Source organism: Sturnira hondurensis, unplaced genomic scaffold (genome assembly GCF_014824575.4).
Source record: "Sturnira hondurensis isolate 20B ecotype Veracruz unplaced genomic scaffold, ASM1482457v3 Scaffold0000167, whole genome shotgun sequence".
In the NCBI taxonomy this organism is placed as follows: Eukaryota; Metazoa; Chordata; class Mammalia; order Chiroptera; family Phyllostomidae; genus Sturnira; species Sturnira hondurensis.
The window spans coordinates 6,281,177-6,351,875 of record NW_028072798.1 but is presented as its reverse complement, the minus strand read 5'-3'; the positions used below and the strand labels follow the sequence as shown (position 1 = coordinate 6,351,875).

Sequence of the window (70,699 nt, the reverse complement as noted above, 5' to 3'; positions counted from 1 at the left end):
CCGGCGGTGCAGGTCAGCGGTCGTCCCACGCACCCGGTGGGGCCTCCCTCGACTTGCACAAGAGCCATACAGCACTTAACTTGAGTCCCAGAGCAAGACACTGATACTGCAAATAAATAAATGAATCATTCACGTGGGTGGGCATGGAGGTGGCAGGGATGGCTTGAAGTGTTTTTTCATTTGCAGCAAGCTTTCATTGCACTTCCTTCTGCACCAGGCGCTCTGCTAGTCCTTGGCTGTGCACAGTCTGATTGGAGCAACGTGAGCCACCGCTGATTTATGTGCCTTCTCTGGAACAGCAGTTCCAGCCCAATAGATGCTTCAGCTAAGAGAGCGATGGGCGTTAAGCCTGGGAAAAGCAGGGTGCTCCTCCCCAGAGGGCCTGAGGAGTCTTGCAGTGAAGGTTTGTTTAACCTTCTGTATCAGTCAGACAGGCCAGCTTAGGCTGGGAGAAACGAGCAAGACCCAGAGTGAGGCGCACCCTGCAGAGGGAGGGCAGTGAGATGCCGCTCCAGCCCGGTGTGCCCCATCTCCTGTAGGGAGAAGCACCGCTCTTGTTTGGATCGCTGTCCCGTGGGGTCTCGGTTACTCCAAGTTTAAACAAGTCCTTCCTACCATGAGGAATACATTTTAGAGTATTTATTACTTATGTGCATTGTTTATCTTCAACAAAGGTCAGCAAGCTACAGCTTGGGGGCCGAGTCCCGTCAGCTGCCTATTTTTACCAGGAAAGTGTGGGTGAAGCACGGCCATGTGTATTTATTTTCACATCGTCTGCGGTGGTGTCGGACAGCTGAGCGAGGCCAGATGTCTTCAGTATCTGGCCCTTTACAGGGAAAAAAAGTTCTTTAAAAAAAAAAGAACTCCCGATCTAGCAAATTCTGAGAAGCAACTGAACAGAACCCTCTTTGCCCAAATAGAAATGACCCTCGTTCTCTTTGGGATGGGGCGGGGGAGGGTAAAATTGGGTGGTTATAGCTGCTATGCCCACGTCGTGCATAAGGGGAACTGATCGAATAAAGAATTCCAGTCTCAAAAGCCGACCGAGACTCCGAGACCCATCCAGCACAAGCTTCCCGTGGTCTTTGAAGCTGACTCTGCCAACTTTTTTTTGGTGGGCGGTGGTGTTACCTGCAGAAGAGACAAAGAAAAGACAAGGGATCTGGGGTTGAAGACCGGGCTTTCCACCTCAGCTCTGCTGTTTATTGGCTGTCAGAGTTTAGCAAAGGCCTTCCGGCCGCCTTGCTTCCTCGTGAGAACACCTCCCGGACCAGTCGGGATTGAGTAAAAGGCTATTTATAAAGCCGGCCCTGCCAACTCCAACATGACGAACACCCGCCGGTCCTTTCATAGGGTTTGTGTATGTTACGTTTACATCGTGGTATCTAAATGTGGGTTCACAGGAAAACCAACGAGAGTTCCAAGCATGGTCACAGACTCGATAGGTTTCCAGGTTTAAACAATGAGGTTATGGCCAGGAAACAACCAAATTCCAGCAGTCACAGAGTTCAAGGAGGAAAAGGTTAAGAAGATAGGAAAGATGAGGGGCAAGGGGTCACGAGAAAGGATGTGAGGGGAGAAGGTAATAAAGGGAGAGAGGGCACAAGCAAGAGAAAGGCCGGGAGGAAGGCAGCCTCCCCAGATGGAAGACCGGAGTGCTGAGGGGCAGCAGGGCTGGGACACCACATGGTCTTATACGAGAAGGGAATAAGCTCTTTCCCATCTCGGGTTCTTTGCATTTGCTGCTCCCTTTCTCTGGACCATTATTCCTGCCTCAGCCAACCCCACCAAAACCACCATTCTTTCACCAAGTCCTCAGGTGCAGGGTCTTCTCGGCCACCTTAGCTGATGGCACATGAATGAATGAGTGAGTGAGTGAGGCGTCATCGGCAGGAAGAAGATGCGCGAGCAAATGTGTAGGGTGTTGAGTTTCGGGTATTTTAGGGAACACTACTATGATCGTGTTTTTTTTTTTTACTTTTAAACAAAGTGACAAATATCTCCACAAATAATTAAAAATTCAAATACCCATAGATTTTTAAAATACAGGGTGGGGCAAAAGTGGGTTTACAGTTGTTCCTATGGAAAATAATATATTAATTAATAAACAAGAAGACAAGCATAACCTCTGCGTTCTGCATACTCACAGCTGTAAACCTATCCGGTATGTAGTAGAGTCTGATACGATGTTTTTCTCTCCAGGCAGCTCCAGTGGAAGTAGAGACTTTATTTATTCCCTGACACCCAGCACAGCTGCTGACACATAGTAGGCACTCACCCAGTACTGACAGAACAGAGAACAGTAACCAGTCTTAGCAAAGCTTCAGCGAGCGTTCGCCCCCAGCCAGCTGCGCCGCCCCTGCTGCCCTAGCTGTGCTCCAAAGCACCGAAGTGCAGGTGCCGAGGCTGGGAGGCGGGTGACCCTGTGAGAGCCGGCAGGCAGGCAGACACTGTGTTCCCGGTCATGTTACTGAGCTGCCCTGTGTGTGGCCAGGGTCAAAGCACAGCTCTGCGTCAACAGTGTGAACATCGCTTTCCTTTCTTCAAATACCCTTGAACCCTGTCAGGGATCACAGTGTACTCCCACCTTGATTCAAAGTATCAACACTAAAGTTCGCTTCGTCGGGTCTGGCATTCAGACACCACGGTGTACACATTTTCCCTATTGAATTGCTTTTATTCTTGGTTCATTCGTTTGTTTGTTTGTTTGTTTTGCTTGTAAACAGAAGGGAAAAGGACAGAAGAAAAGCACAGCGGCCTGTATGGAGTTACTCCGTAACCAGCAACAAAAACCCGAAGTTGCCTTGGGCAAAAATGTGAAGCGTTTCTGGAAAACACAGTCAGTGACACTCCACCAAAACCGGTCTCACCGAATTTCGTCCTTCCCATGTGTGTGTGTGTTTTTAATTATCCTTTCTCTTTCCCTTCCACAACCCGTGAAGAATTTCCCTACTGGGCTGTTAACTCCTAAGTGGTGCCTTACACGTTGGAAATCTCCGGGAGAGCTACAGTTCCGAGTGCGTGGCATCCAGTTCTTCGTTCCTAACAGAACCTTACTTTTGCTCGGGGACCCGCCCAAACTGCCCTTAGTCTGCCTAGGGTGGACGCGAAGGAGCCAAGGCCGGCCCCTTCTCCCTGCAGTTGACCGGCCTAGGAATACACGTGTGGCGGTCTGGTTCCATTCACGTTCATGAGATGCCAGATGAGGCGTCCGGTCAAAACGCCTCTACATGCTTTACTAGAAGCTTCTGGGAAGCACCAGACTGCTCCCTGGGAACATTCCCACACGCAATAACATCCCACAGAGAGCAGTTCTTCGTAAAAATCAGTTCAGAATCCAAATCACATTAAAACACCAAAGGGGCAGTTAGCAAACGTCAATGGGAAGAGGTGGAGACAATGAAACAATCTGAAGAGATTCTAAATGTGTTTACGCATGAGGAGAGGGCACAGGGCAGGGAGGGGAGGGGGTAAACCGACCTCCCCCAAGAACTCAAACGCAAGCTGTACAAATGAAAGAAAAAGCGTGGAAGTGAAGTCGCAGTAGGTGGGTTTAATAGAAAGTTACCTGCAGGTGACGAGAAGGTGAGTGGATTCAAATACAGAGCCAAGGAAAGCACCTAAAGCGTAGTTCGGAAAGATAAAGCGTGAGGAAGGCAGGATGCAAGAGCAGAAGGAGAAGGGCCAGCGTGTGTCTGAAAAGGGTTCTGAAACGAGACAAGAGAAAGATGAGGAGGCAGTATTCAAGAGACAATGTCTGAACTTCTTCCCAGAAGGGAGGAAAAACTGAGTCGTCCAACCGTGTAATTTGACTGAATCTAGGGCAGTATAGATTAAAGCACCAGGGCGCCGGGCAGTAAAGCCTCAGGATATCAAAGGTAAAAAACAAAAATCTGGGAGTTTTCTGATCTAAAAACAGACCAGCTACAAAGGAAAAATAATTAAACTGACAGTGGATTTCTAAGAAGCAATAACAGATGCCAGAGGCCGTGAGTAATACCTTTTCAACACCGGGGGAAATAGTTGTCATCCAGAAATCTAAAGTCTAGCAAATTCAACATTAAAAGTGAATTCGAAGTTAAAAGCTAAATAAAGACAAGTTCAGCCATACAGAGACTAAGAGAGTTGAGGGCCCACAGAGTCTCGCTGAAAAAATTTACTAAAAAGTGTACTTTCCTGAGAAAAAAACATACTGAATCCTAGAGGACTGATGGAGATTCATCCCTAAAAACAATGACGGCCAAAGAAACCAATTAAATTAGCTGCTGAATCTAGGTATTGATTGAGTATTGCTTCAATCAGGATGGAGCTGCTATAATAGGTAACAATATTACAAAAGATGAAAGAGTTCAGATAAGCTATTTTTGACGTGTTCAAGAAGCAAATAGAACTATAAATCACCTCTAGAAAAACAAAAGGTCAAATTAGTCATGTCAAAAATGAGTGGATGGCTTCTAAAATAACAAACATGGAACGCATGCTTTCCAAACAACGAGAGGGGAAAATAAGGAGGTAAAAGAAAATTTGATCAACTCCCCTGAGGCAGAAAGGGAGGGGGAAAAGAGAGCTAAAAAGAGGCAGTTTCTCAAATTCAGCCACAGTCCCAACCGAATATCGTGTTATCTAAAGACCAAATTGCAAGTTAATCTCCATCAATTCCCGTTCAAAGTCATAAAGAGGAGGAGGGGGGGGGAGGAAGATGCACATGTGAATGTGCACACGCGCGCACACGCAAAGAACATGTGAGGAGATGCGCCCTTCTCTCCGGGGGGTAAATAATGTACAACTTCCCTCCTCACTGCACACCCCTCCCCCCGTGCCTCCTTGGTCCTCGGCCTGGGCTCCCATTGTTGATGTTCTGGATCTGATGCACTGACTCAATCCTTTGTTCCAAAGGGGTCCGAGTCCTCAGTGGTCCTCCGTGTCTTTGGTTGCTACAGTTTTCAGTGGGCATGGAAGTACTATGGACAGCCCAGCAAACCCTCGGGGTTCCAGAAATAGTCCTCCCCACCCCAGCCCCCACCCTCCCGCCCAACAACCAAACAGCCTCTTGGGAATAGAATGCCCTATGCAACCTGTGGGGGCATGGCGGGGAAAACTGTTTCCCGTACTCTGGCCACGCACTGTGGCCACGCAAGACATCGGACATAAGACGTATGGATTTTTCCCACTAACCCAGCAATTTTTTTCCTAACCAGCCAGGTATCCTATAGCTCAATTCATCTGTGACACTCACCGGGATTAGTGCAGACCCCACAGGGAGGGTTCTGTCCCACAAGACTGCCCCCACTCAGGTGTCAATTGCAAGCCTCAGGTGGCCACCTACCTTGTACGTTGGGGTTCCAATGACCCCCTCCTCCGTTTTGATCATTTGCTCAAAGAGCTCACAGAACTTGGGGAAACACTGATGTACAATCACTGGTTGATTATGTAATGAAGGGCACAAGCGAAGATGTGCCTAGAACGAGACCCCAGGAGGGTCCCAGGCACAGGAGATTCTGTGCCTGGGGAGCTGGGGCTGGTCACCTACCTTCCTGGCACATGAATGTGTCCGCCCACCTGTGAACTCTCCAGACCCTGTGCCTTTGGGATTTTAATGTTGGCATCATCACTTAGACAGACTATCATTAATAACCTCCAGCCCCTCTCCCCTTCCCAGAGGGTCACAGGGGAGGGGGGAGGCTGAAAACACCATGTTCGAATCAAGGCTGGTCTTTTTGGTGGCCAGTCCCCATTCGGGAGCCCACAGAGAGTCTTCTCATTAGAACAAAAGACACCCCTATCACCCAAGAAGCCCCAAGGGGTTTAGGGTCTGTCTTGGAACCTGAGGTCAAAGACCAAATGTTAGAATAAAAGATGCTCCTGAGTGCTCTTAGCACTTAGCAGGTTACACGGATTTAGGGGCTCTGTGCCGGGAACTGGGGGCAGAGACCAAGATAGTACTTTCTGTGATCTCACAGGTATCCCCTGCTTCTCCTTTGGGTGCCAGGGTGCCAGGCGCCCCAGCTGGTCAATTGGCGGTCCCAGCTGCACTCCCAACAGTCAACTACCAGTTCCATGGAACCACTCGGGTCCCCGGGGAAGCATTCCTTCCTTGTAAACTGTAATCTCCTAGAAGAACTTCAGTTTGGGGCCACAAGAAGCAAAAATCCTAAAGTGTGCTATTAGGTATAGTTATGAAATTCCCAACCCATGAACACTGACTGGCTAAGGCCCAAACAGCCGTACTCGATGAAACCCCAGGAACCAGCCAGACCACATTTATTCAACTGGGGACAGTGAACCCCCTTTATTTTACCTATTTTCCCCCAGCTCCATAGAATTTGCCTGCTCCCTACCCCCATTGTTTAATCAGCCGCGCCTAAGGAAAACTTGCAAATAATCTACTCTTTCAAGGATGTCTCTCTAGCCCAGGGAAGGCCAGCCCTGGCCTGTCTGCATTTCTTAACCCCTTCCGAGGCGGCACAGCCATCCAGCTGCCGCCTTCTCCGTGGTGAAGGGAGGACACCCCGTTGCACAAGCCCCCATCCTGGGGGTGAGAAAAGTGTCTCCCAGAATAGCAATGCAGTGCTTTCCACAAGCACGTGAGAGGCCTTCCCGAGGCACTGAGCTGTCTTTCAGCTGAAGACACAACACAGACCGAGTCAACTCCACGTGGTTTCGTAACCCTCCTGGAGTGAGGCAAGACGGCAGGCGCTTCAGCAGGCATAGCATCACCAACCCCACCCAACATGGGACTGTCCCCCCCGGAAAGGCCCCATGCCGCACCTTCCCCTGACCCGGGCCTTCCAGGTCCCCCCGTTGGGCTGCACGATACAACAACTGCATAGGATGTGTAGCTTCAGAAGAGGGGGGCGGTTTTCTGTGTCACTTTGGCCCCCAGGTCACTGTTTTATAGGCATACTTCACGGCCTATGTTTTCATCTTCTGTCTTGGCAAAGATAGAAACTAAGCCAAAACCAGAAAAGGCCAAGAGCTGATTTGGGGGGGTCAGCACCCCATCGTATTCTCCCAGAAGAGAAAGCACTGACCACTTCTGGATCTTTTTTTTTTTTACCCGAACAAAAAGCATGGCATCTTGCTGTGTTGAAGTGTCTTTTGTCTTACTGTCAACTAAGTTTGAAGAAAAGGGAGAAATCCTGTGTTTGGCTTATAGTTTGCACAGCCACCCAGAGACAAACCAAAATAACACAAACAAATACAAAATAGCCCAAAGCAGCCGCTCCCTGGAGAAGATGGTTGGCAAAAGTCTATCCCGGAGACCATAAAATACAGCAGCTGGTGCGGGCAGGCATGGAGTGGGAGAGGAGAGAGCTACTACGAGTGTCCAGAACATTTCCTGTTAATCCTCACCCAAGGACATTATTCTTTTTTATTCCTTTTAGAGAGAGGGGAACGGGGAGGGAGGGAGAGAAACATCGATTGGTTGCCTCCCATATGCACCCTGACTGGGGATTGAACCCGAAACCTAGGTGCATGCCCTGATCTAGAGTCAAACCAGCAAAAGAGCATCTTTTGAAATTTATAAAACTGTAGAAGAATGGGGATGTCCGTGAAGTTTGACTTTTAAAACACCCAGCCTCTCTTATTGCCCCTGACAGGCCACAGACGGGGGAGGAATGTGTTACTTGCAAAGGGTGCCTGGGCGTCAACCCAGCTCTCTGGAGAACAGAAATGTGCTAGGAGCTGGGGGGGGTGGGGGCGGGGCGGGCAGGCCGCACTGAAGACCGTTGTTCTGGCCAAGTCTGGGCCCCAGAGCCCTACAGCTCCCACAATGGGAGGTTTAGAGGAAGACTCAGATGGCTGTATATTTCCAAAGAATAGTCCATGCTTGCTCAGAGCGGGTGACCTGCAGGAGCACAAATTTACGCAATGATGAGAAACGTAGAAAACTGCGTGGCCACTTCTTCCTCAATGCCTGAACTGGAGACACCACTGGCTGCTGGTCCTAAATCTCAGCAGTCTGAATGACTGAGGGGCCAAGGGAGCCATGCAAGAGAAAAACCAAATCCTACCAGAGTCCTTGTTTATTATCTTGAGCAAAAACTTGTGCTTGCCAACGTATATACTTCAAGACTGCCCTATAGAGAAACTGGACATTTTCCAGCTCAGTGGATTGAGCACAGGCTGTGAACCAAAGGGTCACCAGTTCGATTCCTAGTCAGGGCACATGCCTGGGTTGCAGGCCAGATCTCCAGTGGGGCGCATGTGAGAGGCAACCACATATTAATATTTCTCTCTCTTTCTCCTTCACTTTCTCTCTCTCTAAAAATAAATAAATAAACAATCTTTTTTTAAAAAAGAAAGAAACTGGACATTTTCCACATGGCTGGCAGAATCCCTTGTGTTAATCTTTGGAAAAACTGAGCGCATTGCTCTGGTGATCTGCCCGTATCTGCTCCCTCGCCCTCGACCACCTCTCCCTCCGTGCCCTCCGGGAGTCTTCCTGCCATCCTGGGGTCACCCAAATCTGCCGCTGTATGCCAGAGCCGCCGTGTGCCTCTGGGATGCTGGAGCAGTTTGGAAAATGTGCTGAGGCTGAGTGATATTTACGGGTCCCCTGTTGTGCACTCGTTGTTTGTCCCGTTTCCCTTCCTCGACTCGGATCTACCCGTCGGATGAAGCGGTTCTCTTCCTCGTCAGAGGACCCCGAGGGCCAACCGCATCCCCAGCCCCGAACGTTGCACCCCCTGCCCTGGTTGTTTGCCGCTCAATGAACCCAAGGAACCGAGAGTCCAGGAGTCAAGGGCTGTCTTGCTTCCCGGGTGCGTCTTTCCTGCACGGTCAGAGTTTGTTCTCCCTGCTTTGTGATCATCATCTTTTGGGACACAGTGGTGGCCACTAAGATTGAAAGGGGAACTTTCAAGTTCGTCCCTGTCAAAAAACAATGTTCCCACACTGGTGTGTACTCATCGGGTTTCTCTCTTTTTATAGACTGTATCAGGGTGGCTTCGGTTAATAAACCGCACGGGTTTCAAGTGTCCGGCTTTATAACACATCACCTGCACACCGCATCTCGCACTCACCCTCCAAAGGCAGGTCTGTTTCCACCGAGATCGCCCCCCCTTTGCCCTCTTCCCACCTACCCCACTTTCCCTCTGGCCACCACCGTACTCTTGTCTGTGCCCATGAGTTTATTTGGTTTGTTTAATCCCTTCACCTTTTCCCCTCAGCACCCCTCCCCTTACCTGTTGGTCTGCTCTCAGTGTCCATGAGTCTGTTTCTATTTTGTTTGTTAGTTTACTTTATTCATTAGACTCCACATGTAAGTGAAATTATATGGTATTTGTCTTCCTCTGACTGACTTATTTCACTTAGAGTAATGCTCTCCAGGTCCATCCGTGCTGTCGCAAAGGGCGCAGCCAAGTGGTGTTCCATTGTGTAAAGGTATCACAGTGTTTTTATCTGCTTACCTCCTGATGGTCACCAGGGCTGCTTCCAAATCCTGGCTACTGTCAATAACACTGCAATGAACATAGGGGTGCATGTGTTTTATCGATGAGTGTTTCGGTTTCTTCAGATATATTCCCAGAAGTGGAATTGCTGGGTTATGAGGCAGTTCCAGTTTTCATTTTTTGAGGAATTCACCATTCAGATTGCCTAATCCATTGTGATTCCTCCATAAGTCTTCCTTTTTATGAAGTGCCCCTCCCTGCCTGGCCTGGTGTTTTTCTTTTGATCTATTATATCATGCTTTTTCTTCATACCTACAATGAAGCTGGGAATCTCTTAGCCGTGAGGTAGGGGAGATGTTCTTTGACTGATTTTTGATGCTTTCAGAGAAAAGTAATGGCAAGGACAATCAGCCTCATCTATTATTGTTGCTTTTATTATTAAAACACTTGGCCACTGAGTAAGTCATCGCATAAGGCGGGGGCTGGGTAGGCACGGTCCATCCTCGGCTCTCTCTGGAAGCTGTGCCCCTGGTGCTATGTCAATCTCACACCCTGGGCCACTCTCCACATGGAACTTGGAACCTGGTAGAAATCTCAAGGCATCTGTGCCAGGGGGTGACGGCTTCTTTCTCACATGCACGCTTGCTGGTCCAGAAATGCTGGCTAGTGCTAGTCCTTTGCTTCTGGACAGGATGTAGATGCTGAATGAGAGCTCCTCTGAGAGCTCCTCGGAGGACAGCTGCGCACAGAAAAGTCGGCAGGACCACGCTTCTGCACCGCGGCTGCTCGGGGTCTCACGGGGTTGGGGTGGGGGGACTGGCTTCCCTTGGAGCGCTGCTGCTGTGCGTTGGAGTCGAAGAGAGCTGACGAGCCACATCCTCATTTGCTTTCACCCAGGGCTGGGCGCTCCAGGGGCCAACTGGAGCTGCCTCTCTGTGTCTAAGGGGCTGCCTCCCGTGACAAAGAAGAAGAGCAGGGCGAGGCTGAAGAGGGTGACCTCATTGTCCATCGAGGAAACGTTCCCTTCACCACGGCCTCTAGCCCGTGTGTCCCCGGGTTTCCATAAGTGCCTCCACGCTCAGTTGTGGGTTTGCGACACTACAATCCTGACCCTGTGTTAAGTCGTGACCGTCCTCTCGCAAGAAGCAGCACGTGAAGCCACCTTCTCCGGAATTGACAGGTAGGGTCTGTGTTACCATTAGCAGAGTGAAAAAGAGGGTTTTTCACTTTTTCCTGCATTTTATACCAATGAGTTACTTTTAAACAAATAAAAGAAGTAGCTTGGGAGCAAAGATAAGAAAGGAAAGGAAAGGATTGATTTTGGGTAATTCACTGCCAGGTCCAGGGCTCAGGCTATGAGTCTCATTTCCTTAGAAAGTGTTCATGACTTAAACACCAGCAGTTCCTCTCCTTAGAGCACGTCTGTGGGCCCATGACCCAGGGAGTGAGTCTGTCGCTCTGGATGGTCAGCCCAGGGACAAGACATGGCTTCCTTCTTTGCCATAGGAATGGTTGTCCATGTCAGCTGTGCCAAGGGGACAAAAACCCCAGACAGAACAGCACTTCAATGTAGGCAAGCAGGTGACGTCAATGTAGGTCCATTTGTCTCCATCATTCTCCGCCCAACTGCCCGGCATAGCCCCTCTGTATCCCCCACAAGACCATCCTGCTCCATCCCACCGTGTGCTGTTGGCCCAGCAGGCTGTCCCCCCTCGCCATGCAGACCCCGGTGCTCTCGGGCAGCTGGAGGGGCTGTCTGACCGAGCCACACAAGGTCAGGGCTCTCGTGGCACCTCCTGCATCAGGCACTTCCAGTCTGATGGTTACCCTCTGTAAACACACTTGAACTGCAAACAGACAGGACCCAGGGAATTCCAGCCCTGCTGGAGAAACCTTGCACAGTGGAACCTTGGTACTCGTCATTAATTCGTCCGGAACGCATGATGAGTGCCGAGACAAACAAGTACCGAGCAAGTGATGAGTGATGAAGCATTTTCTCTTGTTGGGCAGTGGCATGACTCACACAAGTTCTAGCAAGTGTTATGAGTCCCGAGGAAGCGCCGAGTGCCAAAACATTTTTTTTTCTCCTCAAAATGTGACAAGTACCCGGTTTGAAGATGTCAGAAGCCAATGGGTACCAAAGTATGACTGTCCTCGGGCACCTCTTCGTGAGTCTCATCATCCTTGTCCATCCTGTGTGGACAGCCGCCCTGTCAGGGTCTCCCAGGCTGGGTCTCCCTGGCTGAGACGTTCTGAGCGCGTTTGGAAATAGCCTGGAATCCAAAACCAGGAAGACCCCGGCCTTTCCTGCCGATTTTCCATGGGCAAATGGCTGCACGTTTCTGAGCCCAGCCTTCCCCCCCTGATACCTGATGCACAGAATTCTGGGGAGGAAGAGATGGGTTGTGGGCACATGGGATTTTGAGGAGCGAGGAGTGAGGCCACAGCAGTGAAATTCCAAGCGCTGAGCCAGTGCGTGATACAAATAGTGGCACATTGGGGTTTTTTTTGGAGGAGAAAACCCAGGTCATGGAAGGTGGGCTTCATGGCCAAGATGGTTTGACAAGGTTAGAATTGTCCCTCGAAGTTTCTGATTTCAGTCTCCAAGGGGGGGAGCCTTGAGAAACTTTTCAACAACCTCCCTACCTATTTCAAATTGTTCTGGAAAACCACCTCACGGCAACATGTGAATGACGATTTTGTGGAGTAAGCACATTCACACACCTGCAGAAATGGGCTGGGAAGAGGGTTCCCTCTGCAGCCGGAGGAGGCCCAATGGATGCCCTGGGGACTGGTACTCACTCTGAGAACCGCCCTGCGGGAACCAGGTCCTGCAAAGTCTACAGCCACAGACCCGGGTCTTGGGGGGAAGCGCTGGCACCGTGTCTCCCTCCTCTGCTTGCTGCGATATTCTTCAAGTGTGGTTTACACTTGACCCTCGCAGGAGATAACTGCACTCCGGCAAACTTTATGGGACCAGCTCCCACATGTGAGGTAGGAGCCAAAACTAGTGTTTGCAGTGCACCCCCCTGGTGGAGAAGTCTCGGGGTGATGTAATAATAGCAGCCCCCAGTTACACAGCGCTCAGTATGTGCCCGGGACTGTTCTGAGCACCTCACACACAAGCCATGCACTTCCCTTCTGACACAGACAGCCTGCTGTCCTGTGAGGTAAGAGCTTTTTGAACTGGGCGTCATAAACAGATTTTTCTTTTTCCAGAATGGCTTCTTCTAAATCACACACACACACACAAAAACCATTTCTCTTACTAATCTTGGAAGTCTACCCCATCCAATACCAGGTAACCAACGGATCCTGTGGTGTCCCACTGGGCCAGGGTAAGGTGCCGAGGAATGGCCATGACCCTTGACCAGTTCCTTCAGCATGGTCACTGGGATATCATGAAATCAGGTAAATGCTCTACTTAGTTAACCCAGATGATTTTTGTTTATAACATCAGTGTAAACTGCTGTATCAACTCCCAGAGCTGGAGCTTCTGGGAGAAGATGCCCGTGCCTGTGAGAAGTGAAACCCAGAGTCAGACGTGACAGGTCTCAAGGGGAAGCTGGGTGCAGGATAAGAGAGTCCAGAGAAAGGCAGGGGTGTAGACTGCTGAGGCTGCTGCGACAAATCACCACAAACCTGACGGCTTGAAACAACAGATGTGTGTTCTCCCCCTGTTCTGGAGGCCAGCATCCTGAAACCGGGGTGTCTGCAGGGCTGGCTCTGTCTGGAGGCTCCGAGGCAGAGTCCATGCCAGGCTGCATTCTCGCTGTCTCAGCATCAGTGATCCTTCCTGGTGCTCCTGGCTCGTTGGCACATCCATCCCGCCTCTGCTTCCATGATCACAGGGCTTCCCCTCGAGTCTCCGTGTGACCCTTGCCCTTATAAGGACACCCTAATTGGGCCCATCTCATCTCAAAGTTCTCAGCTTAATCACATGTGCAAAGACGATTTGCAAATGAGGTGCCTTTCACAGGTGATTAGAACTTAGACATATATTTTGGGGGGCCACAATTCAGGCCAGTACTGGCAGTCGACCTCAGGCTGGGAGGAGGAGGGGAGGACTGGAAGATGGGGGGTAGGGGGAATCTGCATGGGCCTTGCAGGGTGAGGCAGGATTGGACCTTTGGAAAGGAGTGGAAAGGGCACCATTCACACACAGAGGACCCCAACCAGGTTATCGGAGGGGGATGGGCTAGAGTTTGCCTCTGAGGGTCCCTTGCGTGCCCTTCCATAGTCACCCCCATACCGACTGCTCTCACTGCATGCCCCAAAACTGGGTTCAGCCGTGTGACAGAAATGTTGAGTGAGGAGCACCCCTGTCCCCCATTCCCAGCTCGGCCTCGCCCTGGGTGGCTCCGCGCCCTCCCTGACTTTGTCCTTGGTCAGAAATATCCCGGAATCCAGCACGAGCCAGGAACAAGCATTTGCCTGCGCCTCACTGGGTACTCTGGGAGTATAAGGTATTGTTTAGGTTAAGGGAATAGACCCTGCTGTCTTAAGGAAGAACCCACGACTGTTCCGTGGGAGTTAAAGGAGAAGGGAGTACTCATTCCCACCCCCCAGGTGTGTGGTAAGGAGCTTATTGGATAAAGTCTGTGACCTGCCAAATGGAGAGCTCAGCCTGTAGGAGGAACCACCCATGGAAGGAAGGCAAAGCCCAGAAGAGTTTGGTAGATTCTATCAGGTTCTCATGAGCGTTCGAGCCTCTTCACTAGAAAGGAGTGAGAACAGCGGACCGGGAGAAGGCCGAGGGGGTGCGAGGATGGAGAGGCACCCGTGCCCTCACCTGGACAGGGCTCACACATCAGCATGAGGGACTCCTCTGCTCGGTCCCAGGGCTAACAGGAAGCTGTGGGGAGGTCAAGGTTTTGTGCCCAGTTAAAGTAAAGCCAAGGATTGGCAACTCTCCGGCACCTTCCAGCAGGGTCAGTAGCTGACACACCCACAGCAGATGCATCCCACGGCCCGGCCTCTAGCCCTTCCAGAGCCATTCAGGACCCAATGGCACATAGTGCTTTCTGCGTGGAGACACTAGTTTTTGCCACCACAATGACAGTGGACTTAGAAAACTGTATTTGCAAGATGAACCCTCAGACCTTGCTGGCAAGACTATCCTTTTCAACCAGTCATTTGGCTGCTACTCGTTTTTGTCACCCACTTGTGCTCTTACTGTTAAAGGTTTGCTAGCTTCTTCTCTAGAGCCCGCGCTGAGTCAGACTGAGCTGACTCTGCCCTGGGCATTTCCATCGCTCACCCCGAGCTTCTCAGCAGCAGCCGGAGGTGGGGCTTTTCGGCAGAGGCTGTTTATCCATCTTTGAAATGAGACATTCACTGCAAGCAGATTGAAAAGGAAATTCCTGGAAAAGCAATTTTTTTTCAATGATAGGCTTTGCTTTGTTTTGTCACTTGCCTATAACTTTCTGGAAAATTCTACTTTGGGCCGAATTGTCTCATTTTTGTTTTCAGTATAAATTTGGTTTGTTTTTTTATTAATGGAAAGTTCAGGAGGGAAAAAAATCCCTTTGGTAGCATTTGAGTTATGAGAATATGAAAAAAATATACTTTCGAATTAAAAGAAATCTTTGGCCTGTTTTTTAAAAGAATCAAAACCTTTGCATGTGAGGGCTTGGGCAGACTTCATCTAAGCAGTGGTCCTCAATATTGTCTTCACGTTGGGACTCCTGAGGACTCCATAGGACACGGGTGCCTGGGTCCAAATATTCCAGAGAAACTGGCCCGGCCCTGCAGGGGACTTCCTGTGGTGGGCAGCAGTTGTCTCCTCGCTGTCACTCAGTGAGGAGTCCCCCTGCCCGGCTCAGACCAAGCATTTCTCTTCTTGCTCGCGGGTGTCAGGAAGCAAGAGAGAGGCCCTGGGAGCCCACAGGTTCCCGTGCTCCGGCCACCTCCTCCCTCTGCTCAGGACCCCCTCCTGGGCCCTTGCGAAAGTGTCCCGAACAGCTGCTCCAGTGGGGCGGCCAGGATGGACCTCTCCCCTCTGGTGGCACTGCTCGTGTGACTCCCGGGACAGAGCACAGAGAAGACCAGGTGTAGCGAACACCTTCTCCCTCCCATTCAGTCCCCCAAACCGGAGCATGACCAGCTCCCTCCTCCCTCCTCCCTCCTCCCTCCTGACTCCGACCCACTCAGGGGTGAGCCCAACCCCCGAATGTGCTGCCCTTGGACCACCTTCATTACCACAACCTGCAAAGTCATGGCTACATGCTTCACAGGTGCCGACGGCCCCTGTGGGGATTCGTTCCTTCTGCAGGAATAAGTGGACGCCCCTGCATGCCAGCCAACGTGGAGAGAATATCAATTCTGAGAAGACGCAGCCCCTGCCCTCACAGGGAGCCACCACCCCCGCATCCCCAGGGCCTTAGCACCAGCCTCATGTGAGCGTCGAGGCCCCTGAGAATCACAGGAAAGGGTTTGATCACCACGAAGTGTAAGGGTGTTGGTTGTAAGACGGCTGTGAATTTGCACGCCAGATCAAATAGCACCCCAGGGTAGATTCCACTGTAGACAAGTGTTGGCGGCCAATTGTCATAAATGGGGGGCTTACACAGCCAGTTTTCTCTCTCGTCTTCAGTGTGTGGATCAGGAAAAGACCTCCATTCCTGCATAAGAGGCCCACGAGGGACTGCAGGCAGGCTCCCTGGGAAGACGCTGGAGGGTCCTCTCTCTGCTCTGCACAGTCACACCTGTGCCACACAAGAGACTTGGGGACCCCGTGTGATGGTGCACCCCAGACGTGGCTTCTTTGGGGGGAGAGGAGTAGTTTCTCCATTGAGAAAAATCAGTACAGGAAATATTTACACCCTCTCCAATGAGCTCTGAGTAAAATGTGTACGTCTTTATGCCTAGGGTTCTTGGCTGAGATACTGGGCAAGCTCCCTGAGCCTTCCTTCTTTGATCTTTTTTCAACCCCACCACGAATAAAACCAACTAACAATCAAACACATGGAAAGTATGCAGGAAGGCAAACGAACTGCAAGGCTGAACCCCACAGGAAGAAACTGTCCCGTTTGGGGCTCTCTTGGGACATGGGCAGCCTTGGCCCCGTCTCCTTGCAGTGACTCCAGGTCTGCCGGACCTGACGTTTCCATCGGGCCACTCTTGTTGCACGACTGAGATGCAGCATCCTCCCGCCGTGCGCTCCTGGATAGGCTTCCACCCCTTCTCTCTTCCACGACCAGCAGGAGGGCGGCTTCTCCTGCACAGACGGCTCCAGCCCTGTCGGGGGAAGCTGCGGGGAGTCACTCCGGGCGGCCGTCCAGAAGGCTCCGCTGTGGAAGATGGGCAAACGTCTGCTGGACTCATTTAGGAAAAGGCTCCTCAGACACAAGCATGGAAGAGATTCTTCAACATAATCTGTTGTGTTTGTAAATTAATACATGTGGTTGGATTTGAGCAAACACTCTCAATCCTGCTCTCAGATTTCGTAGTTATCTGCAGAATTCCCCTTCCGTTAAGAAATGTTTTACATGTGTATCTGACCTCCTGGCTTTTTATCTGAAATGCCTCCATCTAGAGAAAATGGGAACTAAGTGGCTTCTGTTTGAGGAAGCTCCATCTGCCTCTCACACTAAGGAGGGTTTTAAAAGGAGAAGGTAGAAAAGAACCGCCAAAAAGTGTAATTTCCTCTCTGACAATTATTTCTGAATAGGAACTTGAGCAACCTCACTTGAGAGGTAGGGTTTGTGTTCCCGTGAACTCTCTCGGGGGCATGAACTGGTTCCTCTCCCGGTAACCCGCCGGCTGGGAGAAGCCCACGGCGGCACAGTCTGGAATGCGCTCAGCTCTGCGCGCACCCCAGACCTCCAGACTTCCGCAGCTCTCCCACCTTCAGTGATCCAGACATGAGCACACGCCGCTGTGAACCGCCTGCCTTCCTCTCCCGTTTCTCTGTATCTGCAGGTTTTGACATAAGATGTGGGGTGATACTAACCCCTGGTAGAGACACAGATGCAGGCATACTTCCTGTCAATGGAAAATAAAAATACTCATGCATGTTTAATTGTTTCATGGTGCCTTAGGAAGTGACTGTGTTTTGAGAGGCCTTAGGTAGGATGATTGACTTAAAATGAGGCCATTGGGATGACGCTAGTGCAGCGTGACTGGTGTGGACACACAGAGGGACACGAGGGACACTCACACACAGAGGAGAGACCAAGCCAGGACGCACTGGAAAGGTGGCCCTCTGCCAGCCAAGGAGAGAGGCCGCAGGAGAAACCGAACCTCAGACACCTGAACCCTGGACTCTAGAGCTGTGAAATTTTGTTGTTGTTTAAGTCGCCCCATTGGCGGTATGGAGTTATGGCGGCCCAGGGGAATGGTGTGTGAGTGTGCAAATGTGAGAAGGTGATAAAATCTGAGTGGCTAGTTACAAGGCAAAGCCTTCTCATTGAATTAATTCCAGATGCCGAATTACATGAATACACTGCCAACGAGAAGCCCTTGCAAGGTTGTTGGGTGAAGGTCCCACTCCTCCCCGATCCACTCTTTGATGGGCAGAACACTTGTGTGGGGGCACGGACCCCGCTCCTCAGCGCTGAGGCACCGTAGCGCACTCCATAGGAGCTAGATCCGAATTCCCAGTGTTAGGAGCGAGGTGCGCATGCAGTCAGCAGCCGGTCACTGGGGACACCACAGGGCGGGCTAGGAACACTGTACAGGCTCCCTGAGTTTGGGAACCGTGTCCTTTTCCCAGTCACTGGCCGCACAGTAAGGCACCTTTACCATTGAAGGGTCTCAGAAACGATTCATTGACTGAGTGAATATGAATCATCTCAGAACTCAGTTTACAGGAGTCCCCCACTCAATTGCTGGAGCCCTCAAAGAAAGGCGTTCTTTTCTGGGACGTGTGGATGTCCTCCTCGAAGTGTCGGATGCTCTACCCTTCGGTTTTGCGTCTGAAAATTACTGCACATGGAGTTTGCATCCCCAGGTGCCGATTTTTGAAAGCACCTACCAGGGACTGTTTTGTATTTTATACCTCTACAGTCTGCATTCAACGCCATCGTCATGACCACACTGAAAAACCACACTGGGCCTCAATGTGAGCAATAGTGGACCAGCAGCTCACCAAACTGCTCTAAAATAAAGGCTCTAACTGGGGAAGCTATTAAATCAGTGGTTTTAAACAAATTCGGTACTGACCTCGCGGCACACGTGCGAAAGTGACGAGAACACTGATGGAGCGCCTGTTTGTTTCAGGCACCCGTTTCTGAGAGACAACCAGCCCAAAACTCAGTCTCATGAAGCAGCGACTTCTGGTTTCCCCGATTCTATTGGCTGAGCAGCCCCTCTGCGGGTTTCACTTGGGCTCCCTTGGGTGACCATGTTGTGCTAGAGCGTCACCGAGGTCTGGGACTGGACCCCTGGCCTCTGCTCCTCATGGCCATCTCAGGGCTGCATTGCAGGTAGCCACGGGGGAAGGCCCAGCGCTCACACGACATCCCTTGCACTGCGATCCACAGGTCAGAGCAAGTTAGGAAACCAGCCCAGCTCCAAAGAGTGGGGAAGTAGACCCCACGTCTCCATGGGAGCGAAGCATTTCTGACTCCGTGGACACAACCCCGAGATCGCAGCAGGTCCAGACTCAGGACAGCTCTCTCCCTTCGTGTGCGAGCCAACGAGGTGTTTGACTGGCGCTCACCTGTGGAAGGAGACTGAGCCCCGGGCTCCCACCTTGGTCAAGACCTGCTGCTGCTGAGAGTGTCTGGTGTCTACAGTCACGGAATTAATAGATGTTTGCCGGGGGGGGCGGGAAGACTATTGCTAAGACTCTTGGTTCCCAGGTTTGGCTGCATACCGAAGTTCTCCGTGGGCTTTTCAAACCTGCCCCTCTCTGAAGCCCACCTCCAGTGACTACAGTTTCACCGGTGTGGGATGTGGTCCAGGGGTTGGGAATTTTTAAAAGCTCCCCAGAGCTTCTGATGTGCAGCCGAGTGTGCAAAGGGCTGGTGCTTACACCTGAAACTTCCTTTCCTCGTTAGGCAAGAAATATTCCACTAGCACTTAATTCTCCTACCATTGGTGATATGCACCTGAAGGGACAGTGTTACACACCGGACGTGCACACACACCCTCGGCTTGTTCTGGTTGATAGCAATGAAGAAACCTCAGCTTCAAGTGGGGATTTGCAGAAGTGTCTCATGTGAGAAACAAATTCTTAATGAGGAATAGACACACCTGCAGGCAAACAGCCGGCACCACAGTTGGCACCACGGTCCGCAAACGAGTCCGGAAACTTGTGGTCCATCTGGTTCCTCAGCCCAGGGCTGCAGGAAGTGAGTCCCCAACAGGGGAATGCCACACGTATTTGGGGGAGAAATCAGATAGAACTAGCCAGGCCTCTGCTTCATTAGACCTCGGGACCCTGACCGAGTTGAGCCATGCTTGCCTTGTCTCCTCCACTGGGCTCCCTAGGAAAGGCAGTTGGGGTTCTGCAGAACACGGCAGTGTGCCCTGGACTTCCCTGCTGGGAAACTGCGTGGAGCACAGTGCTCTGGAGCAGAGGAGCGTCTAGGTACCTGGTAAAAGAAGAAGCAGGAACTCTGGCTGGGGGTTGTCATTTTACTCATTCTTAAAAATGAGCTTTGGTCAACTTCCTACTGTGGCTCTGGGCCTCGTCTCGGGTGCCAGCATGAACTTCTCCATTGTCAGGGCTGCAGGCTGATCTTGGGGGCAGGGCGTTCGCGGGAAAGTCAGCCAGGTGCCAGGATTGTAGAATAACCCAGTGATTCTAAAAATAGCACTAGGGCCCTGGCTAGTGTAGCTCAGTGGGTTGAGCGCAGGCCTGCGAACGAGAGGATCGCGGTTCGATTCCCAGTCAGGGCACATGCCTGGGTTGCAGGCCAGTTCCCAAAAGGGGACACACCAGAGGCAACCGTACATTGATGTTTCTCTCCCTCTCTCCTTCCCTTCCCCTCGGAAGATAAATAAATAAAAATAAAATAAAAATAGCACTAGGACACCGCCATGCCCAGGACGCCGGGGTAAAATGTGTTCACTCTTCGCTTCTTTGGGGCACCTGAGCAGAAATCTTCCCAGGGAGGTCCCCGGGCAGCTGCCCCCCTTGAGGCCTGGGCGCTTGTCAGGAATGCGCAGTGGCAGGGGGTGAGGCTCTGGGGGTGAGGCGTGCCCCTGGGCCTCTGGGAGCCCTCCAGCTGAGCCTGCCGAGCACCCCTACACAACTGGTTGGGAAGGCCATTTGTTGATTGCTCTTTGAGATTCACTGAGGAGCTCACAAAGATTGCTCTGCAGGGACACAGCTTTGGGCTCAGTGTTGTGGTCAACAGGCGTAAAATCTAAGAAAGTACAAGAATCTTTCAGGTGTGTGTCTCGTAATGCCTGGCGTCCAGCATAATGGTTTATGACCCAGAGGCAGGAGGAGAAAGCTTGTAATCACCTGTCCTGTAGGTAGAGCCCAGGAGTAGTTGGTGCGAAGACACCACCTCAGGGCCTGCTGCCTCCCGTCCAACGCCGGAGGGGCGGGCTGGGCAGCTGTGAATGTCAGTTCTGTGTGCAGACGGCCATTCTCGCACTGCCCAGCGTTTGTTTTTCCTCACTCTCTCAGCCCAAGGTCACTCACCCACTTTCTCTATAGGAGGCTATATTGGGCTTTCCAAGAATCATCTCTTCACCTTGCCCCCCATCCAGTCTTTCTACACGGAAAATTCCAGAAGCTTTATGTTACGCCACAGCCCAGGGCTGGTGCTGGGGTCTCAATCAGAACCAGTCTGGACTGGTGCCTCAGAAAAGCTCTCATTACCAAGAAAAACAATCGCTCCACAGTACAGTCACTAAGGGGTAAGGAACGTGCTGAGTGGCTGGTAGCTGAGCCCGAACTAAAAAGTGCAAATGAGATCAAGCCACTCAATGAGCACAGCCCCCAGTCACGGACCTGCCCATTCAGGCTGGAGGGGCAGAGACCCTTCCTGCCCCTTGGCCCTGCGGGACTGGGCGCCTGCTGGCCTCACTGCCCACCTGTGGCCACACCACCCGAGCACCCAACGCCCCAGAGCCAGGACCAGGGGGCCACGCCCAGGAGGTTTTCTCAGGCGACGCCAAATAAGGCACAGCCTCTGGGAAAGGCCCACGCACATTCAAAATGACAAATACTTTTCTAAAATTTAAACCGGGAGGTAAAACTGCTCTGTATAATTTTTTTCATAAAACAAATGAAAAAAGTACTCAATTTTTTAAAAAAAGTAAACTAGAGGAAAGATATCTTTTAAAGCCATTTAAAAGGCATGAAGCTAACTAAACATGTTCTCATAGTTTCTACTTTTTTATTTAGATTTTTTTACAAATGCCACACATGAATTTTGTAGACTGCTAACAAGGAACCTCAGTTTTCATAATTTTCTCTTTAAAAAAATCTGTTGAATTATATTGTAGTTAAGTGATTTTAAGGGGTACTTTTTGACACGGTGTTTGTGTGTGTGTGTGTGTGTGTGTGTGTGTGATGTGCAATATTTTGGGCCAAAATATCATTAGAAAGGAATAATTCTTTAGTTCTTAAAGTGAAAGATGTACGTTGGCACATTGTCCCCGACGCTGTTGCCCCTTGGCCATCCGTTTACAGATTCTAATCGCCTGATGGCAGGATGTTTTATTTCCAATTCTTCATCTTGATCTCAGTAAGTGGGGAAGGCAGTTTTAAAAGAACATTTTGGTCTAGCCTTTCTAATTTTCCAGCCAGCTTTCCCAAAACACAGAAGTCTTCAAATATTATTTTCTGCAACTTTGTATTTGTATTCCAATACAAAGATAAATTAATTATCTCAAAGATCTGAGAGGCAGGTTTTAATGCGCCCCACTGCAGAAATGCAGGCTCTGTGGGCACAGGGCACAAGAACCCTGGGAGACACAAGGACACTGCAGTGTTTCTGGGGTGCTGTGGTCCCGGCAAACCCGGAGAAGTTTGGGTAACCCTCACGCAGCAGTGTGAGTTCGAGTTTGGCTGGAGGACAGCCCCTGTCCTGCCAGGAAGGAAGAAATGGCCTTCGAGGATGTGGACCAGACTTACTATACCCCAAACCGAGTCCCCACCTGCCCTCTCCCGGGGACAGCCTCCGTGAGCCCTGGGCTCGGAGAGTCGGAAAGTCTCTTTCGGTCCGCCACCACACCCCAGAGACTTTCCTCGAAGTTTCTCAGAGGGCAGGCAGGAGAGGAGTTTGTTTCACTGCTGATTCACTAGGACCAATGTCACCATACAAAAAGGATTTGGCAGGTTCCCGAATCCCATGTTTGATACAAGGACAGCAGCGAGTTCGTCTGATCCAAACTGGTGAGGACAGCAGTGAGTTCTAGGCAGAGTAAGGCCACGCCTTGGGCCTAGGTTGACTCCACTGCCCCCTCGGTGCTTTATTCTAGGCCCCGGTTTCCAGGCCTCTGCCGCCACCCAGCCTGGGCCTGGGAAACAGACGTCCCAGCCCCCAGGGGCAGGTGGAGCTAGAGGATCCCTGACGGGAACACCAGGGGCTTTCCTCCTCCAGGAAGAGGGTGGAGCTCAAGGCTGTGGACCGAGGAGGGGGGCAGATGGGCAGGTCACGGGCAGAAGGTACTGCCTGGGACTCAGGATGCAAAAACCTGTCGTCTCAAGCAGGTCTCACATGAGGCCTCCTTACTTTGGGCCAAACTAGAGAGTCCAAGAGCCAAATCCTAAAGCCTGATAGTAACACAAGTCTGCTGAGGATGTGGGCAAGGATGGAGGGTTCCTCCCACCCTTCCCACCCCAGTGACACACATGTGCCTGATGCCCTGCTTTACCCCGTAGTGACAAACACTCCTGCTCTTGTCCAGGAGACGGCGTGCAAGTGTGCTCTGTCCCCGCCACCCCATGCCACAGTGGGAGCCACGAGCCGGACACACAGCACGAAGGATGGGCACTGTCCCCTCAGTCGGCCACCTGGGCAGCTGCTGAGGGAGGCTGTCCACCAGTTTCAAAACTTACTGACTGATGAGGTGATAACTGTTCAGCTCCCCCAGGGGCGCCAAGCAGGGAACTTCCTTCCACAACTTCCCATCAGAGGGCTCGTCTACAAGAATAGCCCAAAGACGTTCCTGCTTTAAAAAGCGACCGAGCCCTGGCTTACTCCTTTCTGTTGTGTCTACTAATGACTTCCAAACCCAGAGAACGTGGCCCCTCCCTCCCTTGCTAAAGCAGGTGTGGTAGGTTGAAAGAAGAATACACGCCAGTGGAAAATGCTAACCTGTCTGGGTGACGGGGTTTGCAGGTCATGAACTTTGCCCTCTGCGTTTCCTAAAGATGATGTAAAGGGTGTTCTGTGTATTGTCGTTCATGAAACCAAAGTTTCAGGACCTCGCACAAAATCTGCCTCTAAGGGTCAAAAAAAAAAAAGACAAAAGAGGGATAAAAACTAGATTAGAGGGAAGTTTTCATTCAATATAATTGATAGCATTTGCATTTCAATCATTTTTTCAAGATGTCCAAAGTTACCACATCATTAACAAACATATCATCTATTACTTTACTTTTCAAAAGAGTTGTTACTGAAACAAATGTTTATGTCTCTTTCTTATTCTATTTTATGACAAATTTAAAGGCATGAACCTCTACCTGAGAAAAACACCTAGCCCCTAACAACAATTACATCTTACTTAAAAGTTCAAAAAATTTTAGAATTACATATCCAATGGGAAATGACCCTTTTCTTATATTTGACTGACTTCCTCATTCTTCCACGTTGCCATCTGTCGACAGCTGAGGTTATAGCAAAGGGACGTTGTCCCCAAAAGAACCGAGAAGGGAAGTGACCGCCACGAAGAACCCGAGACCCAGACGCGAGCAGATGGCGGAGGACGCCTCGGTGCCACTGCCCAAAGGCGGCAGGTGGCAGGGCAGTGGACTCAGCTCAGGAAAGGCCTCCACCTTCGTCGCTCCGGGGCGAGTGCAACTGCACAGTCAGACCACACACTGTGAATGTGATTTTCACTGAAAACAGCTTCGGCGATTCCAGTGGAAACGATGGGGAAATGACACAGGGCAAGTGTGTAGGATTTGGTCCACGGTTCTCGAACGTTGTGGTTTCAGGCACGCTCTTTACAAAATCATTGCCAATTCTTAAGAGCTTAACCTATGTAAGTGATAGCTACCAATGTGTACCTTGGAATTAACTAAAGGTGAGAAGATTTTAATGCTAAACAGACACAAGCGTGCATTCCTCCGGCATCAGAGCATCCGCCATGGGCAGCCCTGACATGCCCCCTCTGTGCTCCTGTGAGAACATTTTTAAAGGGCAAAGAGCATCTCGCACTCTTACTAAGGTTGTTATGGCCCCGCGGACCCTCCCGACAGGGCCTCAGGGACCCCCAGGCTCCCAGAATGCACACGGGGGACTGCTGCTATAGAACAAACCTGCAGACCTTTGAGAGCTCCTTCAAGGGCGCCCCCAGCTTGAGCTCGTCAGAAGAGGCAGAAGCTGCAGGCCCTGGTCTCCCCGCCATTCGCCACTAGAGAACAGTTCCATGTTTTTCATGTTTCATTTATCGGAATTCTAGATACATAATCTTCCTTTGAATGTAGAAGTCCATGAAAAAAATAAGCAGTTTTTAAATCACTGATTGAATGTTTATGGCGGGGGACAGTGCATGACAGAAAGAAAAAACCTGAAGGGTTAGAGAAAATACAGTCTTCATTTAAAAAAAGGGGGGGAATATTTCAATTGAAAATTGATGTTTTGATTGTAAGAGCAGTACAAACACTAAGTTTTTTTAGAAGAACCCAGAAAGCATATCAGATGAAAAACTATTCATGAAATACACATTTGCCAAGAGTATATTACAGTGATACACGTACAGTAATGTTTCTAGGTCAATGTATCTATTCAGAAATGATTTCCTGAGCACCCTCTGCGTGCCCATTCCTAGGCTAGGTCCAGCTACACGGCTTCCCTGTCTTTGGGCTTTACAGGCAGACGTGCGCTTTGGGGTCTGGCTGCTCTCACTCAGTGTCTTTTTGGGAGACCCAGCCCCGTTGTCGAACGCATTTTTGGATCACATGTTCTTCCTGCTACCTAACTCTCCCCTGTGTGGGTGCATCACGGTCTGTGTGTCTGTTCTGCTGTCATTTGAGTCATTTGAGAGACAGCCTTTCAGCCACGGGAAAGTCCAAGCACACTCTGCCAGCCAGCAGGAGGGGACCACAGGTGAAATCCATCTCCGTTCTCCTTGAACTTGGTCTGATCGAATGAAGTTTTTGTTTTCCATCCTTGTCAGCCTGAAAGCTGTCCTGTGAATTCAGTGTCAATTTTGATGAGGAGCTGGGGACAGAGAAGAGGTTCCTACGATGACAAGTGCTCTAGGGGACTCTCCACCTAGTTCCCAAAGAAACAGACCTGGCTTTGGGGAGTGGCCATTTCCCTGTCGCACATCCCAGGTGTCCTGGAAGGACAATGTCCTGCACTCAGAGGGTGACGGAGGTAGCAGATGATGGGTGCAAGGGGAGAACACTCAAACAGGATACCAAAAGGGGGGGCAGCTGAAATTACTACTCTAGAAAACAAAGTGATGTTTACATCCAGAATAACCCCCGTTTCTAGTCACACATCCCACCTGTGACATTAGTCAGAGCCTTCACCTGTGGCCATATGTCATCTTTTCCACCCCTAGTAGGTTACAGGTTTTTTTTCCCTTTGAGATGGAAGAAGAAAAAAAGCAAAGAATCGAGCTGCCCTAAAAGGAATGAGGAAGCGGGTGCTCTCTGTTCCGGCCCAGCCCGTGTTGCTCTTTCCGGCCCCGGTCGGTTCTGAGTTGCCGCCCCCTCACTTATAATGCAGGACACGTGAAGTCAGAGCAGTCCAGCTGCTGCTCTCCGCCAGCGGGTCAGCAGCAGCTGCGTCAGGCTGCTTCTCCCGCTTCCCGCAGCTCCCGGAGGAAAAGGCACGCTGGCTGGGGGCCCTCCCAGGGTAAGTGCCATAAACTCACTAGGCANCCGTGTTGCTCTTTCCGGCCCCGGTCGGTTCTGAGTTGCCGCCCCCTCACTTATAATGCAGGACACGTGAAGTCAGAGCAGTCCAGCTGCTGCTCTCCGCCAGTGGGTCAGCAGCAGCTGCGTCAGGCTGCTTCTCCCGCTTCCCGCAGCTCCCGGAGGAAAAGGCACGCTGGCTGGGGGCCCTCCCAGGGTAAGTGCCATAAACTCACTAGGCAGGCACGTCTGGGCCTGTTGGCAGCTAGCAGGTCCCTGGTCTTTCAGCTCAGATCCGAAAGAAAACAACTGTACAGCGGAATATGCAACAGGGTTATAAAGATTCTGAACGCGGGAAGCTTTGCTTCAAGGTGAAGCTGGTACGTGGGGGGCACAGGAATTCGGCGCGTGTTTTCTTTGGCTTGAGTCTGCTTGTAAGGCACATCCTGGGAGCGAGCTTTTTCCTTGTCGGGTTAAATGATCAATGTTTCAAGCGAGAGGCTCTTAATGTAGTACCTGGCACTTAGCAAGCTCTCCGTGCCTCCCCCCAAACATTAGCTGTTACCAGACTTGTTTTTCAAATTATCTCTTGATGTAATAAATGCATCACAACATTTGGCATGGTGACGATATCAGGTTTAACTAAGAAATGTGTGTTCAGAGGCTGTTCTTGGTAGTGTAAGACATCCAGAGACAGGCAACTGTACTCTAAATGAAAACATTTCTGCCCAATAGTTTCAAACTTCGTGTGCTAGCAGAGTGGCCCTGAAATTGGGCAACTTATCATGCATATCCCTCCTGACCCTTCCCCATGTGTTTTCCCCCCAGGCAGAGCCCAGGCCACAGGGGAGTGACATTTGTCACCGGGCAGTCGGCTGAAGTTCTCATGAAGTTGATGAATAGCTGCAATGCCGTAGGTGCCCCTCTGTCCTGCATTCATTCATTAACGCCTGTTTTCTGGACTCAAGTCGAATGGCTGCCTAACTTCATTTTTCTTTCCTTTTAGTCAAAAACACTAAATGCCAGTAATATGGAGACATTAATTGAATGTCAATCAGAGGTAAGAAGGCAATTTTTTTAGAAGTTTTCTTTATCTGCACTGGGAGACAGTGGAAAACTTTCTATGTAGTTGAATACCGTTCAGCTTATTTAGTTATTAGAGTAGAAAATTAATCTTATAAATGCAATCTATTCAACACATCATGGGGATCTATATGAAACAATCAAGACTTTGCTATTAATTCTAGAAGCTAGAAAAAAATCCATGGACTCTATTGACTAATTTTAAACATGAATAAAGTGTTACATGTGTATTTTCTGGGGAAAGACTGGGTAGGTTTCTTCACTCATTATTTTTAACTAAAATAAACATATTTTCAGGGTGACATCAAGGAACATCCTCTGTTGGCATCATGCGAGAGTGAGGATAGCATTTGCCGGCTACTCGGTGAGTTTTGAAAGTACACTGGTCTTTTATGTCAGTGCTGACAACTGGATGTTCTTGGTTTGCAAAACCACAGGACTTTACTCTACTAGGAATTTTTTTTTTTTTAGTGTTCTTTTAAAGACCGCAGAACATTAACACTTAAGTGGCAGGCTGGCTCCAGCTCCCTAGGGCACCAGAGTGCTCAGAGGGTATAGGCCCCTCCCTGCAGCCACCCCCCTCCCAGCTTTTCTGGTGGTTGGGGGTGGGGGGTGACAGACCTCCTGGCTGCTGATGCTTTAATGATCAAAGCGTGCACACACGTGAAGGAGAACGCAATGCCTTTTCCATTTTCTTCCTTTTCTAGTGGAAAGTGAATCTAAGAGCCCAGGTAGCTATCTCCGCTGATATCAAATTCCAAAGAACCCACGGCTCAGTTTTCATTTTTCTCACAGTGCTTCCGATATAACGTAACCCTGACCCAGTGCTCCTGAACTAGGAGGATAGGACACTTCTCTACCCGTCTGCTTCCACTTGCCAGTATAAAATGTATAGAAACGTGCACCAATGCACTCAGAAAATACAGGTTCTATAATTAGGGGAAAAAAGGAGAGGAAGGAGAAAAGAGAAAAAGAAGGAAAATTGTGAGAGGCAGTATTCATTGCACACATGTCTTCAGGACTTTGCAAAGATAGAGCATCTTGGTAAGGCCTACTGATTACTTCCAATTGCCAGGCCTAGGCTCAGGCCCTCCTGCAGCACAGGGGTCTCCCCAACCTGCGGCTGAAACCCCCGGAGGTGACTGCAGACGGGCTGAGTGATGTAGCTCCCTCTAGTGGCCGGCTGGTGCCAGTGTGGCTGCAGAGGTTGAACAGCCAGCCCCATGCTGTTTTCAAAAGGCCCCGTTCAGCAAGTCACTTCCTCTCCTCCTAAGTTCCGTTTTCTTCACTAGTCAAAGGAACAAATTAAAACAATATATTTAACATCAGAGATGTCCACCCCAGTCAGTAAGGTCAACATGTTAAGATGGTTGTTTCTGACCTGCACAGTGAGGCCAATTTTCTGCAGCAGACATCTGGTGAAGGGTGAAAACAGGAAAGGTGGAGACCTTGAAGAACGCTGGTGTTGTTGTTTAGGGGTTGGTTGCCCCGGTAACAATGCAGTTGTTTCTAGGTTGGTTCTTTTGAGATTAAGAGGCACACCCTGTGCCTTCTCAGTTTTTTCAAAAGTGAGAAGTGAAGTGTTTCCCCGACATGGTGCCCCAGAGAGGACACTGTGTGACTGACGATACCCCTGGTCCCTCGTGGGCCTTAGTTTGTCAACATTTTAACTTAAATTTGCTCCTTGCCTCGTTGTCTCATTGCAGAAGTTAAGAAGAGGAAAAAGGTGATCTCCTGGCCCTTTCTCATGAGAAGGCTCTCTCCTTCATCAGATTTCTCTGGGGCTTCAGAGCCAGAGTTGAAGACGTCACTCTTTGATCAGCCCTTGTCCATCGTCTGTGGTGACGACGACACACTCCCCAGGCCCATTCAGGTAGGCACGTGTTTGTCGGTAAACCCACTCCAGCTTTCCGCCAGATGCGAAAAAGCCTCGGGGGTCCGCGTGCCATCCGCCTGCCGAACGTGCCAAGGCCAGGTGTTGGCGCTGCCCCTTTTAGAAAAGGCATCCCTGCCTGCGAGTGCAGCCGGATGACACCTGGCTGCCGCTTATTTGCCCAGGAGCTCAGATCCGTGGTCACTGTATGCTTGACTTTGTAGCATTAAGAATGCTGAAAACATGTGGCTTCTGAAAAATCAACAGCCTGAGACGCAGGGCAGCATACCTGGTGGCAAACCCGCTGTTTGTATGGAACGATTTGCAGGGAGGGAGGCCTGACATAATTTCAGAATGCTGAGAATTAGAGCTTTCCCAACTTACCTCCTCTCAGAAAAAATGGCAGGGTTGAGGGAGGCGTTTGGTAGCAACCGGACCGAAAGGACAAACTGGCATTGGCAGTCACTTGTTTAGACTAACTTAGAGACTATCGTGGCGAACTAGCTCCTCTGGAGAGGATAGTTCATGACAGGTAAAGTTAGCTGCTGTTCCTATGCACAGTTTTAATTCTACAGATTGAGTCCTATACATGTTCCTATCCTGTTTTAGTTCTCCTTCTCCTACCTAAACATGGGTTTTCAGTGTACTGGTAGCAAAGTGTGCCTTCACCCCAAGGATAACCATTTTCTATTCGCCTGCCTTTTCCTTCTAGGATATTCTCGCTATTCTGTGCCTCAAAGGCCCTTCCACCGAAGGGATATTCAGGAAAGCAGCCAATGAGAAAGCCCGCAAAGAGCTCAAGGAGGAGCTGAACTCAGGGGGCGTGGTGGAGCTGCAGAGCCTCCCGGTGCACCTCCTGGCGGCCGTCTTTAAGGTGAGTTCCCAGCTGGCGCCAAACAGCCCGCCAAGGGCTCTAACGCATTCACTCTCTGCATGTGGGAAAGGGCTTTCTCTCTGAAGATCAAAGCAAACCGATCTCTTGGGGTTTAACTTTTCTAGTTAAGCCTCTTCTTTGTTTATATAAACATCTGTGTGTCTGTGATCACAGATTCCAGCAGAGAGCAAGGCATTCAGTTTCCCCACAGTTTTGATGAGAAAGGCACTCGGGTTGTCCTGTGGCCAAGTGCACACCCCTGAGTCTGGTGGAGCCTTGGATGGGAGCCTTACTGTGCCTGTTGTTAGGAAGTTGCTGAGAGACAACGAGAGAGAGAGAGAGAGAGAGAGAGAGAGAGAGAGAGAGAGAGAAGGAGAGAGAGAGAGACTGAGAGGGAGTTAGTTTTCCCAGTGAATAGAATGCAGGAAGGAGGGGACGTCTGTGCCCACGGCCATTGGCAGGATGGGCACAGACTCCCCGAGAGGGAACCAAGTTGAGATAAAGACGCCCCCACCCTGTGGGACACAGACAGGCCCAACCGTGCCTCCCTTCCTCCTCCAGGACTTCCTCAGGGGTATCCCACGGAAGCTGCTGTCCTGGGACCTGTTCGAGGAATGGATGGGCGCCCTGGAGATGCAGGACGAGGAGCACAGGATTGAGGCCCTGAAACTGTGAGTGTCACAGCCACTCCCGGGGGCCTGGCCCACGCATCTCCATCTGTGTACTGACTACGTACTGGTTAGCGTGATTCGTCAAATCTGGAAGGACTAGGGGATCAGAGTGGAACTGTGCATCTACTCCCAGAATAAAAATCAGGAGTTAGCCTGGACATTTACAAAGAGTGTTTTAGTCAAATGAAAGGCAGTACTTTTCCAAAAAGTTGAATGTCAGCTTCTGTACAGATCACAGGAGGCGGGAGAGTCTAAAACTGTAATTCATTCAAGAGGGTGCGAGCCAGAATCATAGAAGAAAGTCTCCAAACAGGCCAGACAGCCAGGGATGGGAATTGGGGGTTAGAATGGTGCCCTGTAGAATGGTGCCCTGCAGGGCAGCCGCCTCCCGTAAAACATCCCCTAAAGCATACAGTAGGACAAATCTGGGAGGGATTATTGTGTTCATAAAATTCCACAGCACATTTCACATTCTTATAATGATCCAAAATGACAACTATATAAAACAAATCCCAGTCACAGCCAAAATAAGTAAATGAAAGTATGACCTGTTAGTGACCAGAGAATCTTAAATGCCTAACTTTAAAACGTCAGCACTTTTGTCAAATCCTATGAAAGCACACCTATATATTGGGAATATCCCACATGGCTAAGTATTTTTAATGAAATATTGAATATTTATAGAATTGAAGGCATTAGAGTGTTCCAAAATGAAAATTATTTTCTACCTGAAGACATAAAGCTCTTTCAGAATAATAACTTCTTATGAAAAATGGAAATGATTCATATATTAGTCACCATTTCATCTTTTGAAAATGTAAGGCTTTAAAAATCAAATTTATTACTTTTTAGTAACAATGTTGCCATTTAAATGCTGCCTTGGCCACAGCTGCGAACATGCGTAATAAACAGATTTCTTCTCCGTAAGGATTTCTCAGAATGGTACAAAAATGCCTCATCTTTGTTTCATGATCACAGTTCAGAAAAAGGGCAAATGTTTGTGTTTAAAAAAATAGTCTTGCGATGTGAGGAATAAAAACACAATCTCCACGGCTGAGTGGTTCCTTAGTAGAACAGTTTTCAAAATGTTAACCTGTGGTACTCCTGGCAGGAGCGAATGCTTCCGAACCTAAGATCTGTATAAATAATAAAAACAGTGTTATTTAGTGTCCTGGTTATAAAGATCAGTTTCTCCAGTCGTCCAGTGTTGTGGTTCACCAGTTTCATTCCATGTCAGTTGCCACTGGAAGTCCAAATGTTTCACAATGTGACTTGTGAAAAGGCACCTTCCTCATTTTAAAGGAAGTCTGAGTTGGCCCGGAAGTTGCAGCTTGCCCCACTGGAACCAGAAGGACCACCGCCTCCTCTAAACTCCTCCCTGTGCTTGGTTCCAGGGTGGCCGACAAGCTGCCCCGGCCCAACCTCCTGCTGCTCAGGCACCTGGTCTCCGTGCTGCACCTGATCAGCAAGAACTCTGAGGTCAGCAAGATGGACGCCAGCAACCTTGCCATCTGCGTTGGTCCCAACATGCTGACCCGGGAGAACGACCAAACCCTGTCCTTCGAGGCCCAGAGAGACTTGAACAACAAGGTGTGTGCCCGTCCCTTTCTAATAAACCCTCAGTATACGATCGCACCATCTGTGAACAAGTCACAGTGATGAAACGTGGCCGAATCCCTCTGACTCGAGGGCGCAGTCACCCTGTGCCATCGGAATGTCCTGTCACACTCCTCTCTGGAACGCAGGTGGTTAACGGAGCCCACGAAGCCTGGGCCACACCCTATGTCAGCCTGCAGCACAGGGTTTGGTGCTGCCGGTTGTCACACCCCAGTCTCTCAGGAGGCCTCTAAGAGTCCTTTCGTTTTTGTCCCTGGAGCCTCTCCCTGCTGTGATGCTGTGGTTGTGTCCAGCCACCCATTTGAGAAGCTCCTTACTTAAGGGAAAAGAACTTTGTTAACTTTAAGGCAAAAGTTTTTAATCCTCAAAGGGAAAAACACATGTCTCAAAGTAACTTTCAGATGATTGCCACTAAATTTTTTGTATGCTCTTTTTGGACACACAGCGTTTCTTCTGCTCCTTTGGGCATCTGCCGAACAGTCGACCCCCACCAAGTCCCCCGTCCCTTAAGAAAAGTGGAGGCGTGTTTAAGCTGATAACCCATTCATTTGTCCTCATAGGTTAAGGCTTTGGTGGAATTCCTCATCGATAACTGCTTTGAAATCTTCGGGGAGATCGTTCCGGCGCATTCCAGCGTCGCTTCCGAGGAGTCCCTGGAGCACGTGGACAGCAGTTCAGGTACCGCACGCAGGGTCCGCTCCTGAGGGTTACGTTCCACTGCGACGTAAAGTATCTCTGGTATTTGGAGCACAGACCCCCTAATGAGAGCAGACTCGTCTGTAGGGAGGTCGCTAAACAGGAACACTTTGCTCTCGAATCTTCCTGCGATACCCTCTCAGGGTGCAGACTTACACCTTCAGGCCGAGTCTGGAGCTTCCCCCCACTACTTGGTGGAGTCTCGAAGTGCTCCTTTGACTGAGTTCACTTCAGCTGGAGGGCTGGGGTAAGAAACGTTTGTTTCCACTAATGGAATGTAGGTCCATTAAAATGGAAATGGACCCAATAAAAGAGCCATTCAAAGGATCCATTTTTAAATTTAAGATCAATACATTTTCAGTGAAATGCTGTTTCCTTTCTCTCTCTCTCATCTCAATATAGTAGCTTTTGAAAGAAACAAAAATTTAATGTGGCAAGTTACTTTCATTTCCAGCCCCAAAGTTGCTCCACCCACTTACCTGGCTGGCACCTGACATAGGTGGGAGAACTGCACTGTAATTTGTTTCTAAAAGAATCCGAATGGAAAGCTCACCTGTCCTTTAACTTCCGCAGACACATCGACCCTGCAGAATGACTCGGCCTACGACAGCAACGACCCCGACGCAGACCCCAGCAGTGCCATGGGCTCTCCCTGCAGGCCGCCCGCGGTGCCCTTGGAGCCCAGAGGCCCGCAGCGCTCCCGGCAGCTGGGCCAGGAGCCCGCAGTCAGCACTGGGGCCAGACTGAAGAGCAGCCTCAGTGAGCTGGACAGGAGGTACTCAGAGCCCAGCATGGCGTCCCTGCAGGGCCACCTCGGGGGCCCGGGAACTGACCCGAAACTGACACGGAGTGAGGATGACTTCAGGCGGGCCCGGCCAGCCTCTCGTCCAGACAGTGAGGACACTGAGGACCCGTTTCCAGAGGAGGTGTTCCCTGCAGTGGAAGGCAGAAACCAGAGGCCACAGGACCTGACAGTGAAGAACTCAGCTCAGGGTTTGGGGACACCACAGGGACCGGCGCCCAAGACCCCCTCCAGTGGCTCTCTGGATGCATCCCTGGACCGCTTGCCCGTGGTTTCCCCTTCCAGTCCCAAAAGAAATTTCTTCACCCAACATCAGTCTTTTACAAAGGCCGATAAAAGCAAGCCCAATAGAGAAATCAAAAAGCATTCCATGTCGTTCTCCTTTGCCTCTCACAAGAAAGGGCTGAGCCGGACCCCCAGCTCGGGCTCTCTCAAGTCCAAGTCCAGGGACCCAGCAGGGAAAGACTTCAAAAAAGAACGCCAGCTTGCTGGGCGCATCATCCAGGAGAGCTTGTCCGAGGCCCACGGCCAGACAGCTCTGGACTTCAGCTCAAGGACCTTCACCCTGTCCGTGGAGGACGTGTTCCACCTGGTGGACCAGCGGCACCCGGGAAGCCCACCGTCCTATCAGGAGGCCGTGCAGGGCCAGGCCCTGGGCCTCGCCGCCTGCGGGAGCCAGACGGTTGGCAGCATGAGGGCCAGGATGCTCAGCCTGGACGCCGGGCTGCCTCCTCACCGACCTTTTCCCCACAGAGGGGACTCGGGAAATCTGTGTGGCCAAGAGCCTCTTGCTGGGCACATACTGTCCCCCAGGACTGGGAGTTGGAAACAGAGCAGAGCTGTCTGTGCTTCTGGGGAAATGACAGGACAAGCGACCGGCGCCGGGAGGCCTGAGCCGCCCCGGCTCAGCACTGTGTCCCTGTGCAGGCAGAAGAGTCAGTGGGAGTACCTGGCGCAGCGTTGCAGTCAGCCAGCCTTTGAGGCTGACCCACTGCCATATGCCAGAGAATCCTACATTTAGGAAGGCAGGCCGACACCACGGCATGGTCGTGGCATCTCTGTGGTGCATGGCTGCACACAGGACTGCTCTCAGACTCAGTTTGCAGAAAGTCGAGAATAAGCTCCCTTCAGAGGTTGTGCAGAGCCCTCCTCAAACATGGCAGCTGCCCAGCGGCCCTTGAGTTGGGTCTGTGTGCACCTGGGTTTGTGCAACAGGTTGTGCATGTGCAAAGTGTGTCTCACCCAAGACACTGAGTGCAAAGGTGTCTATGTAAATATGTATACATATTTGTTCGTGAACTTGGCGTAAACTGCATTGCTCTTCTCCGCCTCCTGGGGCACTTTTCTACCAGTTAGTGTTTAAAATATTGTTTTCTTTTCTCAGTGTTGTCTCAAATGGCAGGCTGATTTTCATGTTCTCCACAAGCTCCATTAAGGGGAAAAGGTATTAAATCTCTGTTAGAAGTTGACTAAGCAGCAGTCTGATAGCTAAGCAACCACAGGAAAAAGAGAGAAACAGACGGCAAGCATTTGCCTACAGAGTTCAGGGTCCGGAATGGTCACGGACATTATGTAGGAACGCCGGTCAAAGAGGAGGCCAGCCTGGGCGAAGTGCTTGCGTAGGTCCTTCAGTCACCTGCTCGGTCCTTGGGGTGGACTAGAGAACATGCGGCACATCGATACCAGCTGATCTGTGGCACTTTGAGTTTCCCTGTAGGTCAGGGACCTCTCCACTGGTGGTGTGGAGGAAATCACTTTATATGCATTGGGTGTTGTACATAAAACTTCAATGTAATCTCACTACAATAAACCGCCCGCCTTTCGCAAAGTAAAAATGTTCATTCTTTACCAACATGTTGCTTCCTTTCCCCCGGTTCACGGAGACCCACCAAGAAAACCACTCACATGTTTGTCCTTTCCACAAGCATGTATAGAGTGTGTGAGTGTGTGTGTGTGTGTGTGTGTGTGTGTGTTTGTGTGTTGTTCTAGACTAGCCGGCAGAGCTGGGGATCTCATGTTTAGGAAAAAAGACAGTCCCTGTGGTTCCGACGTTTGCAAAACCATAAAAATGTATCTGCATTAAGCCATTTTTCCAGCAAATGATCACTCAGAGGCCAGAAAATTGAGTGTGTAAAACAAAGGAATGGGAATATATGACATAGTACAGCAAATATAATGTCTCCTGGCTTTTGTGAATTAACCTTTTTGGTCCTTTTAAAAACCTTATTTCTATAATGCTCCATTTGCCTGATTATTAGCAGAGATAATGGTAGACTGTTTCTCGTCTATTAGAAGTTAAGTACCCATGGTTAAGGCATTTATCCGGCTCTCGGAGACACCTGGAGATTCTCCTTATTTTATCAACTTCTCCCATAAAACGCTGTGTTTTTGATTTGCAAAAGAAGTATTTTTGTGCTGGCTGGCTACCAGATGGTGAAGGCCTACTTTTTCAGAGGTGATTACTAACAGTGTAACACAAAGTTAAAAATGTTGTAACTCGGATCACCCCAGGCAGCACATTCAGACCCAATAAAATCACTAAAAACACTGAACTAAGCACCTCCGCTAATCTATAAATTTAAGGGCAGACACTCCCCCCTGACACTAACATAGGAAAAGCAGTCCTTTTCCAGAGTTGGATACTAACAGTTATGGTCACAGTTTGCAGCGTCTCCCACGTGGCCAGGCTGTACTAAGTATTTCAGACTGAAAAGGAAGAGTCCCACCACGTTTTTAGCAACGTCTCACTGCAAACCAGCAATTTCTCACCAATAAATGAACGAGTGAGACCACGGGCTGGAAGTGTCTCATCGATCCCACTCTGCCATTGGCCTGACGTCCGCGTGACCCAACTCGGACCACGAAAACGCTGTCCCAAATGTCCTTATTTTAAAAAAGCAGGAGTAGGCCGGCAGTCTCCTCCCTGGGACAGGCAAGTAGGACAGTTCGAGGCAGACATCCGTGTGAGTCTCGCAGTCCAGTGAATGGCGTCGTTGCTACCAGGTTTGAACAGTGCAGGAAAGGGCTTCAGACGCTGCAGCTCAGTCTTCCCACCTCTCTGCACAGCACCCCGGTCTCTAAAACAGGTTGCCCAGCCTGCTAGCCAAGTGAGGGAGTTGGCCAAGGCTGCCCCAAACAAGTGCCTTAAACAACAGAAACGTGCTGACCCTGGTTCCAGAGGCTGGAATAGAAACCAAGGGGGAGGCAGGCCCAGCTCCCTGTCCCAGGCCCCTCCCCTTGGCTTGTACGTGGCTATCTCCCAGGTGCCTCTTCTCACTGCCTTCTCTCAACGCGCATCTGTCCCCGAAGTTCCCTTTCTCACAGGGACACCAGTCACATTGGACTCGGGCCCACTCCAGTGACCTCAATTTGCCTCTTTAAGTCACACTGTGAGATTCGAGGAGTCAGGCCTTCAACAGACACATTTGCAGGGAGTGGGGACAGGGAGCGTGGACAATACAATTCAGCCCACAATATTGAGTTTCATGGGATAGTCCCCTTAACGACACCTTGATCACACCAGCAATTTTTCACACTTGGCCATGAACAGAGGGCCACGCGTACAGTGAGAACTGGATGACATTAGAATGACACGTCAGTCGAAGACCAAAAGCACCAGAGTTCTGCCCCGCCCAGGGCCCCCCTCAGGGCCATAAGTCACAAATGGGACCACCACCAAGGACCCAATGCCAAAGCCAGGTGCGTGGTAAAACCAGGCTGGAAGTCAAGGCCTAAGGAGGGGCTTCCCCCTAAATCCAGAACTGACCCCCCAGCTTCCGAATCCCTGGTCCTCCCTAGGCCCCTGGCATTACCTGCCTGGGCCTACCTGGCTTAGGAGGACCCTGGCCCCTTTTACCAAGTGAGAGACGGGAAGCACGCCACTGAAGGTACCCCCTCGGCAAAAACCAGCATTCAACGTCCTGGAGTCTGACAGACAGTTTCTTCCTCCTGGGAAGGAAAGATGTTTTCTCTCCTCTTATAAAGAGGGATGAGAATCACATAAAAGAGACCACGGATACGGCAGAAGGCACACTCATTGGCTCCTTTCATAACAGAAAGGAGGAGAAAGTACAGACTGTCTACTCAGCGTAATGAGACAATGGAACGTGTGGATTGCGATGCGGGGAAAACATAAAGATGAGGCGGGTCATGTGAAGATAAAGCAGATAATCATCTCAAAGTATTTCAATGATTCATTTGCACATGTGAGGACTTGTAATGATGACAGAGTAGTTTTCAGTAAAATCACTTAGCAAATGGCCTCCTACAATATAAAAGGTGCTGTGTTTGCAGAAGGCATTTATAATGTAGTAAATAAGACGCCCTTGAAGGCAAAGGTGAGTTCAAGATTAGTGGGTACAGTGTGAAGAGAACAGCAGAAATGATTTCTTCGTGGTGGAATTGAGTTTAGGAAGTTTTTCCAACCTAAAGCAGCTTCTGTACGAAATCCCAGGGTCAGTGAAGAACTTGTTCCACCAAAGGCTGCAAAGCATCAAGACAGTCACAAGAGGTCCCAGGTGGGCATTCATTTGGTTGATTGAATTGCATCAGCATCAAAAGGGAAATAGCTCTGGCTGGCGTAGCTCAGTGGATTGAGCTCGGGCCTGCGAACCACACGCTCGAGGTTCGATTCCTAGTCAGGGCACATGCCTGGGTTGCGGGCCAGTTCTCAGCAGGGCACTCACAAGAGGCAACCATACATTGATACTTCTCTCCTTCCCTTCCCCTCTAAAGATAAATAAATAAAATCTTTTAAAAAATAAATTAAAAAAGAAAAGGAAATAAATAAGACTTCCCCCCCATCTTTGCTGAAAAAGGTATTTTTTATCCAAAAGTGGTTTTGGAGACCACAAAATATTACCTAACTATTAAAAAGTGTAATGTTCCTCTCTTCAAAACAACACTCACATCTTGTTACTTTCCTTACCAAAGACATCCAAGGGCTTCCTAATATGTCATGTCCAGGCCCTGGCTGGCGTAGCTCAGTGGATTGAGCTCGGGCCTGCGAACCATACGAATGTGGTTCGATTCCCAGCCCAGTCAGGGCACATGCCTGGGTTGCGGGCCAGTTCCCAGCAGGTGACTCACAAGAGGCAACCATACATTGATATTTCTCTCCTTCTCTCCTTCCCTTCCTCTCTAAAGATAAATAAATAAAATCTTTAAAAAAAAAATATGTCATATCCAGCTCCTTATTCAGGAGCACTGACTCCTTTTCCTTTAGACTGTCAAATTTTAAAAAATGACAACAGCCAATAGCACAATAGCCCTCCAGTGTTAGTGAATGAAAATTACACCTGTTTTTTGTCAGATCAGCAAAAAAATATGTTTTTTGTTGTGGCACAGAATTTCAGCAATCAGTGTATCTGCGCCATGAGATTTGAAAAAAAGGTAAAAAATTCACTGCCTTATTCGATTATATTAATAAACAAAAATAAAAAGGAATGAATTTAGCACACTAGTCATGAGGTTAGGAAAGGGAGAATGAAAACAAAGTTGAAATCAATCATTTAAAAACAAAAAAGTTGAACTTATCAATAAAATCAAAGCTGGCTCCATGAAAACAAACTTCTGCCCAGTCTGAGCATGGAAAAGAGAGAGATCAAAACCACGCAACACAAGAAGTGACCGTGGAAATTCACAGCAGACACTGAAAAATCAGAGGACTCTTTTGCTCGACCCCACACAAGTGCGCTTGAGAATGTGACTGAGAGGATCATTCCTCTAGAAAAATATAATTTACCAACCTAATTCCAGAATAAGGAGAAAATCTAAACAGGTGTATGTCATGCAAGAAACAGAGAAAGTCACCAAAGGGCCAGCCAACCCTCCCCAGGCCACCAAGTGGGTTCACAGGGATGTCTCCCATCTTTAAAGAGCAGACTGTCCCAATGCCGTGTCACCTCCCTAGACCAAAGGAAAACCATAAATTATATTTTTTAGGCAAGTATAACACTGCTACCGAAACACAGCAGCAATTCCACACATACAGAAAATGAAACTACGGGTTAATTTTATTAATATCGATGTAAAACCCTAAATAAAATATGAGTAGGCGGAACCTATGAAGACCAACTGCAGTTAGTGTGGGAATGCAAGTGTGAGCCAATGCAGGAAATTTGCTAACGAAACTCATCATTTCAGTAAAAGTTGTAGGGAAAATATAATCAGCTCCACACATCCTAAAAAGCACCTGTCAAAATTTAGTCCCCAGTGCTAAGGTTTTTTAAAAAAATCTTTAATGAAATAGAAATCAATAAATACGATGCCCTGGCCAGGTGGCTCAGTTTGTTACAGCATCGTCCCACACCCAGGAGTCCTAGTGCGTCTTCGGGCACCTCCCCTGGTCAGCAATACAGAGGAGACCGAGTGTTGTTTCTCCCTCACATCGATGTCCTTCTCTCCCTCTCAAATCAATAAACACATCTTCCAATGAGAATAATAATAATAAAATAAAAATTTAAAAAATAAATGTGAATTTTTTAAAAAAGATATCTATCTCCGACGAAAAGGCAACCTGGGACTTGATGAGGAAACACTAGAGACTCCCACTGAAGTCAACAAAAAATCAGGTTGGCACTGTTTCCCTTTATCATCTCACATTTTCAGTTTCTCTCTGAAATCTCCTAGCTGCTCGCTTACTGGAGCACTTTTGCTCAGCCTACTGAGCATAATTAATTATAATCTGCTTTAACACTGTTGTCTGACAGTTTCGGCATTTCAGTCATCTCTGCTTGATTTCTTCTGATTGTCTTTTCTCTTGAAAACATGTAGCATTTTCCTGGTTCTTTATATTTTCAGGGTCCTGAGATTGTACCCTGGGCACTGGGAAGGTTATGTAGTCGAGACCCCGAATGTTGTCATGTCGATGCACCTGGTGATGTTTCATTTCGACACTCAGTGGACCAGATCAGACTCAGCGTGCTCACGCTGTCTTGCTTGTGACGGGCAGCAACTCGGATCTCGGGCCACGCCTCTTTCCCTCGTCTGCGAGCCGCTGTGAGTCTGCCCCCTGCCTGTGTGGTCAGTGGGTCAGCGAGAGACTTGGGCAGAGTTCAAACACAGAATTGAGGTCACCCCTTCTCGGGGTGATCTCTTACCTTCTCGTTATCATGGTGGCCCAGGGTCTACCTTCAGATTCCTTAGGCCAGAAATATGACAAGCCTTCCATTGGGGCTGTAGACACACACACACACACACACACTTGCAACCAGGGCCTGTTCTCTGGCCAAAGCTGGATACCAGGCAATCCCTTCTCTACTCGAAGACTCAGCCCCCTCGGCCTGCTGTTGCTCCCTCTCCCCACCCCTGAGGTGGTTGTTTTTGGGGGTTCACAGTTGCAACATCTGGGAGGGCTGGTCTGTTAGGAGCCCACCCCACTGCACCACTGGGTACGTGGCCTCTTCAGAATGGTCTGTGGAACAGCTAACAAAGAGCTCTCAGCCATGGGGCGTCCCCCCTAGGCTTAAACAAGATAAAAATGTGATCGTGGAAAATTCTTTTGGCGTGTTAACTGCACTATCAAGTCCATAGGGGACATTCAGACATAGGTAGAAACTGACCGGTTTCCAAAGATGTATATATGGCAACTGTTTTCAAATAAATGTTGAGGAATAAATATTAAAGTCCTAAGGACCCAGAAACATGTCAAGAGGGGGACTCTTATGGTAGAGTGACAGGGAAGCCTTCCCATCACTTCATTCAGGACCCCAACTATTTTTATCTGTGAATCTGTAGCAAAAAAAAAAAGTATTGAGGTTTTTACTATGGTTGGGAATCAGAAAAAAATGTAGCTTGCTTTCTGGCAAGTTTCTGGGTGGTATGATATTTGAATTGCGTGTACTTAGTTCCTAAAAAAAATTTTATACAGCAAGGCTTAGCTATCTACACCTGAAGGCTTAAGGAGCTACAAACACCCGCAGACCTCAGGGGGCCGCACTGAGATGCACACAATCTAAATTCATTCCTCTCAAGGTTTTTAATTACAAGGGAAGTTCACCAGTCCTTTAAAGATGGGAGTTGTTCGCACATCCCACGAACCTTACAGCAGATCCAAACAGCAAAACAGTCTGCCAGATTAGGCACTCAACCCCCCAGGAAACCCCCCCTCAGACTGCTAAGGAGGCCGTGCTAAATCGGGCCGTTCCTGCCCCAGAATGCCAACAGGTGTCCGTCCGCATGTGTAAATGGCGGGTTGTTATCTGTATTAAGCAAGTCCCTCGAGTCAGGTTTCAAGTCTAATTTGTGAACATTGGAGTCTGAGTACCCATCCCCACGGCAGACACGGCGGTAACTTTTCACAACTTCCAGCCATTCCTGGAGATTAAAGAATTAGAAGGTAGAAAGGCAAAATTGGAACTTCAGTCTACCGGTCCCAGCTCATACGTGAAATGTCCCAGCTTTAAAAATGTCTCATTTCAGATTCTGGGCTCCATTGCCCTCGCCATGCACCTGGCCTGCCTCTGGGGACGGCAAGCCTCAGCTTTCGAACCCCACTCCATGGCGTTTACCGCCCTCCAACCCCGCCTTCTCGCCCAGCCCAGGAGACAATGTCCGTCTGCTCCTGGGGTCCCCTCCATGGCCACTCTCATTACGCCCAGATGTGGCCCCTCACAGACTTGCCACAGAAGCATGGCAGGCCAGGCCCCCAGGCCGCCTACCTCTGACCCTTTCTACTCCCCAGACCCACTGCTCGGGGCGTTACCCCCACTGCAGCTCCCACTCTCCGGCAGAGCCGACCCCACCTGTGTTCGGTTCATTCCGTTTCCTCTACCTGAACTTGTCTACAGGGCCCACACCCTTCACCCCCTTACCGCCCCCAGGAAGCACTCACCTAGCCTGCCTCCTCCCTGTACCCCACGTTTCCATGGCCTTATTCTTTTCACGGCGTTCTTCCCCGAGTACACTCTAACTTCTCTGAGGGCAGAGTGGGTCGCATTTCTATTTGTTGTCCCCAGTCCTAGACAACTTCCTGACATAGGTTCGCTTTTCTTTACATGCCCGCTGAGTTAATGAAGGAACAATACAAATACACGAACATGAGTCTTTCATCGAACCCCCCAAACAGGCAGTGGTTCCCTGTACGTGGTTCATCCGCTCACTCCTCAGCTTCACGCAGAACTTTCTTTTCGTTATAATTTCTCCAAGCGGCCGTCATGGGACACCGACCACCACTCCTCTCAATATTTGTCATCTCCGAAGGCCCGTGACCTCTTCCTTTCCCTGTTGTCCTCTTCTGCTGTCTTCTAGATCCCAAGCTCTCTGGGAGGAGATTAGGAGATTTTAGGGGTTATCTTTGGGTTTTGTTTTTTTACTTCAAGCATTTACTGAGCTGTGTCTGCCAGCTGCTGTGACTAGGTGGGGAGTTCTTTGTTTCCTTTTGTCTTAAATTCACTGCTATCTCCTTTAGTTCTCACAACTCCACGAGGAGAATATTAAAATCCCAGTTTTTGTAGATGAGAAGACTGTGTAACTGGCCACTCACTAATGAGAGATGACACGGGCATTTGATCGGCCAAATTCTGAAGACTAACTCTTTTTCTGTACCCCAGCATACAGGATAAGGGGCAACTATTAGAGGCTGGCTTTATGTTCTTTCTGTGATAAAACTGTTCTATTCCACAGACCGGAGATGTTTTTAAAACCACAGAGTATTTCCATCAACATGGGTGATGTTTATCTCTGATCAGAGGGAAAAGCAAAGAAACTCCTGGCTTTAAATGAAAACCACACAAACGTGAGAGTAATTTTATCACCCAAGTCCATTTGCCCTGTGTTTTGAAGCCGGATAAGACACCCGAGCACAGTGAGCGCAGAGGGAACTGATGAGCTGCCCCCAGCACTGAAATCACAGGCTCCTGGGTCTAGTCACACCTGAAGAATTCATCTCCAAAAAAAATCTACCCGTGGCTCAGATCCTCTGACAAAACAACTCTTATTTTTAAGAATAGGAAGAGTTAGGGGTTTTTTTATATCTCTTCACAGGAAGTTTCCATCCAGTGGCTTTGAATTTTATTCTTTATTCAAAAGCCCAGCATGTTTTGGTGTTGAAAACTTCCCAGGTAGTCGAGCGCCCTTTTCTCACACTCTGAGTCATGGGTTTCCTCTGACAGGGAAGCAGTGCCCTCACGTCCAGACCAGAGAGAGACTCGGAAACCTCTTTAGATCAACAGGAGGCGATCGGTAAACACCTCGCGTCCCAGGGCTTCGGTAGGAAGTGGGGAAACAGAGAAGCTATAGTCCTAAATACTAGCCTCAGACTTAAGTAGCAACTTCGCAGAAGAACAGGATTATCTGGAATTTGGGCTCCTTGAGGTCAAATGCAGGTTTTGAGGGGCCTGATCTGATAAAGCTTTGGAGGCCTCTTGTAAGAAAAAGAAGGCAAAATAACAATACGTATTGAAGAATGAACACAAATATTGATATAGAATGAGAAACAAAATCACACATTATGCATTTAATGAAGTTGACGTTAAATAAACTGTAAGTGTAATCAAGCTAGTTTTTTGGGTAACAGACAAAATTATGTAATATTTTTATTAACACCCTTCTGAGAGAGTTCAATAATGCTTCCTTTTCTACAGTTTTTGGCTGTATATCCTTTTTAGTCACTTCTTCCTATAAAGATCTTGTAATAATTTCTGTAGAGAGAATAAAAGTTAATTCTTTTTTGAGTTTCCTTGATTAAAATGTGGGGTTCTCTCCAACACTAAAAGTTTAGAACAATTTACTTCACCTTCTAAATTCATTATTGTGATGTCGTGTACATTTTTAAGATTGTTGTCAGATTTGGAGGAACTGTTATCATGTCTGTTTCTTACAAGAGCTGTGGAATCTAGGGCGAAATTGACACTAGCTACCTTCTGGCTTCCTAGAGGTCAAATCTTGTTTCTCCTCCACCCCCCACGTGCTTTCAGCCTGAGGTTCTATGCACGCCAGCCTCAGATGTGCTCCTGTACGATGCTGAAGGCAAAGTAGGCAGACTGGCCCGTGGGAATATCTCTGACAGCCCCTTCTGCCCAGGACAGCACCGGTAGCTTACCTATTCAAGAAAGTGACTGCAAACCACACAAATAAATCTCACTAAGCCCAAATTAAAAGTATCCATAAGTCAACTTTCCCTTAACTCAGTCCCAAAATCCCCACGATCACTCCAAGGGGTGGGTGTCAGGGCCAGGGGGCAGAGTGGAAAAAGACAGCCATCTTGATTATAGTTAAACTACCATTTGCAGATTTTGCAAGGCCACGTGGCCATGTGAATCTATTTTTGACCTTGACCCTTCCCAACGCCTTGGGTGGGACCTGGATAAGAGGCCCCAGCTCAAGTCACTTTTGCTTTGCTGTAAAAGTGCCCTCTGGGCTCCCTAGATTTTTAGGCCTTTGCTCTCCCACTTAAAAATCAGTGAAAAATAAAACATGCATGAGCTCTTTCAGGACTTGCTTTCACCCCCCAACCCCCCTCATCACCAAGGTTGTCAGATAAATCATGGAGGGGGGAGGCAGAGTCTGGTTGACCACAGACACCGGGCAACTGGTTGCTTTCATTCGTGTCTCCCAGCAGCCCTGAGAACTGCACCCCACATTCAGGCTGGGAAACAGGCCCCGAGGTCTAAAAGCAGGGCCTACAGCAAGCCCCCTGAAACCCTTGCTCCTTCTACTTTCGGTGGCTGCTTCCTACAGGTTTTCCCCCCTAAAGTAACATATACTATTTAGAGAAAACATACTAAGCATAGAGAAATAGAAGAATGTTTTAAAGTTACCAATAGCTGCATTACCTAGACACAACCATAGTCAGATTTTGGGTTATTTCCATGTTTTATGGAACACAGAAGTTGAAATGATTACATGAAATGAGCCTGTTTTTCCTGATTTTTGCAGAAACACATTGCCTGTCAAAAATATAAAAAATATTGAAAAGTACGATATAAAGAAACTAAAAACCATCTGTATTTGTTTTCCAGGGCTGCTGTAACAAAATACCACATAATGGGTTGTTTAAACAGTGGCGATTCCTTGTGTCCTAGCTGTGAAGTTCAGAAGTCCAAGGTCAAGGCGCGAGTCAGGCTGGTTTCCCCTGAGGGCTGAGGGAGAAACTGTTTCACACCTCTCTCCCAGCTGTTGGGATTCGCAGGCATCTTTGGCCTTCACTGGCTTCTGGAAGCATCACATCGACCTCTATCTTTATCTTCACAGGGTGTCCTCCCTGTGTGAGGGTCTGTCTCTAAATTCCCCCTTCTTAAAAGGACACTGGTCCTATTGGGTCAGGGGTCCACTCCACTCCAATATCGTGACCTCATTCTAATTTAACTAAATACATCCTCAATTACTCTGTTTCCAAATAAGGTCTTCACCATAAGAATTTCAGGGGAAGACAATTCAACCTAGAAAACCAATGCTAGCAAAGTATTATCAGGTAGTTTTTTAAAAAAATATGACCACAAATCCTGTTGACATCCCACAGGAGATGAAGTATCCCACTGAAAGTGTCTTCTCTCCTTGAGACTAACGGAGTTGGCAGCTGCTCTCCTCAGGGTCCCATGCAAGTCACCACAGCTCAGGCATCAGATAGGGAGGGAAGGAGCTTCCAAATGGTTCCAGCCCACAGCTACCCAATCGTCCTGTTTGAGTCTGAACCCGTTGAGTTATCCGCAAGCCCCGTGGAGCAAAGACAAACCATCCTCACTGCTCCCTCTTCCAACATTCCTCATCCACAGAATCCGGGAGCCTAAAGAAATGGTTATTGTTTCAGCCACTTATTTCTGGGGGAACTAGTTACATGGAAATAATAACTAGAAATGTTAGGAGTCTTCGTCTTTTCTTTGTGTCTTTAAGAATATGTTTCTTACTGAAGTGAGTGAGTCACTAACTTCTTAGATCAAGAGGAAATGATAACTAGTTTATATGAGATTCTGAGATTTTCTTCTAGGAACAGAACAATAGATCGGCTATGTTTCTGAACATTAGCATCCTGTGTACTGGCACAAAATGAAATATGCCATAGGTAACGTGGTGGGAGGAAGATGAAGTGAAGCTTAAGGACTGATACACAGTTTTCTAGTCTTGCCCAACTAAAAGCAACACAAATCAGGCAAAGCACAGAGTTGTAAAGATGCAGAAAATACGTAACACCCCTGCAGGTGAAAATGATCAACACCTTGAACCCTCCAGCTCTCACTTTGAGAACAGAGGAGTGTGGGGTCGTCTGGGCAGAGCATCTCAACCAGGTAAATACTTAAGCCAATATTAACAGATCTGGAATGAAATCAGGTTTTTTTTCTTTTTCTTTTTCGAAATCAGTTTTAAGTGGTCATCAAACATGACATATCTTCTGAAACATGGGGTAAAGCATGTGGTGCAAGACACATCTTCTGGGAAACGGCATTGGCCTCAGGAGGAATAGCCCAAGGATCCAGGCCAATGGAATACCCGCATTTTGGTCTAAAACAGGTTGGGCTCATAAATCCTGGGGGTCATAAATTCCTCATTACTGAGTTTTTGACTTTGACCGCTCTCTTGGGTAACAGAAGCATTTTTTCAATGAGGGACAGGATGGTCTTGCAAATCTGCCTTGGTTCAGTGCGAAGTTGTTCCCAGCCTTCCCCCGCCCCTGCCCCCCTCCCCAGAATGTGTTTAATTATCTTCTGACCTTGGGTGTTGCAGAAAAGCCTAAAGCCATTGGGCTTTTATTCTTAAAGAGTAATTTGCCTCATTTTGTCTCCATGCTCATAAGATCTGTTTCCTATATCCTTGTAATACAAAAATATTGCCATTAGTTTTTCTTGGGTCTGTGTTTTCAAGCACTTTTTCAACTCAGGAAACACTTGTTATATTGAGTCTTCAGTTGGCGTTTCCTGTGGGAACATGGGTCTCATGTTCGATGTTATCCCCTCTCCTGTATGTCTATCATCTTCCACGCTCCGGGTCGGAGCCCCCGACCCTTTCTTATTAAACAAATCTCAGGATCAAAGATATCTTTTAACAATTTTGGAAAGAATCCTTGAAAACACTTTAGAAGCCCTAGTTACGTCCTATATTTTATACTTGTTTCTTATCAAAGAAACCTGAATGTTTAAGGACACTCGCAGCTGAGGCATATATACAATAAAGTGCAATTCCACCAACATTACAATGTTTTCATACCGCACATTAGCTGCATGGAGAGGAGGGAGCCGACGCCTTGCTCCAAGGAGAGCGAATCATGTCTGCTTTCCAGACGGTTCCCTGTTGGCAGGCAGGGGGCGCACTGCAGGTCTCCCACACAATCTCAGGGCTGGGAAGAGATTCCATCCATTCAGTGCAAGAAAGTTGATTTAAAAACTTGCTTCTGCTTCTTGCTAAGGGAATTCAGGGCAGGAGAATTTATTTTCAGATAAAATCTCACAGATAACTAACGCCACTTGTGACTGATTAACAGAGATGCAGAAAAAAATCAGTAATGAGGCTATTTAAGGGTTTTTTTTGTAAAAAGCAATTAACATGTTTGTTAGGGTTTAAAAGAAGTTAACTTATATTTAACTTTTATGTAACTGGCAAGTGCACCTCAGAATATGGTGATACACATTCCTGAAGAGGTATATAAAAATAGGTTTAGAATTAACATGTGTTCCAGATCAGATGACTTTTAAAAGAATACCATATGAAATGTTTTATTTATTTATTTTTAAATTTATTTATTTATTTATCCTTAGAGGGGAAGGGAAGGAGAGAAGGGAGGAAGGGAAGGAGAGAAGGACAGAAGTATCAGTGTATGGTTGCCTCTCGTGAGTTCCCCGCTGGTAACTGGCCCGCAACCCAGGCATATGCCCTGACTGGGAATCAAACCACGATCGTGTGGTTCGAAGGCTCACGCTCAATCCACTGAGCTACACCAGCCAAGGTGAAGAATACCATGTGAAATGTTTTAAGTGAACATTTGTAAAACAAATTCATACTTATGGTTTTATGGTAAATTTTCATTTTTTAATCTCTGATTTCTTTATGAAGAAAAAGATAATTATGGAATACTGTCTATTTCTTTTTAAATAAAGACATGCAGACCCAAAGATAGTAGCCAGAACACTGGAGGTTTGATTTTTTTTTTATTTGAAGGTTAGTATTAACTGACCATGGCTTTTATAAATTCCAAATTAGTATTTTCCCCACCAAAATCAAGGTGATTTTATAGCACTTATTTCTCCAGCTCTGGCTTCCTGTCTTCTCAACCCGCAGGATGACGTCATGTGGACGCTCCACAGCTCTCACAGTATCGGAATGTTGCCTGTTTTGCAGAGGAGGCAAGTTGGAGCCAGAGAGTAAAGACCTCGATCGAAGCTAAAAAGAAAGTTGGGGGCTGCTCACACTGGTGTCATGCAAATCGTGACTCCAGTGGTGCCTGAAGCCTGCTGTCCCCAAAACACTGTCATTCCTGAAGTCACATGAACTACCCTGATAACTTTCGAAACATTCTCTTCTTGCCAAACAAGTTCAGATGGGTTTCTACCATTTATAACCTAGAGTTTTCACCAGTACAACTGTTCAGTACAATAGCTATATAGGTCTAGAGTTATGCATAATTTTTATAAAATTGTTCTAAATCTTGTATGTACGTAACACAATTTTCTAAACACTCCTATGTACATTACTTCTTTTGATATGCATAAATAACTAGGTAATATTGGTAAAGCAGCACCTATTATGTGCTATTTTATTGATAAAATAACAAAAAGGTTGTCTTTGGTAATAAAGCAAAGAATCGTTTAAATTTTGCCTGAGGTCACACAGCTCACAAGTGCAAACCTGTAGTTAACTCCAGTCCCTGCCTCCAAATCCAGAGCTCTAAACTCTCCACCCTGGTGGGGCCTGCTGACTCCAAGCCTAGGGCCCCAGGCGTCCCTTTACACCTTTGTACACCTGGTAAACACTCCGGCTCCTAAAAGGAAATCTTTCGGCAATGTAAATACCTACCTTCTAGTTGGTATACTTGTGCTGCAATTATTTTACTTACTAAACGCTAACACAGAATCAGTGACACCTTGTGGCAGAAGCTCATAAATTCATGTGCTTCTAGGACCACCCACGTTCAGGTGAAAGGATGCTCCCAAGTCCGTATGCACTTCACTAGTGGAGACAAAAGACGCCTGATAAGAATGATCTATGGTCATAGATTCAACTCCTTATAATTAGATCTTTCAGGAAAACCTATACTTCACTTAAACGAACGACAATATTGTTGACGTTGCTAATAGGAAAACCAAAGTCTCTGCCCACGTTTTTTGCTACAGACTCACCCCATGATTTACAATTCTTCAGAGCCTTTACAATTCTTACAATTGAAGCATAGAGGCCTAACCCAGTAACTCAACGAAGCGCCCACCCCAGTCCCAATATTATGTCTGTGGGGCGGCCCGTGTCGCTCCAGGGACGGCAACAGAGCAGTAAGCAGAAAAGAAAGGAGGGATGTGCAGGCCAGGCTGCGGAGCGCGGCGGCAGCTCGCCCTGGGTCGGGAGAGGTGACCGTGCTGGGAAACAGCAGGGAAGCCCCTGAAGGGGCCCGGCACGTAACAAAGCTGGGAGCCCGGGTGCCACACGTGAGCGATCGATCCTACATGAGCCGCCTGGGGCAGCGACGCAGCATCAAGGCAGCGGGGAAAACAAACGGGGAGACCCCCCTAAGGAGTGGGAGCAAGTGCACCTTGGGGAATGGCGCCAGCACCAGCCCCGAAAGCCAGGTTCCAAAGTGTAACTAGGGATTGCCGCCTTGCTCCTCAAAAACACTGCAGGGGGTGCCAAGTCCCCTTCGTGGTCAGAGAACTGCGAACGCGCAAGCGCTTCTAGGAGGAGGAGGAGGAGGGGCGGGAGGGCGGGGCAAGGGTCGGAAATGCGCATGCCCCGGGGCCTTTTTACGAAACCGGCCCCACCGATCTGTCTGGAGGTCCCGCCCCCAGGCGGAACTCGGGGTTGCTGCGCAACCCGTGGCTGCACCGCGGACAGGCTGTGTACTCCCTAGAGCGAGCCCGGGGTAGCTCCCACTTCTAAATCTGGCAACTTCCCGTCACGCCGGCTTCCTCTCTTGCTGCCGATCCTCGCGCCCCGGAATCTCTGCCCTTGGCACAAAGGAAACCTCTCCGGCTGCCACGACGCCTTAGCGCCTACCAGCGTCGAAGCCAAGTTCTATCGAAAGCGAAGTGCTTCGACCGCAGACGTGGTCTCCACGTTGACTGGCCGCGCTTCTCAGACCATGAGCACCTACACCTACACCTACACCAGCCGGCCCCGGGTCCTGCCCTGCCAGCGCCGCCGTTACCGGGACAGCCTGGTGCAGCCGTGAGTGAGCCACCAGCCCCTGTGTGTCTCCATCCTGTCCCCCATCCTGGCCCCCTCGTGAAACCTGCCGAGGCTGCTTTCTCTTCTCTACACGCTGCCGAAATAAAATTTCTCCCCTAAAGAACTTTCTTGTGGTATGAAGGAATGAAGGCAGAAGGGGCCCGGGGTGGCCTCCTGTAGTTAACGTTTAGGGATAATGAATTGCTGACTTAACTTCACTAAATGTGAGTCAACTAATGTTTATTGTTGGCCAGCTGTGTCAAGCACCTTACTAGGGGCATTTACATACCTTTTCTTATTGAGTCAGCGGGCTGTGAATTTGGTTTTATAACTCCCTTATGCAAATAAGGAAACAGGTACAAAAAAAGTGTCACGCAGGATAATCACATGTCCAAAGAGGGAGGTGCGCCAGGCTTTGGTTAAGAATCAGGCAATCCCCCTCTTTGGGGGCTGGACCCCAAATTGTGTTTTTTCGTTAATGAGCATTTGCAAATATTGATGCTCAGAAAGGACCATCATCGTTACGGTTTTCTTGAAGTTCTTTCCATAAACTTCAGATTTTGGACTCGGCAGAACTCCCTAAGAATGAAGGCTCCATGGAAGCAGGAACTTTCTGATTTGTCCAACTAGGACCATGCCTAGACTTAGGAAGCACTTGGTGCAAATTTCTGAATTAATGTTTGAATGTCAGGAATGTAACTCTGGAGGCTTATTTCAAAAATTGACCCTAAATTCATAATTACTTTATTCTGACAGACATTTTTAATAAGAAATGCCTATCACTTTTAAGAAACCCAAAATCAAACATTTAAACTTAGAGGGGGATTATTTATAAGGGTTCAATTTCAGAAAGTAGCATTTTCAAAAACACTTTCTAGTGCCCTTAAGTATTTACTTATAAATCATTACCATTAAATCTGAGCAACAGATAAAATAAGAATCAGTGGTGGTTCATTAGGAATCTTTTTTTTTAGTATAGAGAGTTAGTCAATAAGTTGCAGGACCTTCCTTATGTTGAACTAACCCGTTGATGCAAGCCATTGGAAGGAGTGTGGTATAAGTGTGGGTATTTGTTTTTTAGTTTAAAATTATCCTTATTGGTGATTTTCAGTTTACAAAAGCAATATATGCTTCTTGGAACAAATGAAAACTACAAAGTAAGATGCAATGTTAATTATCTTCTGCCCACCTCTACTCCCACTTCCCTGTTGTAATCAAATTTAACAATCTTGCATTGTTCTACACCTCCTTGCTTGTACACAGATGTGTATGAGCATATGTGTATTTAGACAGAAGGTCCTGAAGTAGAATCAGACCACACATACTAATCTACAGTTGGCCTTTTCCCCTTTTTTACAAGCTCTAATTTCTTTTTTTCCCCTAATGTTATATATGCCTACACAGTCATAGTTAATTCTATAGAAATACGCGTGTCATTTTGGATTGCCTACGATTCATGCTAGGGTGAGTTCTTAGCACGCCGTCACTTCCCCTTGTACACCTGCGCTTCCTCCCCTGCCCTCAAGGTAAATCATGTCAGTGGCTTTGCATGATGCTTCTGTACTTTTCTCCACTTTCCCAGTTTAAGTACAAGTGTATGAATATACACATGCACATACACACATATAAGGGCTTTGTCCACTTCATAGCGACGGTAACGTATTGTACACAATTCTCAGCACCTTCCTTTCCACTTAATTTTTTGTGGAAATCCCTCCCATTATTTTTACTAGCATCATAGCCCCTTGTTAATAATTTCCTACTCTTGATTGATATTCAGTTTGCTTCAAGTTTTTGCCACAAAGAAGGAGGTTTAAATAAACAACTTTATGTGCTAACCTCTTTATTTTTATAGGCCAGATTCCCAGGGTAGAGTCGCTAGATCATGTATATTTTTAATATAAGCAAATGGAACAATATATACTTTCCAGGAATATTTGAACATACCCTTTTCCCCACATCTTCACCAGCAATAGGTGTTATGGATTTCTTTTACTTTTTGGCTTTTGGTAGTATAAAAACTAAACCAGAATTTTTCCTCATTATTACTTAGTTGACACTGAGAGGCTTTGATCATGTAAGAGCAATGTTTGGATTTTTCCATTCTAACAGATCACTGGCTACAACACATAGAGCAGATTGAGGGAGAAATTTTGTTCCAGACAGATAAGAGACTTTTGCAATAGTCTAGTTAAAAGATAGTGGGGGCAGTGAGCACTGGGTAGATGTGAGAGTCAGAGTAGGATTCACAGGACTTGCTGGGTGTAGGGAGTGGGGGAACGGAAAGCATTCTGATGTCCCCCAGGCTTCTAAATTAAGCCAAGTGCTTGGTCAGTGGGACCATTTAATGAAATGAGAGACATTAAGGGAGTAACAGCTTGGAGTGGGAGAATGTTCAGCTTAAGGTTGCCTTTGAGACGCCTTAGTAAGATGTCATGAGACGTATCAGTTGGAGAGTTCCGAGCTAAACATAAAGTTGGGAGTTTTAGGAGCACAGATCATGAGCAAAGCCTTGAGAATGGATGAGGGCAGCGGAGGGCAAGAGAAGCCTGGGCCTTGAGGAAGTCCTCCAATACAGGCTGGGGCCATCAGACGCAGGCTGAGAACACACAAGCAGGGCCAGTGCAGAACAACAGTTAGAAGAACACAGTGTATCACAGAGGCTGAGAAAGGAGAGCACTCCCTTGAGGGAGGGACCGGCTGGTCCGAATGCTGCCACATGAGATGAGCACCACAGCCTGCCTGGGTTTTAGGTGATTTGAAGTCAGGCTATCTGATCACAGCTTCAACATGTGATAAGGAAACAACCTCCTACCCCTCCCCAAATCACTTCTGATAGAACATTATTATTGGTATAGATGGACATTTGGTTTTGTCACCATATGTAGAATATCATTTAAAGAACTTTGAATACAAATATCAACTGTATTTTTCACTATTGATCATTATGCCCCCCAATTAGAGCTTTAATATTTAAAATAATGTAATTATGAAAGATCTCTGAAGTTTAAGAACAATGAGAAATTTAACTTGTTTTATTTCAGTAAGCCTGATACTATTAATGTAACTTTTCAGTCCCTGAATCATACTTCCATCAGTTCTTTAGGGCAGCTCCTTTTCGGTTTTTAAGGTTAAGTAGCCTCACGTCTGACAGCCTCAGTCCAGCTGTGCCCCTGACTAGCAGATTCCTTTCTGAGTTTACTTCCTCCTTCGTCAAATGAGAATTACATTTCCCAACTTGCAGCTTATTGCAAGCAATAAATACAATAACGTATGGGAAGGGCCTGGCACAGAATAAGCATTCTGTAAGTGGCAGCCATTTCTCTCCTTACATTTTGGTCTATGCTAAAACAAAAATCTATTTCCTTAAAATATTTTCATCTCATTCTAAGTCTTATCAAAATGAGTTGACTCCGCAGAGACCAGCAGTCATGTGGAATTTGCCCTTTGACAGAGCTGAAGAGCCCACGCCGTACGCCAACATCATGTACGACAGGAGGGTGATCCGGGGCAACACCTACGCCGCCTACCAGGAGCTGCCCGTGAGTAGAGCTTGAATAGAGCTTTTCACTCCGCGGGGTGAAGGACCAGTTTGTTTGTTTGTTTCTTTTAATTTCTGGTCTGTTGCACACTAAACATTTATAAAATTTTTTAAATGGATTACTAGAAAAATGAATAGTCCTATAACTATTAAATTGAATTTCTGATTTAAAAGCTTCCCCCAAAGAAATCTCCAGGCCCAGATAGTTTCACTGGAGGATTTACCAAACCAGTGAAGAAAGAATTTACACCAATTCTGCACAGTCCCTTCCAGAAAACGAAAGAGGAGGGGATACCTGCCCACTTATTCTGGGAGGCCAGCATTGCCCTGATACCGAAGCCAGTGATACCGATAACAAGACTGGAGGCTGGCAGCTGCCCGGGGGTGCACATACAAAGTCCTCCACGAAGTGGTAGCAAATAGAGTCCAGCGGTATTTAAAGAGCTACATCCCATGACCAAGCGAGATTTACTCCAGGAATGCAGAGGTGTTCTGGCATGTGTGAATCAGTGTGGTCCACTGTATCAACAGGTTAAAAAGAAAAATCCCATGATCACGGTCATTGGTGCATAACAAGTATTTAACAGTTCAACACTCATTCATGATAAACACAACAATTGAGAGTCGAGGGGAATTTCCTCAATTTGATGAAGAGCTTCCATAAAATACATACAGCCAGCACCATAAATGATGGTGGAAAAAATGAAGGCTTTCCTTCTCAGACTGGGAAAAGGCAAGGATGTCCACTCTCACCGCTCTTAGTCAGCGTGGTGCTAAGTTCTAGCCAGAGCTAGATCCAGATCAGAAAGAAAGAAGTAAAACCGCCCCTCCCTGCAGGTGACATGACCGTCTGTATAGAACAATCCCATTGACTCTCCAGAAAGACCAAACACTGATGGTTGGGTTGAACACCATCACAGGATACAAGGTCGGCACACAGTATACAGTCATATTGGTATACAGTCATGTTTCTGTACACCAGAAAGGAGCGTGTAGAAAACACACCTTGAGACACAATATCATTCAGAGCCCCTTCAAAAACCTGGAACACCTAGGTATAAATCGAAACATGCACAGGACCTGTAAGATAAAAACCACAAAACGCTGATGAAGGAAATTAAAAACAACCTGAAGAAATGGAAGGATGTATACTGTGTGCAGGGATTGAACGCCTCACCATCGTGAAGATGTTAGTTCTCCTCAAGCTGGTCTATCAGTATAACACAGCTTCTGTCAAAATTCCAGCAAGATTTATGTTTGCCCTGACCGGATGGCTCGGTTGGTTGAGCATCGTCTCACAAAGTGAAAGGTCGGGGGTTCAATTCCTGGTCAGGGCATGTGCCTGGGTCGTGGGCCCTGTGCCCAGTTGGGGCACATGTAAGAGTAACCGATCAATGTTCCTTTCATTTGTTGGTGTTTCTCTCCTCTTTCTCCCTCCTCTCCCCTCTCTCTAAAGATAAAGAAATACAATCTTTTTGTAAAAAGACAAGCTTACTCTAAAATTTGTATAGAAAGGCAAAGGAACTAAAATAGTTATACCATTTTAGTAAAAAAATGGGAAGAATTACTCTACCCTATGTTAAGACTTACCAAATACGATAGTAATTGTATCAAAAAAGGCTGTATTGGTGGAGGAATAGATACATGGACCATTGGAACAGAGCAGAGAACTCAACACTGATCCACCTGACTGATTTTTGGCAAAGGGACAAAAGAAGTTCAATGGAGTGAAGAAGGCCTTTTCAACAAACGGTGTTGGGACAACTGGAGACCAAAAAAAAAAAAAAGGGAAACCACCTTACACCATAGACAGAAATTAACCCAAATGGATCATGGACTTAAATGTGAAACTATAAACTCTCAGGGAAAACCTTTGACATCTAGGGCTAAGCAGCGAGTTCTTCGACACATCCCCCAAAGCACAGGGAACAAAAACATGATAAATTACACTTTATCAAAATTCCAAACTTCGTGATGTGCAAATCCTTGTGAGAGGGTGAAGGGCTACAAACCAGAAGAGGATATTTGCAGACTGCATGTCTAACAAGGGGCTTGTATTCGGAGTGCATGAAGAACTCTCAAAATTCAAAGGTGAAAAGAAAACCCAGTTTAAAAGAGTCAAAGTCAAATCATCTGACTTTGGGTGGCGGGCACACAGTGCAACACACGTCACGTATCACAGAAGTGTACACATGAAGCCTACATGACTACTGACAGGTGCCGCCCCAATGAATTGATTAAAAAATACTTCCTACCCTCTTTGATAATATCGACAAGTATAACCACCTTAGTGTAAAAAAAAGAAAGTGGTCAAAAGACAGCAGGTATTTTACTAAAGAAGAGATTTACGTGGCAAATAAGTACATTAAAAAATATCAACATCGCTTGTCATTAGGGAAATACAAAATCAAAACCACAGCTAAACCTGTGTGGCTTTTAAATAGTTCCTTTCCCTTTTACAAAATAAAAAACAAAACACAACTATGCACCTGTTGCACCATAACTGTACACTTGTTAGAAAAGCTAAAATGTTTAAAGTAGTGGTAATAAGTGTCAGTGAGGATGTGGAACTCTCCTCCTTGCTTATGGAAATGTAAAACAGCACATTCACTCCGGAAAACTGCTCAGTGGCTGCTTCTGAAAACTAACAAGTACTTACAATTCGACTCGACAATTGCACTCTTAGACGTTCATTCCAGAGAAATGAGAAGTTGTACTCACCTACAAACCTGAGCATGAATGGACATTCGTAGAAGCTTTATTCATGCCAGCCAAAAACGGAAAACACAGTCCAGTGTCTTTCATAGGAAAATGGTTACGCAAACCTGGTACATCCATATGATCAAGTTCTACCCAGTAACAAAAAGGAGTGAGCTGTTGATAACATGTAACAGTCTCCATGGGTCTCAACAGCATTTGGCTTAGTGAAAAGAGCCAGTCTTCAAAGATGGCATACGGTCTGATTCCGTGTGTGTAAGATTCTGGAAAAGACCAGCTGTAGAGATGGAGAGCAGACCAGTGGTTGCCAGGAGACGGAGGTGAAGGTGGGACTTGGGAGAAATGTGAAGGACTCCCCAGAGGAGCGCTTTGTGGGAATGAAACCCAGACTGGGGGCGGCTGCACAGATCTGCATTGGGGGTAAAATCGCACGGAACTGTACCCACAAACACGACTCAGTGCGTGTAGAAACGGGGAAACTGAGTAAGACCTGTCCGTATTCTACTTGCTTTAATTTCCTGATTTTGATGTTTGGCTACAAGTACCTAAAATACCGTACTTTGGCATGTATGATGCCTTCCTGTGTATACTGCGCACTCATGTCTTGGGCCTGAACTTTCAGAGAAAGAATCTTTCATTTTGATTTCTTAATGTTTATTAATGTTTAGAAACAAAAACAATTACCATATTTCAGGGTATTATTATTTTGCATATGGATATCATTACTGGTTTCCAGAGGTACATTTTTAACACAAAAGCATAAATAAAAATTAAAAACACTTGTATAGCCCTGGCTGGTGTAGCTGAGTGGATTGAGCATGGGCTGGGAACCAAAGGGTCTCCAGTTTGATTCCCAGTCAGGGCACATGCCGGGGTTGCAGGCCAGATCCCCAGTAGGGGGCACGTGAGAGGCAACCACACATTGATGTTTCTCTCCCTCTCTTTCTCCTTCCCTTCCCTTCTCTCTAAAAATAAATAAATAAAATCTTTTAAAAAACACTTGTATAGATATGCAATTAGTACTACCCATGTATAATGCACATCCTATTTTCCCCTCAAAAATGTAGGCAAAAAAAGTGTTCATCATACACAGCAAAATACAGTATACTTGGGGAAAAGCTACCATTGGAAAAAGCTGGGTGAAGGGTACACAGGGCTCTACTTTTGCAACCTGCTGTGAATTGTTTTGAAATGAAACTTTTTGAAAAATATTTTAACTAGACCCTGTGACAGCTGAATTGGGCATTGTGTTTTGAAAAAGAACGCGTTGCATTTATTTTACCCCAGGTCTCTGAAGAGCTTAGGTTTACACAGTCACACCCTGCTTAACAACAGGGATGCGTTCTGAGCAAAGTGTCCTTAGGTGAGTCTGTTGTTGTGTGAATGTCGCAGAGCGCACTCACATGAATCGGACGGTGCAGCCGGCACACCTGGCTCAGGCAGTCCGGCCTGTTGCTTCTGGGCTCGAAGCCTGTACAGCATGTTGCTCTAGAAAACAACATGAAACTAAACCAAGCACGAGAGAAAATGATGTCATCAAGAGATGCGGTAAACACGAGGCGTGTGGGCTGATTGATGCTGGCCTACCGCAGCAGACTGTTGCGAGGCAAACCCTGTTTTTATAAGAAAGAGTGCACACTAACATACTGATAAAAAGTATAGCGTGGTCAGTACATACACCAGAACCATAGCCATTTTACACAGCTGGCGGCACAGTGGGCTCGTCCACGCCCGCGCCACCACTGACCACGGCAATGTGCTACAGTGTTGCAATGGCCACCGTGTCACTGGGCAATACGAATTTTTCAGCAACTTTATAATCGTGTGGGACCTCCATGGTGTATGCAGTCCATCGTCGACCAGAATGTTGTAGCACATGCCTTTAATTCTGTTCCTTTAAGAAAAGGGAAAAAACAAGCATGATGTAATAGTGTAGAATATGTACCCCAGAAAGCTTTCAATAAGTGATCCCAAAATAGTATCAGTAACTAGGAAAATGGAATTGTAGGTGATGGGGAAGGGGCAATGTCATTTTATAACAAGAGAACATGGTAACTGCGGGGGAGGACTGCTCTGTGTCAGGTGTCGTGTCAGGCCCGTCACGTCACCATTTCATGGGTTCTGTGCAACCAGGACCATCGGTAGATGGTGTCAGTATGCCCATGGTGCCGGGGAGAAAACTGACTCCCTGAAAACCTAAGTCACTAGTCCGAGCGTGGCCAGCCCTGGTGCGTAGAGAGCTGAAGCGTGGACGTGTGCGCTCCAGAACCCATGCTCTGCTCTCCACTGCGTGATGCAATGTGGGGAGTTCATGCAGCTACATTACATCAGAGAAACACTGTGAAACACGTGGGGTCCTCACAGGTTCAGGACAACTATGCATTTAAATGGCAGTAGCCAGTGTGTTAAGGATGTGTGATTATAGGTTTTGACAAAAAAACTTTAATGTTACTTACATTGTCATTTCAGGTAAAACTCCTTAGAATTCTAATTACAAATACTAAAAAGTTTTTTCATGAAAAGCACTTTCATATTTTCCCAGTGCTTTTGTATTTGCTTTGGGATAAGACAGACTTGACTAGAGGATGGTTTCAAAATGAGATGCAAATACGAAATCAGGGACCTCCAAGTAGTGTGGGACTACCAGGAATAACGGTGACTGTCCTGTAGTTACTGTTTTGTGTGCTTGGACTGAGGGGAAAGAGTGAGTAATATTGTAACAAATCTGCACGGTGCCAGGTGGCACTACACTTTGGGGGGGGGGCCACTGCGTAAATTATGTAATTGTCTAACCGCCATGATGTACGCCTCAGAACTAGTCAAAATAATTTTGAATGCCAACTGTAATTGAAAAACGAACATCAGCTTAGTGCTTTTTAAATTTCTGAACTATTAAAATTTATTATACCTGAATGAGTGTATCAGTATGCTAGGTTACTAGGCATGAGAGGAAATCATGGTAAAAAAAAATACTTGAATGAGGAAAAACAATGCAGTGCATAAGATTCTGCACCCATTGATGCCACGTGACAATGGTACTTTGAAGCTACGTTTATGTGCAGTCAGGAACCTTTCTGATTATCTGACACAGTTCTACTAAAATTTCCACCTGATGATCAGGAAGCCATGAATGACAGGTGCTTTTATGCTAGCCCAGAATCGCTTTTGCAATGGTGGCTCTATGTGCTTTGAGAAATATTTTCTAAACTTTAGGTGCCTTTTCTGTCACTCTTAGCGTGGGCAGATCAGTGATGTAGATATTCAGAAACATCGTCGGACTCAGAGGAGGGCTCTTGCAAAAAAACGAGCCCAAGAACAGCTCAGGCCATGGACGCCGGAACCCGTGGAGGGCAGGAAGCATGTGGACGTGCAGACAGGTCTGTGAACACGCCACTGGCATCTGGCTTCTTGGTTTGCTCATTTTCTAGGTCGGTTCTTTCCATTTGGCCCTGATGTTCATTGTGTATCTGTTATGTTATCCAGTACTCTCCCAATCACTTGATAGAAGTTAATTCATTAGAAGAATTCAGACTATGTATTATTATTGGGTACACATGGCAATGCAAAATGGGTGGTTATCTTAAAGAATTTTATGACCAGATTTTCTCTTAGCTCCTTCTACATATTTATTTTCAAACTGGGATTATTTCTCACTTTGTTTTTATAGCATAACATGAACCTATGAACCACTGCTGTACTTGCAGGAGAGGAGAGCAGTGCAGTTCAGTTTTGACATTTTATTTGCCTCTGGAGAGGACTCACCCCTTTCAGGTCCAAGCTCTCCCCGTCCCTCACCACGGCCTCCTCTGTTCTCTTGCTTTGCTCCCCTTCCCCTCACGCACTCCCCAGGCCCGTACAGGCTCTCCTAGGCTGGTGCGGGCTTTTCCTACTTGTCACCTGTATGGTCTGTGGGGCTGGATTGTGTCGTTGACAGAATCTTGATAATCGGACAACACTTGGTGTTTTCCATGGAGCTCCTTGCAGCTGGCCAAGGGGGTGAGTGAATTCATCAGGGTGTTTTCTGGGCAGTAAGGAAAAAAGTGTGGTAAAAGAAAACCACTCCACAGTTCTCCCTCACCAAGTCTAGAATGAGTATGTCTGCAATTAACCAATATAGTTGTAATTCTGTAGAGATAAATTTTAATGTTGGTTTACAGCATCAGAATGTTAAGTGCTACAATAGTAGCTGCCTTTGGTTGAGTATTTTCTACATCTCAGAGACTGTACCAGGTCCTTTACTCATGTATCTCCTTTATTATTAAGACTCCGTGTGACAGATAGTTATGGTCCCTTTTACAGACAAAGAAACTGAGGCCCAAAGAAGCTGTATTTTGGTTAGGCCCTGGGTCTAACACCTGACTCCAGTTCCCCTGTTCTTTGCATGAGACCACACAGCCCTTGCCTCGTATAAATTTTTCCTAAGGTGAAATTTGTTTTTATGTATACATTTATAATCTACACGCTAGAGGAAAAATCAATTAATGTAGAAATGTGGAGCAGAATTTGTTTAAATATCCAGGAATTTTCAAATCTTTATATGTTTACTATCTTAGGACTCAGTTATATAGATCGATTATTAACTTTCCATCCCCTATTATACTTTACATTTTACCTACACGTACATCTAAGGTTTTAGTTTATTTCCAAATGCAGAGCTCAGCGCTTTCTCAACATTCGGTAAATAGTCTAGTCTGACCAGCTCTGTGGTCTTCCAAACATACACGGTGCTCGGTATAGCACATGCATCGAAATCCCCGCCTCCAAGGGCTTTCTAAGACCTATTCTCTGATCCATTTAATTCTGTTTTGAAGGAGCTAAAGTTTCAGATACAGGTACATGCTTGAAAGAGACCGGAATTTCAAACTCACTGTATGTGGTATTCTCTTAGAATTATACCTTGAAGAAATTGCCGACCGCGCCATAGAAGTTGATGTGGAATGCCAAACAGATGCATTTCTGGACAGACCACCAACACCACTTTTTATTCCCGCCAAAACTGGCAGAGATGTGGCCACTGAAATACTAGAAGGAGAGGTATGGTTCATTATCTGCACTTCCCTCTGTCTTCATCATAAATAGGTAAAGCTAGGTTTAGGTAAAAGCTTAATAGGAGTACAGACCACTACACAGTCAGAAAGATTGTAGTTGCTGGATTTTTTTTAAAGTTTGCTTCTGTTTATTGTAGTGTCAAGTAGGTTTACAACCGTTGCACTTATTATAATTCTGTAGATAGAAGGCCAAAATTTAACAGGCTATTTTCTCTGATTACACTAAGTTTTCATTATCCTTAAGGTAAGATGTTAAAGTTACACAAGGTACCCATGTTCTGATTGCCTCTCTTTGCTGATCAGAAATAAAAATCATTAGCAATTTTTTTAAATTTTTATGTGTCTGCATACTTGCTTAAATAGACTATAAGTAGGTTGTACCAGATAAGGAAAAATAATATTTCTGGTATAAAAGATTGTACTATTAGTTGCTTATAGATTATGGATCATCTTCATAACCTTATGAAGACAGCCTATGTTAAGAAGTTTTAAAAATCATTACATTTTCATACCAGTGTGGGAGGCATTGATTGGCCGGTTTAGGAAATGTAAGAAGAGAAAGCACTGCTTATGTGTGTAACGTAATGGTTTAAATGAGGTTTAAGACCCGAAGGGACTTGAACGAACTGCCATTGAAATTTGGAAAATAAGTCTTCATAAGCCACATAGAAGAGTATATTTGCTTCTAAATCCTAGAGGTGAATCACCATATTATCTGTTGCTCTTCTTCCTTTGTTTTTCAACTGTTATCAATCAGTAAGAATTGGGTAAAAAGGGCAGGGAATAAGAGAGACCAGGATGTTTCTCCTGGGTTTCAGCGTTTGATCTTACAATGGCCAAGTATCAGGGTTCATTGTGATGACCGCATAGATCTTTGCTGTAACCTTGACTCAGTCACTTTGCCTGCGAACAGGGTGCTCTCCTGTGGGCCTCGCAGGCTGTTCTGAGGGTTGGGAAGCAAAGCACAAGTGCAGCGTCTGGCACACGGGAGACCCTCTGGGCAAAGTGCCTCTTTGGCACTTTGGCCCAGACCCTCTGGGCTGTTGCTATCGCTCTGGGTAGTTTTTCATTGAACACTTGGTTTATGATTAAAATTTGATGTGTGGATGTGGGCAAAGAGGGGGGAAATAGGGGGCATCTGTAATCATGTCCACAGTTAAAATTTTTTTAAATTGAAATTTGCTTTGTTTTGTGCATTTAAGCTCTTTGACTTTGATCTTGAAGTTAGGCCGATGTTAGAAGTTCTGGTGGGAAAGACCATTGAGCAGTCTCTTCTGGAAGTGATGGAAGAGGAGGAGCTGGCCAACCTGCGGGCCAACCAGAATGTGTATGAAGAGTTACGCAACGTTGAACTTGCTGAGGTTCAAAGACTCGAAGAGCAAGAGAGACGGCACCGGCAGGAAAAAGTAGAGTTTCATCTTTCTCTCTTAGTCTTTGGCTCTGTAACAAACTGTGCTCAGAACCACATGTGGTATGTCACAGAGCCTAAGATCTTTAGAAATATGTTAGAAGGCACCTGTGGTATTTGTTGTTCATGTTTCTCCCACTCTATATGTCATAGAACCTTCACAAACTGAATTACATTCTTCAAATTCCAGCATACATAAAGGTACCTAAATAGAGTTCCCCCAAATTCCAAGTAGAATAATGTAAAGTATTTATGTCCCAACTGAAAGGCACTAAAATATCAATAGCCCTAGTGAGCCCTGGCTGGTATAGCTCAGTGGATTGAGCACAGGCCTGTGAAGCAAAGGGTTGTTGGTTCGATTCCCAGTCGGGACACATGAGAGGCAACCACACATTGATGTTTCTCTCCCACTCTTTCTCCTTCCCTTCCACCCTCTAAAAATAAATAAATAAAATATTTTTTTAAAAAGCCCTAGTGAAAGAAATATATCCACTTGCCATCAGTTGTGGCAGAAAAGGTGGAAAGGAAGCGTGAGTGTACCCGAGACAGGTTGGGGGTAAGAAGCAAAGGATCGGCATAGAGTTCTGGGCCTTTTCTCCTGAAAGTGGCCAGACTTTCCTCTGCGCCCTTCGGCAAACACCACAGCCACGTGGGGCCTCACAGGATATTCTTTTAGATTATAGATGTTTAGAACCTTTAATAAAGAAAGTTTTGGAATCCAGTTTTTTTTAATCCTTGCCCAAGGATATGTTTATTGATTTTAAAGAAAGAAGGAGGAAGAGAGAGAAGGAACTATTGGTATGAGAAAGAAACATGAGTCGGTTGCCTCTCACATGTGCCCTGGCTAGGGATGGAACCTACCACATGTTGGTGCATGGGACGACGCTCCAACCAACTGAGTCACCTGGCCAGGGCTGGAATCCAGTTTTTAAAATACACCACCAACCTCCAGTTAGGAAACACCAGGCTCGGCAGCCTTTCTGGGCGTTTCTGGGTCAGGCGGTGTGGCCCCGAGTTTTGCGCTGAAAGAATGCATTGCGCAGGTGTGCCGGGGTGCCTGAGCCAGCTCAGACGACCTCACAGACAGTCCCACTCACCCCACAGAAAGGCTGCTTGTTGGGGCATCCCACTCCATACCTAATCAAATGGACTTTCAGTTTCCTTCCAAATTCGTAATTAATGAATGATTAATTGTGTAGAGAGCATGTGGCTTATGGTAAAAGTTGTGCAAGTGCAAAACTTTTTACAAATGTAAAACTTTTTACAAATGTAAAATGAACACCAACAACATTAGCTTTGTTGAAATAATAGTGAAATCTGTCAACGAATACTTATTTTTTAGTTTATTTGCTATTAGGAAATAGGAAAAAATGAAGACTATAAATCATCTAGATTTGTATTTGCTTAACCTTGGACAATGGGCTGAGTTAGAAAACATACTGTGCTCCCACTTGCACTGGCATGGAGAAGACAGCCCACGGGCTTTGCGGATGTGGTCTCTAAGAAGCAACAACAGGAAAAGGTTTTAAAATTTTTGGAACTTTGTGACTTCAAAAATTCATGACAAATGAGATAATTCATTGGCCCAAGTTCTTTACTGAAGATGTCTAAGCAACTATATAATTTTCATATTGGCAGTACTTTATGATATGACTGCATAAACATACATATAACCTAACCCTTGGATGTCACCCATGCAGTCAAACATGCATATCTTGAAATTGCTTCATTTGAAAATGGATCAGGAGATGAATTTTGCCATAAGCCCCCTCTCTTTTCTGAGTTCAGTGCTTACTAGCTGTTGAAATTCATCAACAACTCGGTGGACAATATGAACCTTTCATAGGCAGACACCTTGCTGTCCATTTTCTGGGTAGAACTCTGAGTCCCGCCTCTTCCGCGCACTCGCGTGGGACATGGGGTGGGGCAGGACACGGGGTGGGGTGGGCAGCGCAGGGGCACCGATGGGTGTTCTCCGGGCAGGAGCGCCGGAAGCAGCAGCAGTGGGAGGTGGTGCACAAGCACAAGCAGACGGCAGAGAAGATCGCCGCCCGAGCCTTCGCCCAGCGCTACCTGTCCGACCTGCTCCCCTCCGTCTTCGGCAGCCTCCGGGATGGTGGCTACTTCTTCGATCCCATCGAAAGAGGTTTGTGGGGGGGTTATGAGATTCACTCTTACACCAAGCACCACCTAACGGTTCAAGTGTATTTCCTGCTCACTGTTATTTTGCATTGGAATCTTCCTACCTCTGAAGCAAAGTAACAAGCCAGTTATAGTTGTTCGAAGTCAGTGCTGTCGTTAACAAGTGTGTTAGACAGCCCTTGATTGTAGAATGTGAGTTCGTCTTTACTCAGAAGCAACATTGGATCGTAGAAAGAAGTGTGGACTTGAGATCAAACCTTTGGGTTTAGGACCCAGCTTTGTCATGAAATAGCTTGATGGCCTTCATTTTCTTACTGTGAAAGGATTATTTGGAGTTAAGTGTCATAATATATTTGAAACTTTTGTAAACTATAAAGCATATTTCTGTGTAAGCTGTTATTCACTTTTTCTCAACTGATTTTCTGTTCTCATCAAAAACCTCTGGGGGCAGCGACTGAAGTCGTTTACTTATTGTCAAGTGTTTGCACCTTCCCCAGCGCTGTGCTGGGTGTCAGAGACCAGAGCAGACCGGTTTCTGCCCTTCCAGAACCCAAACCCGCCTCCCTCAGAGCTGTCTCTGCAGCCAGATGAAGGGCCAGGGTCCGTATTCTCGCCGCCACCCTCCTCCCCTGCCCAGCAGTACCGAGCCTCTAGCGGGGTGCACACAGGTCCTATTTCAGAGGGCTCATGGCGTTTGGGGGCAGGCATTAGTGATGCGCCTTTTCACCGATTACGCAGTTCCGATAGGCAGAGGTCAGATTGCATACATATTACTAGTTCACACTGATATGATACTTTCTACCTTACGAGCGTTTTCCATACATGATCCCATGTGACCCTCCCAGGAGCCCAGTGGGGGTGGACAGGGTAGATTGAGTCCCATTTTTCAGAGGTAGAACTGAAGCTCTGGAAGGGAAATGCCCTGCTCCCACCCACTAGGGCGAGGCCATGCACAGTCCCAGACGTCTGGCCCACGCGACCCCGCTGCTGCCTCACTGCCCTCATGCCCGTCTGCTCGCAAAAGCGGGCGGCCTTGCTTCCTCTCGTGGGTTTGGAAGCTTCTGGCAGATGCCCAGCTTAAAATTATTCATGGCAGGGAGTACACGACGCTGTCACACGTCGTCGCCCCACTGAACGGTGAAAAGGGTAGATGCCCACCCCCCAGAAAGCTACTTTTGAACATTAATGTGTGTGTTGTAGTGGACCATGGTTTTAAAAGGCTTACACAGTAGCAGAGTAGGTTTCCATTTCCGTTTGAACAAAAGTACGGCTGTGGAAACCCCTAGTTTCTAGATGGCCTTCTTCTCAGACGCCCTCTGACCTGCGTCCTCCGAGTCCCAGTCTGCTGCTCTTAGGCCCCAGGATCCAGGTGGGACAGGTGCTCCGGGCCTCGCCCGGGCCCAGACTGGCACTGCGTGTGGAGGCACTGCCACTCCCAGGTCCCCACCCGCGCCGGACCCACCTCACATGCACCTGTGCAGCGGGCTCAGAGACTGGGGCTCCAAGGACGACCTCGAAGGTTTGAAAATACTGTTTCTACTGCACTGGAGAGGGAATGGACCAGAACATAGAGAGAGGGTGTGGCAAAGTAATGCTGTGGGAGGCTATTTAACATTAAGAAAACAAGGTTGACGAAAACATTAGGGAAAAAGCACAGATTCTTCCTATCTATAGTGACTCGTAAGAACTACTTTGAATGATTAAAACTAACTTTTTTGTCATAGATATTGAGCTAGGATTCCTTCCATGGCTAATGAAAGAAGTTGACAAAACTGTGGAACACAGCATTGTGGGAAGGACAGTGCTTGACAGTAAGTTATTTTATTTAAAAGTCATCTCTAAAATTTTTCAGTAGTAAGAATAAATAGAAGATGTTGATTTTACAGTTTTAGTTCTTTTTTATAATTGTGAAGCTTTTAAAAAAGATTTTATTTATTTATCTTTAGAGGGGGAGGGAAGGAGAGAGGAAGAGAAATATCAATGTAAGGTTGCCTCTCATGCGTCCCATGCTGGGATCTGGCCTGCAACCCAGGCATGTGCCCTGCCTGGGAATTGAACCACGGTTGTTTGGTTCACAGGCCCACGCTTAATCCACTGAGCTACACTAGCCAGGGCTTAATTTTTTAATATATCAATTATATTAGCTAATGTGCAAATTTTTACCCTCAATATTATTTTTTTGTTTTTCTACAAGTTGGTCAGAATTAATATCTTTTGTCAGTACTTTATAAATATCTTGTTAACATAGGTATTGAGTGAAACCAACATTTAATTCATTAGTGACTCAGAAGGTAAGCTCAGGACTTTATATGAAAGGCTGTGGTATAGGGAAGGGATGAGGTCTGGTGAACGTTTCATACTTATACTGTTCACTGCATACTGTTAGCATTGTAACTGCTAAAGTACAGAAAACCGCAGGGACTTGCGTACGTGTGCTTTTCAGTGTTGATTCGTGAGGTCGTCGAGAGGAGACTGACTCTGTACGATCGTAAGGGCGACAAGCACCCATCTCTGAAACCCGAGAGTGGGCCCAGTGGTCCTGGAGCGAGGAGAAACCCCCCGATGGGCCACGAGTTCCAGGACCAGAGGACCCTTCCAAGCCCAGACTTTCTGCAGAGAACAGAGAGAGTGTCGTCCCAGGAAAGGATGCCTAGGGAAGAGGACAACGAACCTGCGGAACTGAGCTCCCGGAGGGAAGCCCGGGAGGCGTGAGGCCCTCCCAGGGCCCATCCGCACTGCACGCGATCAGGTCAGGCCGAGCTGCTGGGGGCAGGGAGGTGGCCCTCGGGCTGCACCAATCGGGTTGCATTGCATCAGCGTGGTTTTTGTCTAATGGGCCAGGCCAGTAGAGAAATAATGTTGAAGTAATAAAACCTAATAATAAGTGAAGCTTAAATACTTCATTTATTTAATAGTGAAATATCTTTAAAGTTATAACTCTCATGAGAATTCTGCCTAATTATAAGCTTCCCATTGTCACCATGTATAACCAACAAATATGTTTTTTCTTAATCTTTCTAATTTGTGGGTTAGTGGTTTTTAGTGAATATGTTACTTAATGGTAGGTGTTAGTGCTGTCAGCCATTGGGCTTCTCTTCTCTCCAGGAAGACTGTGTAGCTCCCTCTAGGAAAGAATGCCTCGTTGCTGGGTGACCGAAAGCTATAGCCTGCCCTCTTTTAAGGACCAAGAAATACACCCAAGAAAATTTTAATTTGTATAAAATTAACAGATAGTCACCCCTTCCATCTCTAATATTTAAATAAGGCATGTGGGGTTCTGTGACTTAGTAACATTCTCTCGTCTATTTTCTTTCCATTTCCACTACTAAAAAATTGGAGGCAATGCCAATAAAGTTGAAATCCCTGATCACCCCGTGCAAGTCCACTCCCTTCCTCCAAGGTAACCACTGTCATTAACCAGGTGTGTGCCTTTGGGCCTTTTGGAAGATGTTTGTAGATTTAAACACCTAGAAATATAGGGGTTAGATTTTCTTTACATAAATATAAATGTATTGTTTGCATCGTTCACCTCATAGTCTACCTTGGACCTTTCAACTTTGATGCATATAAATCTCTTTTTCAATATGGTGAGATATTACCTACTATGACTATATTATAGTGCAGGAAATTCACATTTGACTGCTTAATCTCAGTTTGTTTAGGGAATTTACCTGAGCTGTTGAAAAATCAGATATTTTGTCTCTAAAGTCTTGTTACTCTTAAGCAATCACTGAAGTCTTCTGAGGCGCTAGGTGCATACAGCCTGCTGCCCTCAGAGTGTTCAAAGATATCTGAGCTGTAGTGATTTGAAATAACCTGCAGTTATTAACACATTTACCTCAATTTCTTTTTAAGTTAGATACCAAAAAATGTACCCGTGTTTCAACAATGGAGAAAGAATGTCTTTCTCCAGTTGAGAAAAGGACTTGTACTGTACGACTGTGTAGCATTATATGGGTCTCAAACCGTTTTCCGTACATCGCTCTGTCATTCACACCTCACAGCACCCCTTCTGAAGTGCGTTTGACAATGTCTTAATTTTCACTCTCACTCACTAGTTCAGTCAGCCTGCAAACACTGACTGAGAGCCTGCTGGTGTCGGGCTCCACGCGGGGGCCTACAGGCACAGCCTGGCAGCAGAGCCCCGTGCGATGGGGTGCCGGTGAAAAATGCAGCAACTAGGGGATTCAGGGTGATTTGCCATCACTGCCGAGCCTACTAAGTGGCTGGATGAAGGCTGGACCCGAGATCTGCTTGCTCCTAATCTAGTGTGCCTCCCTCTAAACAACCGTGAGCCCTTGTGAGGCGGGTTCAAAGAGTAACTCCAAAGAAATTATTGCATTAATAGCATTTTAAGTATTGGAATCATACCTATTATCCATAGCTGGGTTAGTTTCGTCTTGCTAAACAGTCTTCATGGTCATTCTAAAATTTATAAGATTAATTTTGGCAAGAAGACCAAAGATTTTTTTAAATTAGGGTTGTTGCTGATCATTATTATTATAGATTTTTAAATACCAACAATTTTAAGAATGCTTTCAAAGTGGATTTGAGATTATCTTCTACAGTTGTAATCCTTCTTTACAAT

At 47.2% G+C, this 70,699-nt stretch overlaps 2 protein-coding genes across 3 annotated transcripts; both read left to right on the top strand.

The window, feature by feature from the left end:
- Positions 1 to 26,262: 26,262 nt before the first annotated feature.
- On the top strand, positions 26,263 to 35,788 carry TAGAP (T cell activation RhoGTPase activating protein). Of its 2 annotated transcripts, none has more exons than XM_037057422.1 (10): positions 26,263 to 26,338; positions 27,166 to 27,250; positions 27,344 to 27,397; positions 27,718 to 27,784; positions 29,127 to 29,293; positions 30,006 to 30,167; positions 30,729 to 30,838; positions 32,233 to 32,428; positions 33,016 to 33,133; positions 33,725 to 35,788. In XM_037057422.1, exons 2-10 carry the CDS (start codon positions 27,224 to 27,226, stop codon positions 34,972 to 34,974), a joined length of 2,151 nt encoding a protein of 716 aa, XP_036913317.1. In that variant the 5' UTR covers positions 26,263 to 26,338; positions 27,166 to 27,223; the 3' UTR covers positions 34,975 to 35,788. The 2 variants fall into 2 exon arrangements, with proteins under 2 accessions (XP_036913317.1, XP_036913250.1); XM_037057355.1 differs by lacking the exon at positions 26,263 to 26,338 and adding an exon at positions 26,428 to 26,554.
- Positions 35,789 to 50,536: 14,748 nt separating this feature from the next.
- On the top strand, positions 50,537 to 69,128 carry RSPH3 (radial spoke head 3). The gene is made up of 9 exons (XM_037047906.1): positions 50,537 to 50,659; positions 50,938 to 51,254; positions 54,709 to 54,796; positions 60,749 to 60,890; positions 62,402 to 62,547; positions 63,764 to 63,967; positions 65,953 to 66,115; positions 67,836 to 67,922; positions 68,555 to 69,128. Exons 1-9 carry the CDS (start codon positions 50,537 to 50,539, stop codon positions 68,821 to 68,823), a joined length of 1,539 nt encoding a protein of 512 aa, XP_036903801.1. The 3' UTR covers positions 68,824 to 69,128.
- The last annotated feature ends 1,571 nt before the right edge of the window (positions 69,129 to 70,699 follow it).

Bases quoted from the DNA above. Each gene is read 5' to 3' on its own strand.
- RSPH3 (XM_037047906.1), top strand. From the start codon at position 50,537: ATGAGCCGCCTGGGGCAGCGACGCAGCATCAAGGCAGCGGGGAAAACA. The intron at 51,255-54,708 runs GTGAGTGAGCCA...GCCCTTTGACAG, and splicing joins CGGGACAGCCTGGTGCAGCC to AGCTGAAGAGCCCACGCCGT. The intron at 63,968-65,952 runs GTAGAGTTTCAT...TTCTCCGGGCAG, and splicing joins GACGGCACCGGCAGGAAAAA to GAGCGCCGGAAGCAGCAGCA.
- TAGAP (XM_037057422.1), top strand. From the start codon at position 27,224: ATGAAGTTGATGAATAGCTGCAATGCC. The intron at 27,398-27,717 runs GTAAGAAGGCAA...ACATATTTTCAG, and splicing joins TAATTGAATGTCAATCAGAG to GGTGACATCAAGGAACATCC. The intron at 30,839-32,232 runs GTGAGTGTCACA...GCTTGGTTCCAG, and splicing joins AGGATTGAGGCCCTGAAACT to GGTGGCCGACAAGCTGCCCC.